This window comes from Cibotium barometz, chromosome 19, assembly GCF_041138505.1.
Source record: "Cibotium barometz isolate CiBa-2024 chromosome 19, ASM4113850v1, whole genome shotgun sequence".
NCBI classification, from domain to species: Eukaryota; Viridiplantae; Streptophyta; class Polypodiopsida; order Cyatheales; family Cibotiaceae; genus Cibotium; species Cibotium barometz.
The window spans coordinates 45,703,017-45,775,105 of NC_141064.1; the positions used below are offsets into that span (position 1 = coordinate 45,703,017).

The 72,089-nt window shown below is 41.5% G+C and overlaps 1 protein-coding gene across 1 annotated transcript; it reads left to right on the forward strand.

The window, feature by feature from the left end:
* Positions 1-22,893: 22,893 nt before the first annotated feature.
* Positions 22,894-45,580, forward strand: LOC147628665 (proteasome subunit alpha type-2-A). Its single transcript, XM_086813878.1, has 10 exons — positions 22,894-23,135; positions 24,027-24,091; positions 24,327-24,373; positions 24,462-24,537; positions 24,647-24,714; positions 25,419-25,488; positions 25,801-25,886; positions 44,443-44,505; positions 45,176-45,241; positions 45,350-45,580. The coding sequence occupies exons 1-10, from the start codon at positions 23,018-23,020 to the stop codon at positions 45,396-45,398; spliced, it is 708 nt and encodes a 235-aa protein (XP_086670004.1). The 5' UTR covers positions 22,894-23,017; the 3' UTR covers positions 45,399-45,580.
* Positions 45,581-72,089: the final 26,509 nt, after the last annotated feature.

Here is a 72,089-nt window from a genome sequence, read left to right on the forward strand (position 1 = left end):
GAAACCAATGGGGTTGGGGCTTGGAGCCAACAATGGTTTTGTAATCTTTAGTGATGTAGAACCTTCACCATCAAATCACCATGTCTCATGTAATAGGGTTTCTTTTTGGGATCCAGACTTGTTTGGGCATTGGTGGTGAAGTTTCTTTTACAATAGCTTTCCCTTTAATGACATTTGAGCTATTGAAGCTTTTTCGTGTGTGGGCAGCATGCATTTGTTGAAGCATGGCTTCAGTTAATGGTTCATTGTATTTCTTGAGATGACTTCCATTAATGAAGTTAGTTCACCTTCTAGTGTCTCTAATCGCACTGCACCACTAGGAGTAAGCTCATTAATCACAAACGGTCCTAGGCCACGTTTCTTGAGCTTTCGCTTATGCTTCTTAAGTGTGTACAAGAGCACAAGGTCCCCTTTTTTTAATCGGCCAGTTGTTACATTTTGATCATACCATTGCTTTTGTCTTCTCGGCATACATCCCCATTACCGCCAATAAGCGAGTCTCATCAAGCTTTTCCAATTCATCAATGCGTTGAGAATGCCCATGACTAGTCCAGTCCAATTGTTTAGCATCTCGTAGAGTAGGTACAAGAAATTCAATGGGAAGAATTGCATCTAGCCCAAAAGCAAGCTCAAATGGGGTTGTGCCCACAGATGTTTTATAGGCTATTGCATATTGTCCTTTGTGATGGGAGGTTTGGCTCTTTGACAATCGTCACAACATTTTACATATTCTTCGGCATCCATTTGTAAGGTTGGCCACCAAAGCCAGACCACCTAATCAACTTAGCTATGGTATTGCCCGAAAAGTGTCCACCCCCAACACCTGCATGTGCATGAGTCAAGATTTTCAAGTAGTCAGCTTCACATACACACATGCGCAAGTTACCATCCTTGCCCCTCTTGTAGAGTTGGACCTCTATCAGCATATAGTTGGCCACTTCAACTTCAATAGCATGCTTTCGATATTTAGGAATTGTTCGATCAGTATGACCATGCTGAAGATAGTCCACATATACTTACTCCAACTTGGTGTAGTTGAAATTTGGAATAATGTGACATTATGAATTGGTTGTTAAATTTGACATGAAGCACAGTTACGAACAAATTTTTCAGCATCCGCATGCATGGTAGGCCACCATTGCCCATCCTGAGTTATACGTCGCACACAAGTAGTAGCTCTGATGCATGGATTCCACCAATACTCTCATGTGCCCATTCCAAGATCTCCTCATATTGGTCAGGGTTAGGTATAAGCCGAACACTCCATCATTACTCTGACGATATAATCTCCCTGAGATTAACTTGAATGGTTACCATAGGTCCACATTAGGACCCGCTAGTTGTATCTGTCCACTTGTCAAAATGTCTAAGATGGGTTCAGACCATTTAGGAGCTGTCTCTACAAGGAAAAGTGTTGAATCTAACATATCATCATCCACACCCACAAGAGCTTCTCCAGAGGTGATTCGAGACAAATGATCTGCCCTAAGATGAGTTGTTCCTTTTCGGACTACCACTTCAAAATCAAACTCAAGAAGGATGACAAACCACCTCACAATCCTTCCAGTTGCACAAGGCTTATTCACCAAATATAGCAGTGCTTGATGGTCCACAAAAAATATAAATTTGTTTGCCAAAAGGTAATGGCGAAACTTTTTCACTGCATATATCATGGACAAACCTTCTCTTTCTGTTGTGGTATAATTCTTCTCAGCATTGTTCAACTGTCGACTAGCATATGAGATTGGGAAATCCTTATTATGTTCTCCCGATTGAGCCAAAATACATCCAATTGCAAAGTTTAAAGCATCAATATGGACATGAAAGATTTGGTTCCAATCTGGTGCCCGTAAGATGGGTGCAAACACTAATGCTTGCTTCAACTTTTCAAAGGATTCCTCACACTCGTTAGTCCAATTAAACTTAACAAGAAGAGCATATAATGGTCTAGCTAGGACAGCGTACTTGTAGATGAATCGACAATAATAGCCACAATGTCCCATGAATATTTGTACCCCTTTAGGGTTGATAGGCCGAGGTAATGAGACAATGACATCAATTTTATCCGTATCCATTGAAATACCATTGCGAGAAACAATATGGCCCAAAATCTTCCCTTGTCTTACAATGAATTTGCACTTGTCAGGATTCAAGCATATACGATAAACTTGACACTTTTGAAACACAAGTCTGAGGTGTTCTATATGATCATCACGCTCTTGTGAGTAAACACATAAATCATCCATGAAGATCTCAAGTAGGCAAAGATTTGTTAGACTAAATGGCATAACACGATAGGCAAAGATGCCATCTTCTTGTGTTGATCCTTCAGATCAATTGACACTTGATTGTAACCGAAGAATCCATCCAAGAAACTATATGCCTTTTTTCCTGCAACACATTCCAAAACATGATCTGTGAGTGATTGGAAGTGGGTAATGATCACGTACAGTAGCTGCATTTACCTTCTTGAGGTTTACACATACTCGAAGTTTTCCATTTTTCTTGGGCACCACTACAATAGGGGAGACCCATTCAGTGTGTTCAATCTCATGGATAAATTTTGCCTCTAAGAGCTTGTCTATTTCTTCTTTTATCTTTCGTTCAAAATTCTCATTGTAAGTATAAGGACGTTGCTTGGTAGGCTTTGCATCCTCTCGCAATGGAATTGTATGCTGACATATGCTTGGATCAACTCCTTTGAGGTCTTTATAACTCCAAGCAAAAACATCGCGATACTCCTTTATTGTTTGAATTAATAACTTCTTCTCATCTAAGGACAAGTCTATGGCAATCCACACATAGCGAGGCTCTTCTCCTGGCTTCGCGATATCAATTTTTTCTGCATCTTCTGGACCATCATATGAAACCCCTGGCATGCTTGGCTTTTGTCGCATGGGCTGTTGAAGAACAATCTTCCGATCTTGAAGAGTGTACTGTGTGAAGTTGGGGGGAACATTGAGATCTTGTTCTTGTCCACTTGAGTCATCACTAATTGAAGACCATGCAGTTTTGAGCTCTCTTTTGCAATCTTGCATCAGAGTTTTTCGTTCAACCTTTATCTTTGCACTTCCAACACTCTCTTTTAAATCTGTTTGAGACTTGAGTTTTTGTTTTGGTCTCTTTGTTTTTTTTGGGATTTTTGCTAATAGTTTTTAGCTTTTCTCGTGGTTGGAATCCATCTGATCGTTTTACTTGGTTTCTCCTCGTTTTCTTTTTGTAGTCTCTCAAGTCGTACCCTCTCATCTTGTTTACGGATTCTCTTATGGCTCTTACAGCATTTACGTTTGGGTCGGCTTCGAGAGATCTCTATTTGAACCTTCCTTCCTCTCAAGAGTAGGCGTGCTTTCCTAACTCTTCCTCGGGGATCATCACATCATCATCAAAATTAGAGTCCCATCCATCTTCGTTATCAGTATCATTAGCAGATTCGAGTGTTAAATCCTCCACTAAGACTTCCTCTACATGCAGTGCTGTGGATGCATCCCCATAGTACAAATCATCTAGAAGGTCACGTGGTTGTACTATTCATATAGGAATAATATCATATCCATCTGAGTCACAAAATTGAATTGGCTTAGGTAAAGCACATGTTGATAATGTCGCAAGGACATGACTCCATTCTAGGGGATCAATTAAGTGCTCAGGGAAGGGTTGTGGAATGTATGCCTCATCTGATACACTTCGATTACCCTTAAGTCTCTCAATGTTGAAATCCTTACATGAGGCTCCACACATCCACAGATCTTCTCGCCCATCTGACAATGTAACTCTTGAGCCCTCAGATGAAGCAGAATCAAACTCATCTATTGGAGACCTTGTTACATCACGATATGAGTGATTCTTTAGGTTGACCCTTGTGATGACAAAATAATGTCGGAGGTACAAATAATTGTATCCCCAATCTTGAATCATTTGAAATTGTCACATGAATGGTCTACCCAATATCACTTTATAGTTTGGATGCTTTCCAAAGTCCACTACTGCAAATGTGTGCTCATATTCAATCCCACATGTGGTGACCAATATGTTCTCTAGCAGCCCAATGGGATGTTCTAAGCTTCCATCTGCCAGCTGCAAGCGCATCCTTGTACTCCTAATAGCTGGTTTGCCCCACTTCTCCCAAATGGACCTTGTCACAATGCCCACTCCTGCACCATTATCAAGTATTGCAGTTGAAGCTACTTTTCGCACTTCTAATGGGAGGGTAGCATTTCCCCGATCGTCCTCACAAAATTTTCCTACTTTGTTGATATAGGAACTGGCATAACATGCTTTGTCTCAGGGTGTATAGTACATTGATGGTGACCCTTTTGTAGCAATACGTGCTCTGACAAACATGTGGCAATATCATTCCACAACTTTGGTCGAAGCTTTATCAAATCAAGCAAAGGTAAGGTACAAGCCACTGGTGCTGACAAAATAGCTTGCACGATACCCATATCCATCTCCTTTGTCCTTCTATGCATGGAGGGTATCCTCAAGGTTTGAGAACAGTTCTCATATTCTCCCAAATAAGATGGTAAGGTTTTCATCGTATGCTTACTTCTAGGAGAAACAATTGTTTGAACTTCCTCCTGGATGCTTGGGCGTCTAAAGTTGTTTTCTGTGCCCCTGGTAAAATCCACTTCAAAGAATGGAGGTGAAATAATAGAGGACATATTCTCATTAACTTTCTCATGAACTGCTGCCCACATCTCATTTGCCATGTCCTCGTTAGCATCAATAACTTTATCATTACATGGGAAGGCAAGAGTAGGTGGTGGCAAAATGCCTTCTTTTAATGGGGTGTCAATTGGTGCGGACTTCTTGCTATATGAGCTTGTGAGATCAGCTCACTTTTCATTTCCCAACTTGATGACACTTTTGGTATGGTTTCTAATGTTGGCTAAAGAGAGGTGGGGCCCCGAGAGATAGGTGGAGGCTGAGCTTCCCTAATGAGTTGCTGATGTACAGCTAGATTGATCTTCTCTTCATCACGAAGATTTGGGTATTCTTGAAGCTTCTTGGGTAGCTCAGATAAAGCTGCAATGCGACTTCTATGAGCATTAATGATGGCATCTAGAGTCTCGTTCACCTTATCAACAAAAATAGAACCCCCTGAACTATCCTCGGTTGTACTAGCCTCATCTTGTTTAGCACTAGGCCCAGGTTGAGGTTGATGCTCCTCATGCACTTCTTGGGATGTAAAAGCTTGATCCTTCATATTTTGTTTAGAGACTTCTTGAGAACTAGTGGATGCACTCTTAGTTTGCTTGTTGCGGTTCTTTTTCCTCCTAGTGGTCCTTTTTCTAGTGGATGCACTCTTAGTTTGCTTGTTGCGGTTCTTTTTCCTCCTAGTGGTCCTTTTTCTATTGGAATGTAGGGTCTTGTCCACTAGATTTGCCTTTGCATCCCTAGTTCGAGGTGTCACAAGAGCAGTCCCAGGAGCAGGAGGTTGAGCTCCAAGTACAGGTCGTGCTTGCTCTTGTGGTATCGGTGGCTTACGTTCAAAATTAGTATATTGTTGATGCATTTGTGGAGCCACTGCACCCCTTTGCTGCTCACGCTCTTGTCTCATTCTTGCAATGCGAGTACATTCCTGTGTGGTGTGGGTAAAATTCCAAGCATAGGCGTGGCACCACTTCTTTGTGGGTTGGTTTGTGACTAGAGGAGAAAAGGTATTACATTCTTCGGTTTTATGGTTACCGCCACATGCTCCACAAAGATGAGGACCTATAGGTAGTACACTCCTCATTCGCTCTGTTGTTGTTGTGGCTGCATGGGTGGGCGATAGGTTTGTCCCAATCTCCTTAGTACTAGGTTAGCTATCTGGTCTGGATTTACTAGTGGGCTAGACCCTGAACTTTGGTCATCACCCCACTGATCTCTAGGTTGCACCTCAGGGCCAGTACCATCTTGGAATTTGAAGTTATCTGTGAAATCCATAGCATCATGGCAACACTCGTTGAAATTTGTATGCTTCTTTGCATAGAGATGTGTGTGCAGTGTTGAATTTTTTAGTCCTTTTAAGAAGAGAGAAATTAATCGACTCTGGGTGGGCTTATCTTCTGGGCAACGATTAATGTACTGCTTCATCCTATTTATACACAGTCTCTAACACTCTCAGTCTCGCCTTGCTTGAAAGAGTAGATGTTTGCTACTGTGTCATGCTGAATCCCCATCAAGGAAAAAGCAGCAATGAATCTCTCTTCCAAAACTCGTAAAGAAGATTTGTCTGAAGCCTCTAATGCCTGAAACCAAGCAAGGGCCTTTCCCTCAAGAGTAAGCCGCCCAAATCCTTCAATTTATGTATGCTTGTCAGTGACTTGCTCAGCTCGAACTGTTTGACTAAATGTTGCTACATGGTCATATGGATCTCCCGACCCTTCGTACTTCTTTACCAGTTTCTGAAGAGTTGATGGCCTTACTCGTCTTGAATACTCATCATCAAGCCTACAGCCTCTCACTCTCAGTGGTTCCTCTCTTTGGTAAGGTGGTCCATATGCACCCCGAATTGGTGTGGGTCCCCTATTACCTGCCTCACCAACCCTCTCCAAAGATCCTGTTACCCGCATTTCAAGAGGTGCATTTATGGGAGGCCGAGTTGGCTCCCCTACCCTCCGATTGTCATAGTGAGAGAAACGTTGTTGTGGTGTGATCTGTGGTCACACTTTTGGTGTAGGATAATATCTTGGTGCTAGAGTTGGGCTACTTGCAGTGGTCCACTTTTATGTTGAGGGTCCCTCTCTAGTGAACTCTCGTAGGGGAGGAGCAACAGTTTCTCCAAGAAAGGCTGTCTCTCCTGGTTTAGTTGTATTAGTTGAGAACACTTCCATGAATAATGGTTGTCCTCTCCACGTGAGCTCACGAATCTCCTTCCAATCTAAGGTTTGGTATTCATTGGCCCATTTATCAATGATTCGGTTCTTGTATCCTGCAAGCTTCTTGACTACCACCACAAGTGCTAGAGGAAGATCTAGCTCTAGCAATCTAGTTGTGGCATAATATCCTTCTAAAGAGTCCTTATAGACCTCTTGAAGTGGGTCATCCTGAAAGACCTTTGTCACTGGAATTTGTCGTACAAACTCCTATTGGCTCTCAGCCCCCTGATCCATTTTGCTCTTGCCTTTCCTGTCCCTTTCCAAATTTAGATCTACAAAAAGTAAATCATCTATGGATGGCTTTGAGGACTGGGCATTGGATGGTCCAGGCATGTCCGGCTCAATGAGCCAATCATCTCTAGACTCCCTTACTCCGGAAGGCTTTGATAAATCTAGGAACTCACTCTTAGAGAGCTCTCCTAATTTGTCTACATTCTCTGGATGATAGGTGACTTCATAGTGAACACCATCTCCACCCATGTACATGTTACCCTGGTCATTGACTAGAGGCGCTCTATCAAGCTCTGAGAAAAAGTCTGCAATCTTAACGAGATACCGTTGTTGTGGATCCCTAAAGATCTCAGCTCCGATGAAGATGAATGGCAGAAAATCGCCAAGAAGGCCAACAAAAAGAGAAAGCATAGAGTGGATGAAGATCTGTTTCCTAACTCGGAAGAGGTAAAGAAACAAAAAATAGAAGAAGAAAGAAAAAGGCAACTGGAGGAGAGATAGAAGCAAGAAGCTGCTCTGCCTGCAGAAGCAGTAAAAGAAGAGGAAGCTGGAAGAGGAGAAAAGGAAAAAAGAGAAAGAAGAAAAGAGAAGGAAGGAGGAGGAAGAGAAAAAGAAGAGAGAAGGAGAACAACAGAAAAAGAGAGAAGAGGAAGCACAAAAGAGCAAGATGTCTGTAGGGGCATAGCTTTTTATACCACCAGAACTTCGGCCTTGGATGGCAACTTTGACATAAAAAATATAGGAGGGATCAAGCCATAGCCCAAAGCTACCTGGAGAACTGGAAGCGCAACTCCCCACTTAGCAGAGCTAAGCATGAACAAAGGGCTGATGACTGTGGGCCAAAACATTTTTTCTCAGGACCTCACTTAAGTGGAGGAATATGAGTCGAAGGCCCAGAGCACCATTCACCAGATGTGCGCCCTGAATCAGCAACAACACGGGCTGCGCATAATGTGGAGATGCAGAACAAGCTTGCCATGGGCAGAAAAGGCCTTGGTCCAACATGAAGAGCTGAGTGAAGGGAAGATCACAACCCTCACCAGAAAAATATGCGCCAAGTTCAGGTGGAAAGACTCATGGCGGAATTAGCAGAAGACTCGTGGCGGAATTAGCAGAAGCTCAAAAAGCCATCGAAGGTCTGGGCCCCGACACTAGCCAAGGGTTGAAAGAAGAAGTGTTGGAGAGCACTACAGTGTTGGCAGTCGCCTTGATGGAGGTCCAAGCCCTAAAGTACCAAGAGGAAGAATTATAAAAACAAAGGCCAGACTCAGTAAGGTATTGGGCCAAGCCTTAGAAGCCTTGATTGAAATATAGGAACAAATGGCTTGTAAAGCTCAAAAGATCATCCACGACCTAGATGAAGATGATGATGCAGACAAGGAGTAGCAGCAACAATAGTAACAACAACAACAACAACAACAGCTTACAAGCCAAGGGTCCCCCAAGCCAAGAACTTCCGAAAAGGAGAAACAAAGAGAAAATGAGGAGCAAAGCCTGGTGCAAGCCCTAAAGGCCACAACTTGGAAATCAATTCACTGGGAGAAGGAGGCGAAGAAGCTACTAGAGAAAAATAAGAAATTACAACAGGAATTGCAGGACGCCACATCCTCCCAGGAATATGTAGAAATTTTGAGAGAAGGCTATGAAGATAGAGACAAGGCCAAGACGTAGGCAGAATAATACAAGGAAAAACTAGAGAAGAGCACAAAATTTCAAATGAACATTATCAGTGAGTTGAATGCCCTTGAATTAGAAATGCAACATTGTATAGAAAACGAAGATCAACTCAAAAGAGAAAGGCTCAGAGACTGGGAAGAATACAAGACAGTCCTCCAGAGGCAGATAGAGGTGGCACGACTAATGGCAAAAAAGGTACAGCAGACCTAAAAAACAATATTGCAGTGGAAACTAGAGCTGTGTGAAGCAAAAGAAGAGGTCGATAGGATACAAGCAAAAATCACCAAGGTGATGTGGAACTAGCCTAAGAAGGCACAAAGATGCTGCTGTCAGTGTGCCAAGGAAAGAGCGTGAAGAGCAGGTCCGAAAGTTGCAGGATGCAAACCAAGCCCTAAACAAAGAAAATGAGCGCCTGAAAGATAGATTAGCCAATAGCTCAGCTCCTCCATGGGCCAGCACTGATAACACATTTTTTGAAGCCTCTCATGTGATGTTCTCATAGCTATTTTAAAGGCTGACAAAGAGCTACCACAATACTTTCAAAATGCAGATAGAATAAGGTCCATACTGACCAGGAAACCCCTCCCTCCGGAACATCCATGCTCTCGATTCTTGTTCTCTCAAACTCCAGAGGGGAGGAAGATGCTCCCACCGAGGATGCAATCACCAAGTGGTGCCAATGTCTGGAAGTGGAGCACCGAAGACCCAGATGTGGAAAAGACACAAAGCCCACTTTCCGAACATCCGACAGAGTACAAAGAAGCCGCACAGGTCGAGTAGAGGCCAATACCAATCGCAGAAAAGAAAATCCTAAGGCAAACCCCACTCCGACCAGTGGGGTAAGAGTGTTTGACTCACAGACTTCACAGACTGACAATAGGGGATTTGGGTGTTTAAAAGAGCAGGCGGCAAAACTAATGAGGATGCAGAAAGTACGCCACGTACTTCGATAATGTGTAGATTCCAGACTACACTCCTCTAAAGATGTTTATGAAGTTTAAAGAAAAAATTGTCAAGGGAACGGGTTCTGGCAAAAGCTCCAGCACCGAGTGTGCCAGGTGTTGCACCTAGCAGCTTAGTGGGTGAGCACTCAGTCTGACCACCTTCCACATTGCGGTACTGCACATGTGAAGATGGCGGGCTGTAACCACCAGATCAAGAAGAATGAGCTTAAAAGGATGTGCAAGGCAAGCAGCAGGGGCACTAGCTGAAGGTTGTAAAAGTTGCATGCTATTGTTAGCTCACAGCTAGTGAATAGCCAGTGATGTGAAACTTACTATAGTCATAGTTCTAAAGAGGTCTTACCCTTGCGTCGAGCAGTTGCTCCGTAGTGAACTTGTATTGATTCTGGAAGTAATACATTAAACAAAGAGCAATGTTATTATTCACTTTATCTCTATGTACTCCCTACAATGTGTTGAATAGGAATGATGTGTCTCTATTTTAAGAAACATGTTGTGTATCCAAGAGAGAGAGAGTGAGAGAGTTACGTAGTGGAGTGAGAGCAGAGTGTGAGTGTGTGAAGTTCTAAAGCTGAGTAGTGTTCTGAGTGTCCCCCCCATGACCACTCTAGATTTGATGTTCGAATCCATAAGCTCTTGTGGGTGGCTACACATCTCCCATAACATTTCCTGACTGGTTCGATATTCCAAACTGTTGTCTTACCATTCTGCTAAGAGGAAAATCAGCGGAGAAACAGTGTTGGCTCTTGATTTTCTTCAGCTGCCTTATCTGCAACTTCCACTTCCCTCTCTTTCTAGGCCAACTCTTTGTTTTTCCTCTGCCTCACGGAATGATTAAGTTTTGGTTCATTTGCAACATCGATTCTGGCTATTAACTCAGTGGAAGGAGATTTCCAATACATGACTTTATGTAATTCCTCTCCCCAGTTGTCGATAAACTTGCAATGTGCATTGAATGCACCAATGTATTACAGCCAATGGGCGGTAGTTGTCATCTCTTACGGCCTTCTATGACGATTGGCTGCATAGTATTTATGTCTCCACCATCTTCAGAGATGCTCCTTGGTGGATTGTTAAGTGAAATTTGTTAATCTCCTTTTGAGGGTCAAGATAAGAGCCAAGTTTTGTCATGTGTGATCTAGTTTTAGGAATAATAGGTTCCTATCGGGTCTCCTTCCCGTGCTCTTGGTTTTGGAGAGTATTTCTCTACCATGTTCAGAATCGGCCTTTGTGTGTCCAAGAAGTCTGAGTCCTCATCTAGGTCCCTAATGAAGACTGGCTCTTGAGGCGTCCCAAGATTTATCTTTTTGGTTTCCTTCATTATCCCATTCTTAACCGACTTTTTCCTTCTATTTTTCTTCTTCTTCTTAGATTATGCTACCGAGGCCACGTATCGTTGCTCGAGAACATGTTGGTTTTGGGCTTGTAGCCAGGTGACAGGATTCAAAGATGTGTGATCTAGATTTTTAGAATTTGCCTTTGAGTTTGATTACTTACCCCGATCATGTTTAGGGGTGTGATGATGGACTTGTCACCATAATCTTGTCAAGGCAGTCCTTAATCCAATGATCTATGCCACAATGGTTACAAGTAGCCAGTGACATGTTTGAGGGTACCACTTGGTTGAGTTGAGGAAACTCTAGAGGGCATTTCCAAACTCGATGGGGACCTTGACAGTGGTAACATTGAAGAGGCATTCTTCAAGCTGTGGCATTAATGTCCAGCCCCTTCCCATCACACAGCAAGTTGGTAAACTGGCTCGACTCCCCCTCTCCCATCCACTACATAATAGTCAGGATGAAGCTCTGTGGGGTCCTCAAAGAGGTGGGGGTGGGTTCAACATCGACCTCATATTATTGGTTAATCAATAGGCTTCTTGAAGCTTACTTCATTAAGAGGTGTCACCCTTGGTGGAGGTGGTTACAGTCCTAAGACTGGTGGAGGTAATGGCACATTGGGTGCATGCCGTTTGATAGGAGTTGTTGCGTGGGATGTTCCACCAGTGCTTGATTTGTTACAGAACTGAGTGTTAGTGTTTGCTACAGTTACCATTGTAACGAGCTTAAAATTGAACATTCGCTAGTGGTATGTCCTTGACAGCAAATGGAACACCAATGTACCTCTCTCCTTGGGTACATGTGCTTATTGTTCGAAGCTTTGGTAGCCTTCATTTCCTCTTGGAGGACTTTTGAGAAGTCAGTCCAAGTTATTTTCGCTAAAGTATCACCTTTAGCTAGGTTTTATAGTGGTGGTGCTACGACCGCTAGAGAGTTGACAAAAGAAACTTAGAATCTAAAGCTCTTACTCCCTGTATCATCAAGTTGGATGGCGTTATACGTCCTCCCAAGTGGCGATACCTCTAATGACCATTATGGATATGTTCATGTTTAAGCCCATGGAGAAATCGATGAATCAGTTGATTGTTGGAAAAGCGCTCATGCAGAGCACAACGAGAGTTCACTTAAGACGACTAATAAAAAATCTCTCACTAACGAGTCACTAACTCATCTTCTTCTCTCTCAGCTTTGTGCAACTGTGAAGCCAAACTCCATAAAGCTCCCTTATGCAACACAAGCTGTTTAGGAATAGCCTTCGAAGCCCCATAGAGTTTAGACGTTCTATAATTCTTAGAGTCTAATGCCAATCACCAGCCTTGTCATCTAGTGTAAGGCTAAATGTGTTGGTCTTTGCAAGCTTATTCCTCTCACCTAAGGCCTTGCAAAATTGATTGAAGACCTCGAGGTATCTTCTAGGATCTCTCTCTCTATTAAACTTGTGCGTAAGCTTCGCGATTTGTGCAGCCTTTCCACAGTTACCCCGTCTGTTATCTCTCATGATGACTGGTCCTATACTTTCAGCCCATAGCTCTCCCCAATGCTTGTGCAAAGGCTACTAGATCAATCAGAAGGGTTGATGCTGGAGGTATTGGTACAAAAGAGACAAAATGTGGTATAAAGGTTGCTTCCTGTGGCGCAATGGCATGAATCCTAGAGGAGTAACATGAGTCTGATAGATGGGGGGTTGTACAAGAATTCCCATAGGTACCGATGGCATATGAGCCAAGGGCACCACTGGTTTAGTCATTTGTGAGGATGTCCCTCTTGCTCTAGGATGCATTGGCAAAGTCGAGGAAGATGTAAGGAATCGAGTTTTGGGTGAAGGTTCTTTCTTCTACGGCCCAAGCCAATGAGGTGGATGTGTTAACTCGGCTTGAAGCCATTGTTATAGGGATTGTTACAACCGTGGTTGCCAAAGTTGTGACCGAGGGTATGAAACTAATGGGAAATCTTGCATGGTTCGTCATAAGCGGTGCCATTATAAGTTGTGTAGAACCTATCACCATAGAATTTGGAATTCGCTCACAACATCTTGGGTTGGTTCCTCTCTACTACAGTCTCAGAATGTGAAGTATGTGCTTGTAGATTCTTGGAGTCTCGTGTAACCTAGAGGAACAATAGCAGTTGTCGGGGCTTGGTCCATTATGTAGCAAGGTGATACTACAAAAGTAGGATCCACTCAGCTCATAGGAGGTGTTACCATTTCACTCATCGTGGGCATTCTTACTTTGGATGTCCCGACTTGCACTATAGGTCTTTGGATGCTTTCATGTTCAATGATCATATATATGCAATCGTAGATACCCTACAATCGTTCCTTCTTTGTTGTGGCCCTAGATATTGATTTGACAATCCCTTCCCAACTAACATTATAAGCTTGGCTTGTGGCCAAATCCTAAGAGTCTCTATTGATGCATCATACTCCCAATCATTTGTGAGAAGACGTTGATCGAAGATTTGCAAGCCTAGCTTTTTTCGAGAGACATAATGTTATTATCTAGATTGAGACTGTCGAGGGTGGGCACTACTTGTATAGTTATGGGACACATTTTGGGCATACTGGGCTGTTTGGGCTGCTAATCTTTGTTGTGCCAATTGCAAAGTCTCTTCCTCCTTTGCTCTCGCAGCCTAGATTAGTGCCTCTACTACTTGATCTTCCTCTAATGTCCTACCATTAGGCTTAAGCACTTATGCAAGGGGGTGGTTCGATGGTCATTGGTTGCAGCATGTACGATAGGAGCTATATGGACAAGGATATCAACGTGAACGCTCCCTGCTTGTAACGATGAGAATATAGCAAGTGTCTCTTTGGAGTTTACCTCAACTCCTTCATCATGTGATCTATATGTAGCAGAGGTAGCGATTGAGCCCGAACCTCCGAGGTAGCTAGCTACGCGGTCAAAAAGACTAGTAGCTGGCTTGACAGGTGAGGCCTGGTTACTTCTTAGGACTGGGGATTCTTCCATTGACTCGAAATCTGACAATGTATCACCGGCCGCTAGTGTAGGTCCTTGTACAATGCTAATTGGGTTCCGACCAAAGATCCTAACCTAGTGTAGGAGGGTGGTACGCACCTAACTTGATAGATGAACTATCGTCTATATCAGCTCCTAATACATGCCCAAATCATAGGTGCATGTGAATATGGGGTGTGGGAAGGTCCTACAGATGCCCTGGACAAGTTTGAGAATTTTTAATATTTTTTACTTTTTTAAAATTAAATTTTACTTTTTGGACTACCCATAGTTTTTCCGAAACACATTTCTAGTGTTTCTTAGCCCATGTGGCACAAAAAATAGTGCACTTTTTTTGAGTCAATCAAGTGTTATAGGCACGGGCTCCCATAGTTAAGGAAGCTCCTTAACGATGTGAAAATGCAAAATTTTGGGGTGTCACACAAGTTGCGTCAACACGATCGCCAACAGCCTAAAACATATATTAAGCAAGTTTGTACATGTACTTTTTGAAAAAATTATATACTCCCTAGACCTTTTACCTTTTCTCAATTCTTTTTTACTTTTTTATTTTTTTTCATTTTACATTTTACTTTTTACGTTTTCAGTTTTGCCGAAAAGGGGTTTTCCTATAATCTTTGACCTAGGGCCTACACGCATTAAATGCGTCCAGCCACTCAAAACTTACCTGAAAATGGGTATTGACAAGCTTTTTGCCTTTTTGAGCTAGTGGCCCAAAAGCTTGCACGCATTAAAATGCGGATAGTTAGTCAAGATGCCTTAAATTAGAGAGAGGATTAAGCCTAATTAACTCGTATTAATTACACTAATCCAAAAATACAAAATGTGCAAAAAAAACATGTGTATTGCAAATCCTCCCCTAATTTCTGTTTTTATGGTCTATTTTATCCAATTCTTTCAATTTCATGTTCAATTGACTGATTTTTTCTACTCAAAATTGAAAAATGCCAAAAAAAAAACTAAAAATGCAAAAAACCACAAATTGACCTCGTAAATGATAAGTGGGAGAATAGTTAACCTAAATGTACAAATTGAAGAACTCACAGAAATTACAACAATTACAAAAATTAAAAAACATTACAAAAATTGAAGACCATGCAAAAATTGTAAAACATGTAGAAATTACAGAAATTGAACATATTTTTCTTAAGGTTTAAAAAACAATGCAACAAAATGGACAGATTTTTAGAAATTCATTTCTACCATTCTTTAAAAAAACCCAAAAAACATAAGTTAATCATATGCACACACACATTCAAAATGCATTGTGGCTATGCGGCCGGGTTATTCCCCGGCAAACAACGCCACTTATGGGAAGCCCTTGCACCATAGAAAGATAAACCAATGTTGTGGGGCTTTGCCCAACCGCACTCGAGAGCATAAAACAGCTCAACCAAGAAGCCAATATGCTATGACCTAGCTCATAATTGTAAAGATTCTAGAAATGGGATTGATCATGGTGAAGGACATAGATTAAGCATAAGAATTAAGGTGGACCACACTAAGAACTCCTTAACTAGAGAGAGAGGGAGATTGCACACTCAACACTATTCCCTTGTATTGCATATCACAATGAACCATACAATGATATAGGCTTTCTAGCCTTATCCCACTTTACACATGTGGCAACTCCTTTTCCACTCTTTTGGTCAACACTCACACACCATTCAATATTACATGTGGCATTCCTATCTCACCACAATATCTTGCACCTCTAGGGTGCTTTCCCACATACACACATACACACAATATCTTGCACCTCTAGGGTGCTTTCCCTCATACACACAACACCACGATTATATCTCTCAACACCCCCTCTTAATCGAGGTGTTCCACAACTCACCCATCATCCATCATCCATACAATGTAGCATTGCACAAACGCAATTGCTATCTCTCAACACTCCCCCTCAATGATACATTGGAGTGTCCATCATCCAAACATGTGTGCCCGTGTCTACCATCTTAGACACCTAGTCCATTTTGAGCCGACTCATCGCTCACAGCGGAACCACTGAGTCCGATTTGAACATGGAAGTTCGGGTGGGATCCAACCCATGCGCATGCACCTCACACGTGCATCGCTTTTGCACACATCACAACAACTACCGTTTCGAGCTTCTAGGTGAGCTCGGGCAGGGCGACCCTCATACCATGGATGATTACAAAATTTTTTCCATTTTGAGTACGCATGCTCGTGGACGATTTGTCCATCATCATTTTTGGGTGAAAAATACAAAATTACAAAGCCTTTGTGGCCAAAGCCGGGCAGCGGACCCTTATGCGGATGAGTGATCTCCAATTAAGGTGTGTGTGAATAAAAAGTTATGGGTTTATGAACCTTAGAAAAAAAAACACTCCAGCATTGAAGGAAGTAGGGAATATACCCTTATTCCAATAAGGGTTACATTATTATATATATATATATATATATATATATATATATATATATATATTTTCAAATCCTGAACGCGCCTACTCTGAACGCACCTGCTCTGAATGCTGACGAGCCGAATGCTGCACATGTCAGATTCATTATTATTTTTTTCAGCTCCATTCTCGGATTCCCTGACATCACTGGTCGTCTTCCTCCTCACGACTGCTTCTGCACAGCGCTTACCTCTGCAGTTGGTAATAGACGGCGACCTTCATGGCTTTATAGTGGCTAGCCAAACTCCCGTGTGTGCTGCTACAGTGCTGTCCACCTTCACCCATTTGCGAGAGCACTGTTTGTGCGTCTCCTCCTCTCAGGGCGGCTTGATCTTGTCTTCCTCTTGGTGTTACTCTTTCTTGTAGCTTATTTGACTACAATCCTTCCCTTCTGTGCTGTTGTTGACATCTGCTGGGAGTGCCAACCTCCTTGATGGGCTCTGCCTTCCTTCAGCGAGACGTCACAAATCTCCCAGCCTCCTTGACGGGCTGTGCCTTCAAGCGAGGCATCACAAATCTTCTTGGCTCTCCTGAATGTTCGCTGCTTGCCTGTTGTTCGCTCTACAGTGGAGGTTCGCTATTACTGCTTCATGCTTGCTGTCACGAGCTCTTCTCTCGTCTGTGCGCTTCTCTGAAGGTAGGCGCTGGCACTGCTCCAACACTTTCATAGCCATTGGCCAATACTGTGAGCTCTCCACTGCTCTTCGAATGCAGTTATCCACTGCTGCAAATTATTGCCTCCAAAAAACTTGTAAATTTTGAGTTAATGCAAGCTTTAATATGAGCTGAAATCCTGTACATGCTTCTCCTTTGCATTTAATCCAAGGGTGCTGTTATAAAAGAAAGTCGATAACCACATCATGCCCATCATTATGAGCATGTCCATGAGTGCATCTGCTTCTTGATGCACAAATCTTTGCCTCTTCTAAACCTCTCTCATTGAGGTTTCTCCCATAGCCATCAACATGACCTTGCAAGTTCCCAAATGAACTTGCACTCTCTATGCTTTTTCTTGCATACAAACTTCAAGGGTGCTTCTTCACATGGTCTCTCAAACGAAACCATAGGTGCAAACCAATGTGAAAACTCCAAAAGCTTCCACCAAACATTGCCCATCTTCTATGAGCAAAACCATGAGCATCACTCTTTCCAATGTGCTCAACCATGGACTTCTTCCAAGCCCATAACCGCTTGTCCCTTCTTAGACAAGCATTGCACCTCTTACACTCTTTGCCCAAATGCAAAGAACCATGGGATTTTCTCATCCCACAAATCAACAACCCTTCTTCCATGCTCAATAACAAAAACTTGAGGCAAAATCACACTTTTACCTTCACAAAACTTTGTTGGCAGCTTCTCCTTGATGATGATGAAGACTCCATAGCCTTCATAATGCTGAAATCTCCATTTTTAGCTTCCTTGATGATGAGCAGGCTTTCCTTGTTGCAAAACTCCATTTGCAACTCTCTTGGGCAGCTTCTATGCAACCTCCTTGTTGCAAATCTCCTCTCAAATCCTCACATATGCAAATCCAAATGATAATATGAGTGTGCATAATTTTTTTCATAATAAGCTGAAAATAATGCTTAATCAAACAAACACACAAACAAGCTAATATACATAATAATCACCCATGACCAAGAGCCCATTTGGCTTTGATACCATGTAAAGATTCTAGAAATGGGATTGATCATGGTGAAGGACATAGATTAAGCATAAGAATTAAGGTGGATTAAACCACACTAAGAACTCCATAACTAGAGAGAGGGAGATTGCACACTCAACACTATTCCCTTGTATTGCATATCACAATGAACCATACAATGATATAGGCTTTCTAGCCTTATCCCACTTTACACATCATCATCCATGTGGCAACTCCTTTTCCACTCTTTTGGTCAACACTCACACACCATTCAATATTACATGTGGCATTCCTATCTCACCACAATATCTTGCACCTCTAGGGTGCTTTCCCACATACACACATACACACAATATCTTGCACCTCTAGGGTGCTTTCCCTCATACACACAACACCACGATTATATCTCTCAACAATAATTGCATAGGTAAGGTGTGTCACGCACCTTGTGAATGCTTGTGCTCAGATTCTCATAGATGATGATGTTGTGTAGCCACACTCCAAAGCTCCACTTCACCATTGCCGTCGCACTCCAAAGGAAGCTCGACCCTTCTTTCACTCAATTTCTCTCTCTCTCACATACGCTCACACATACATAATGAGCATATAACAGCTCTAAACATACAAAGAGAGCAAGAGAGTAGAGAAGAATTAGTTGCATAAGAGAATGAGTCATGAGAGTTACATTTTAGGTTTTGTAGGTGACCTCTAGGGTTCACACTCTTAGGCGGCCAAAGTTAAAAGTCTGGTCCATAGGTTCATTTGGCCACTCTATAGCTAGTGTAAACACCTATTCTAAAGCTAGCACTCTCATCCTAGGATCCCATGATGCGCCTTTAATAGACAAGTGAATAGACAAGTGATGGGCACATACGTAAAATGTACAATACATGGTTTTCCTATGAATTCCAGCCATTTCTACGCTTGTGGCCCAAAAAAAGTGAAAATAATACATGGCCAATGTCGACGACATAGAGGTCCCAGCAAGGGTTAACAACAACATAGTTTTGTCATGGAGTAAGAGTGGTGGTCAAGTGTGGCTTGGTGCTTCTTCTCCTTGTTATTTTGATAATTATAGGATTCTTCTCCTTTACAACATAGTGCAGTAGAAGTGGTGGTGAGGTGGTTTGATGCTTTTTTTCTTTTTACAAAAAGCCAAGTATTCATTAGACAAGCATTCTTCTACTTGTTTTAATTATAATTATTTAAGCTTTTTTTCTATCTAAATTTCAACCATTTCTATTCCTTCCTTTGGCTTTTCATAAAATATACCCAAATCTTGCTACTATAACCATCAACTAAGATAGAAAACTGGGAAGAATCACAAAAATTAGCATGCACAAGTTGACGAGGAGCCTTGGCCCTAGAACAAGGCTCCTCTTGAGTTGGAGTGGTGGTGAGGTGTGGTTTGTTGCTTTTCTTTTTAGAAAAAGCCAAGTATTTATTACACATGTATTCATGTCCTTGTTTTGATTTTTTTTCTATTTGAATTTCAACCATTTCTATTCCTTCCTTAGGCTTTTCATAAAAAAAAACCCAAATCTTGCCACTATAACCATCAACTAAAAGAGAAAAAACTAGTTAGAATCAAAAGTTTGGCATGCACAAGTTGAAGAGGAGCCTTGGCCCTAAAACAAGCCTCTTGTGAGTGAAAAGAGTTTCTAGTGTTAGTCGCAAATAGTGGTGGTAGATTTTGAGCAAGTTCACCTCTCTACAATTTTGTAAAAGTTTAAATTGTAGATGCCCATATCCCTTGTTCCATAATTTAACTCTCCAAATTATTTTGAGATACAAATGCCCAAGAACTCACACAAGCTATCATGCTAAATGCCTCTAGAAATGAGCTTGTTGTCTAAAGTGCAGCATCATTCCCATTCAAATAAGTTTGCAAGTCATGATTAGTGATGGTGTTAACCGCTTTCAATAACATGGTTAGCGAAAGCTTATCTTTTGTAAGACGTCATTGGAATACATGAAGCACCTTACCCTATGCTTAACACCAAATGGGAAAGTCATAGACTTTGTATGTATACTTGCTTAAGGCTAGACATAGTGGCTATGGACTATTTTTAAGTTATTGGCTGGCTAAGTGTGAACACTAAATGGTTAGTGTGAACACTAACCATTTGTATACTTGCTCAAGGCTAAATGTAGTGGCTATGAAGTATTTTTAAGTTATTGGCCGGCTAAGTGTGAACACTAGCCATTTGTATATAAGGCATTTTGACACATTAAGCAATGCACAATCATTCCCCTTATAATAAAATTCTTGTGAGTTCTCTTCCTTCTTCTATGTACTGTCTTTCATGAATTCTCTTGGAGCTTTGTATTGCTTGATGGATGCATGCTTAGGTAGGATTGATTATAAGCTCTCCCTTGCATCGCATAACACCTCTTGTGAATGGAAACGACTGTGAAGGAAGCCCTCTTCTTGCCTCCATCAAGGCGGTTGAAGCTCTTCCTCCACATCCATGGTTGTGGAGCTCTCTAGTGTGACAATGCAGTGAAGACGTGAACCATGCGCTAGCACACATGCAACTGAGAAATTTTATTTTGCGGCTCTAAGGCAAAGCTCTCATTTTTTGACAAGGCTAGGTAAGCTTTTAATTTGAACATATTTGGCACCATTGCCACTAAGGGCTTAGCTTTGATTCCATTCCATTCTAAGCTATCAGGATCACCCAATATTTCATATGGTCTTGAAGCCTCTAAGGGCTTAGCTTTGATTCCATTCCATTCTAAGCTATCAGGATCACCCAATATTTCATATGGTCTTGAAGCCTCAAATGTGTTTATTTTGAAGTTTCAATCTTGTTTGCATTAGGTTTAGGCTATTTGTTGATTTGCTAGTTTTGGAAGGAGAAAACCCTAATTTTTATTGACTATTTGAATGTTGCATTTGAGCCAAGGGATTGCTTAGCCTTGGTGATAAGGGGTGACATTCACTCTGAAAATATTGACTCTAGAAGCTCCAATCTTGTGGATTAGAGTGTGGAAGTTGTTTTTCTTTCTTGTTCATGCATTGTTTTTCATTCTTTGTTCATGTATTGTTTGCAAAAAAAGAGAGCACAAAAAATTAGTAAAAAGAACATTTATTAAGCATTCCATTACTTGCATGAACCCCTTAATTAGGAATAGGAATAGGAATATTAAACACCTCAAAACAAGTCCAATAGACCAAGAAAAACACCACGAAGCATTCCATTACTTGCATGAACCCTTAATTAGGAATATTAGGAATAGGAATATTAAACACCTCAAAACAAGTCCAATAGACCAAGAAAAACACCACGAAGCATTCCATTACTTGCATGAACCCCCTTAATTAGGACTAGGAATATTAAACACCTTGAAACAAGTCCAATAAACCAAGAAAAACCATAAAATCCAGGCTTAAAACTACTCAACCAGCTCGTTGTCGGCCGCGTAAGCCCAAAGTCGTGCAAAAACCAAATGTGACGTGAGCCTGCAAGGATATCATTGAGTGTGCAAAAGGATGTGACGTGAGCATACTATGATGCGATGTGAGCGTGGTCTGGGACTGGCCTAATATTATATTGAGTTGTTTACATTGCCTTGAAAACTTGTAAGACTCACCTATGGCCCAAAAAGTTTTTCGTTACAAAATTTGTACCAACTTCAAATTCCAAGGAAAACAACTTCTATGGTTTCTAGTCTTGCCCACCACCTATCCTTGCTGCCTTTTACATGAGAGAGCACATATCCATAGAAACACAAGTTATACAAGAGAAGCATGGAAGCACACAGACAAATTGTGATCTCGCACATAGATTGTCAGCCTACAGAAACAAATGATATTCGTCAACTCCAAAATGGACTACAATATGAGATCATATACACCATCGGATTGTGCATATTTACAACGATGGTAAGGTTTGTTGTACCCAAGTTTTTCTGTAGAGAGAGAGAGAGAGAGAGAGAGAGAGAGAGAGAGAGAGAGAGAGAGAGAGAGAGAGAGAGAGAGAGAGAGAGAGAGAGAGAGAGAGAGAGAGAGAGAGAGAGAGAGAGAGAGAGAGAGAGAGAGAGAGCTTGCTTTGTGCGTGCCTTTTTCAAACGTACCCTATGCTCTCCTCATTTGCGTGTGGCGCTAGAGGCAAAGTGGCCATTGGGGTTGACTTCTTCATTTGCCTAACCATCACTCGCTTGTGGGGATGGTGGTTGTAGAGATCCAAGTCATGTCCAAAGAGACTGCAAAGAGAAGGAGACAAGCATATATGTGCCACGTGTCTCAACTAGAAGACATGCATGGAGGTTCGAGATGTGAGAACTGCTCAAATGTACTTTTTCAAGGATATATATAAGATTCTATTGAAGAACCTTGGATACAGACCTTCAAGAGCATGTTAAATAAATTGTGGAAAAAAACGTTAGCAAACTTGAGAATGTTCTCTTAATTAAGAGGGTATTTGAAGAAAACGTTTCGGTGCCTTATTTGCGGTTGTGGTAAAAGAGCAAAAAAAAGGCCAACTAGAGAGAGAGAGAGAGAGAGAGAGAGAGAGAGGTATTAACATCGGTAGAATGCAACACGAGGGCATATACGACCAATGGTGGGACTTGAACTCGGGTGGATCATGGCCTTTAAGTGAGAGAGAAAGCGTTCATGGGTGGCATGATGTGTAAGCAGCTTAAGCGTGTAAAGACTCCATGATCTTGACCGCCAATGGACTACTCCGGCCGCCCGGGTCTCATTGAAGTGTGAAAAGAACGAAAAGCAACTATATACTGAGGGCCATGATGTGTAAAGGCTCTACCGAAGCATTGTTTGTCTTGCAAGTTTTCTCTGCACGGTTGTTTAGGGTTTGACATCAGAAACAGAGAGAGAGAGAAAGAGAGAGAGAGAGAGGGGGAGAGAGAGAGAGGGGGAGAGAGAGAGAGAGATGGGGGACAGCCAGTATTCTTTCTCCTTGACCACGTTCAGCCCTTCCGGGAAGCTCGTCCAGATCGAGCATGCCCTCATGGCAGTGGGAGCTGGACAGACCTCCCTCGGAATCAAAGGTAAGTACTACAACTCTTCATCAAAGCTCCAGTACATAAAAAAATCCAGGCCTTAAAGAATGTGATTATACGAAAGAAAACAAAAAAACATATAATTAAACCGTAGGACTGGTTGGGTGGAGAACATAACCACAAAACCCTTAGTAACTCTTCACAGTAGCATGTCGTGAACATGGCTATGAAAATTTATTGGGCTCAAGAGGGATAAATATTGAGATCCCCCTTTGTATGATTTTATTATACTTAATAGAAGTCTTTTTTTTGAAAAAAAAGGTGGGATAAATTTCCATGATGACTCTAGTGCTTCTGATGAAGGTGAGCCACGGGCTCTTGAACTTGATGTAGGTTATTAAATTGTAGTAGCCTCATGAATGAAGTGTATTTCAAGATGATGTTATGAATTCACGTCCCTGGTTCAGAATGTAGGTTTTTCATTTGAAATAGGTTCCTAGAGCGAGCGTGCCAGAATTTACTTTTACTGTTACATGGATGACCTTGCCATTGTGGGGTGCAGACAGAGAAAATTTGATTTTATGTGACCTTGTCATGGAATAGCTTCTAAGATGTCCAATTTTATGCCTCTGCAATTTTTTTCTAGCATTGATGTCTGGATTTTAAAATAATGTGTTCTAAAACTTAGGAGTCTTATAGTATGTGTTGCATGCATGACTACCATCTTCTATAGATGCATGCAGACATACTGCGGTTAATAAATAGGGGTGAAGGCCATAGTGTGAGCCTGTAAGGATAGATGGCCAAGCATAGTTGCATTATGCTTTTGTACCTAACCTTGCAATCAGTATGGTGGATATTCTGCTTTGCAAATGCAAACCTGCCTTGTGCAAAATCTGGCACATTTTTTCTAATCTACTTGTGGACTTGTGATAACAGCTTCAAATGGGGTGGTGGTAGCTACGGAGAAGAAACTGCCTTCAATTCTTGTCGATGAAAGCTCGGTATAGTCTCTCAGCTTCAAGCAGCAGTATTTATTCTTAGCCGTAGGGTCTTTACAGACACAACCCCCGCGTGTGAAAAAGGGAGATCTCACCTATCGGTCGCTCATGGGCAGGAAATCTCCCCTAAACAACCCCCATCAGTCCATTGGTGGGTGAAGAATCAATCTATATGTAAAGACCCTTAGTACCAACTCTCAATGCAGCCATTCTTAAAGTTCGTCTATGGGTTTTGCAGGTTAAAAAAATACAGTTGCTGACACCAAACATTGGTGTTGCTTACAGGTTTGCATTGCAGTGATGCACAGGTGATCTATATGTTACCAAATTTATTAAAAACAGTTAAAAATGCTTTTGTATTTGCTGAATACAGTGGTATGGGCCCTGATTCTCGAGTGTTGGTGCGAAAAAGCAGAAAGCAAGCCCAGCAATATTTTAGAGTTTACAAGGTGCAAGTTCTTTGTTTATGTATGAGAGAAATATGAGTATTAAGTTGTTTCTGTACTCTGAAGGGTGGTTAGCCTTCATGTTTCCTGATTGTTATACCTCATGCTGTAGGAGAATATTCCTGTCCTGCAGTTGGTTAGGGAGACAGCGGCAGTGATGCAAGAATTTACACAATCAGGGTGAGTTCCGAAATACAAGCTGCTCAGACCTTATGTATACTCATTGATTAATTTTCAAATGACGCCTTTGCTTTTCTGTTAAGCATTGTTTCTTGTGTGGTCAAGACACTGTAAAAAAGGGGGTGGGGGGAACATATCTCTGTTGTGTCCTGTGTTCTCTCCTCTTGGGACTCTTGATTGCATAACATGCCACAGAATCTCATGGTCTCTTCGCTCTACGACAATACATGCTTTGCCATATTTTGTTATGTTTTTCTTTCAGTTATTACTTGTTCTTACCCAATAGGTTCTATCATCCAAAATTATCCAAAGCCTAACCAGTTACCCTGTGTGCGCATGGTTGCTCTTTAGTGCTAGCCTTCATCATGGCTTAGTCTAGTAATAGAAACTCCATATCGTGGTTTATCCATGAAGATTTTTCCATCAATTTGGACGTTATCTTTATGCACAAACCTGCACCTACCCTTCAGTGCTGATGACATGAGTGGGGATGCCCTAGCAGGTAGTCTAAGCTACGCATGATGGAGTTGATGATTTGAAGCTTTGTGAGTAGACTATCATGGAGTCAAGATTGCACTATATTTTGTTGTTCAGAAATAACTTGAACTTTCCTTTGGTTTATATGTCTTGACTCATAAAATATTCATTGATTGTGGAAAGGAATGCAGGTTAAACTGATCCTTATTCAATCCTTTAATGTGCAGAGGAGTGAGGCCCTTTGGAGTTTCTTTGCTTGTTGCTGGCTATGATGATAATGGACCACAATTGTATCAGGTGATGTTAGAGCTCTCCTTTTTTGAGGTCAAAATTTCAGAGGTTTAGTTTGATTGTATCTGTTAAACCATGACTATGCAAGGACAAACCTACTTCTGACAAAGTGCCATGCATGTGAGCTTTGTAATTGATTTAGAGGAATGCTAGAAATTGAGGTCCCACATCTCTGATTATCGGTGTATGTTTATAACGAGACTATTTTGTGGATTTATTTTTATAAATTTTATAATACGATACGTGACTTTGCATTTTTAACACTTCATTGGAACTCTTTGGGGTAGTTATTGACATGTTTGCAGCTCTGTGAATCAGGTGGATCCCTCAGGCTCATATTTTTCATGGAAGGCATCAGCCATTGGGAAGAATGTATCTAATGCGAAGACTTTCTTAGAGAAAAGGTGAGTTGTGATTTAATCATGATAGACGAGACCTGAGACCTTATTTGGTTTTTTGCTTGACAGTGCCCTTATTTCTTGTACCTTGCCAGCGATTCTAATTAATATCTACTTGTTTACGCATGCGTGGATGTTACCGCCTTATCTTTCTACACATGCATAGGAAGTGGTTCAGTGTTGCAAAAGTGGTGTTCATCGTATTACTTTCTTCCTAGTTGTATATATATAGATCTCAAGATTACTCCTTTTAAAGAGATTTCAAAGAAGTCTTAAGTTAAGAAAGTATCGCTTGATAACATTTGAGATTTTGTGAATGTATGTCATTTGATGCATTCAGCTTTAGTTGTTGCCAGGGTCTACATGGTAGACGAACCAAAGAAAAAGACAAGTATTGGAGATCAAAAGTCTCCAGTACTTGAGAATCGCAAGAACTCCAAGAATAGGTTTCAACCTATGAAGTTGATGGGTATTCCAAACTCCTACAAAGGAAAGCACAACTTGACCAATGAGCAAATAGAGGTCCATTGCAAGGAAGGGAAATGCTTCAGATATAGCAAAGAGGGACACATGTCGGCCCAATGTGTGGATCATTCTAAGGGTCCTAGAGAGCAAGTAAAGTCAAGGAAAAATCTAAGCCAGTGTATTGGAAAACACTTCAAAATCCGAGGCTAGAGAGTTATGTCTCTCTTGGGACAAATTGTGAGACAAGAATGCTCTAGTGTTGTTGGACGTGGCCCGTGGGAGCTGTAAGCCCAGCGGGGCATGCAGTGACAGACTCAACCACGTGTCCAGGAGATAAAAATATAAAGAGAGAGAGGGGAGAGAGAAAAGAGAATGGAGATCTTCCAGAGTACACTGCATTGAGCGGGGAATAGGTCCCGCTCCCTTTCAGGAATTTATTCAGGAACAATCCATGGGCACGTTGGCCAGGATCAATACAATCAATGAATACAAAACAAACAAATATGCCGATGTAGGATATCCAAGTCGATGTTGATGTCGACGCACAAGATCTCTGATGTCGAGCACACCACGGGGATGACCCACAAGTATCTCTCACCGGGCTAGTACCAGATCCAATATCCAATATTCAATGGATCCCAAGTCCAATGAATCCAAATCCAAGTCCAAATCCCAGTCCAAAATCCAAGCTCCATGTGTAAGCTCTGTGTTCCATGTTCATGTCCAAGCTTCATGCCCAAGCTCTATGTCCAAGTTCTTCATGTCTATGCTCAAGTTCAAGCTTCCATGTCCAAGCTTCATGTTCCATGTCCAAGCTCTATGCCTGAGTTCCATGTCCAAGCTCTAAATCCACTTGCTCATCCCATGAATAATCTCCACAATTCCTATAGCCTTGTCGATAATAAAAATCCTAGAGAAGCTCTTTCTGGCAATAAAACTGATATAAAATCTGTTTTAATGGTTTTTGGGCGATAAAAACCTCCAAAAAGTAGTTTTTAGGGTTTTTGAACAATTTTAGGGTTTTTAAAATTTTTAGGATTTTTGAAATTTTTAGTTTGTACGGATTTGTACAGTCGTACGGAAAGATGGTGACGTGGCATTGCAGTTGTTGGAGGCGCTCTGAAACCAGCGGGGCTAGCGATGAAAAACTCCATGATTTGGTTCATAGATGAACGAAGATGGCAATGCGATGAAGAGGTTCTTCTTTAACTTGATGGTCAAGAGAGGCTCATGCTTCTTTTATACTTGGGGAAGCCTTGCTTTTTGCCAAAAAGTAATGCTTTTGCTTTGCTTTTGTTTTTTTATTAAATATTATTAATAATAGTCAAAGTTCTTGATTTGTGCTTTTACAACTTCAGGGCCTTGCTTTTTGGCCCTAGAGTTGCTTTTTGAGAAAGTGGCTTTTAGCTTTTTGGTCCGGCTTAGTCTTCTCTTACCAATGGTGCCCTTGGCTCGACCCTGTTTGACTTTTTGCTTTTTCTTGCTTTTTGACCAAGAATGATACTTTTTCTCAATCAATTCTTATGGACCCTGTCTCCATGTCTTCTTCCACCTGTTTGTTGTCCGGACATGGATTTCATTATGTGAAATAGAGCTAGGAGGGCCAAATAGTTACAGGAGCCACATATAATTTCATTTCCATACAGCTTGTGGAATAATTAGGTGCGATCGGCCTTGCATGCGGAATAAGTGTTTCATGGTGACGTGGTGGTAGTAACGCCTATCTTGGTAAGTTGACGATTGTGTGGATTATGAGGATTTCTATATTTCACCTTTGAAGCACTTGGATGTCATCTTGGGGATGCCTTAGTTTCATAGGAAGAGTACTATTATCCAGATTCTCGAGTGGACCATTTCTTTTAAGCATAAGAATAAGGATATCACTATTGTAGTAAAGAAGAAGGGAGATACCATCTCTATTGTATCCCATGTATCGATTTCCAAAGCAATAAAGTCTTCTATCTTCATGTATATGATCTTTGTAAAGAATAAGAGTGAAGAGTCATCGAAAGTTTTGAACTCTCTTGAGAGATACATGATTGCATCACGGATGTTATTCTAGGAGAGTTGTCTCTTGTGTGACTAGAGGATTATGTGATAGAGTTGATTCCAAGGAGTTCACCCTTGATTCGACCTCCTTATCGTGAGTGCAGTACAACAAGAAGAGATTATGACACAAGTACAGGACTTGCTATCAAAGGGGTTGATACGGCCTAGTTCTTCACCCTTTTGTTCTCCATTGCAGAAGAAGAATGGCTCATTTCGCACAAAGTCTTGAATAAGATTACAATCAAGAATCGGTTTCCTACATTGAGGGTTGATGATATATTGGATTGGCTAGAAGGCGCGGCATTCTTTAGTTTGATTGACTTGAAGAGTGGCTATCATCAGATTCAGATCCAGCCACAGGATATTCACAAGATTGCCTTTTGTACTACTTTTGGATTGAATAAGTTTTTGGTGATGTCTTTTGGACTCACAAATACTCCGGCTATCTTTAACCGCATGATGGATTGGATCATTAGTCCACATTAGAAGTATGCAAGCTCTTTCTTTGATGACATCATTGTGTTTTCCAAGATCGAGAGGAACACAGAAAGCATTTAGGTAAGGTATTTCAGGAGTTACAGGATCACAAGTTGTTCATCAATGGAAAGAAGAGTGAGCTTTTCTTAGAAGAAATACATTACCTTGGATGTATAGTGTTTAAGAAAGGAGTGTAGATGGATCCAACAAAGCTTGAGGCCATCAAGAATTGGCGAGAATTGAAATCCGCACATAAGATGCATAATTTCTTGGGGTAATGCTCCTATTATAGGAGGTTCATTAGAAATTTTGCCACCATTGCCGCTCCATTGCATGGTCCAACCGAGAAGAAAGCAGTGTAGTGTTTAGATGGGGTGACTGTCAGAGACATGCCTTTAACCTATTGAAGGAGAAGATTACTACTAGACCGATATTGGTCATTCCAAATGTAGTGAAATCTTTTGTGGTGGAATGTGATGCAAGTGGGAATTGTATAGGGGCAGTTTTGCAACAAAAAGGGCATGTGGTTGCCTTTGAGGTTGCCTTTGAGAGCTGAAGGTTGCAACATGCCAAGAAACACTTGCAGATTTATAAGAAAGAGCTTCTAGCCGTGATTCATGCTCTTACTTCATGAAAGCATTATTTGCTTGGGGCTGATTTCATGGTGAAGATAGATCAGCAAAGTTTGAGATATTTTTTGACCCAAACTAAGCTTTTCGAGAAGCATATGAGGTGGGCAAACTTTTTATCCATGTTTCATTTCCACATTATCCATACACCTGGAAAGAAGAATGTGGTTGGAGATGCTCTTTCTAGGAGATCACAGGTACATTAAGTGGCCATTGCCTATCATAGAGTTCGATTCTATCACCATTTGGTCCCTTAACTAGTCTTGATCTGTGTTTTGGGGCAAGTCTACACAGAATAGAACCAAGGTGAGAACGGGGATTTTCCATAGAAGAAACTTGAAGCATTCACTGGGAAGGATTGGCATGAAAGATGGCTACATAGCATGAGCATCATAAATATACACCCGACCTATCCACTTATGGGAGCAGTCATGCACCAAGACATGTGCGAAAGACAATTTGATTTATGGATTTTGAGAATTCATTTTGGGATCATTTGACTTGGCTTTATTGCCTATATTCTCTTCTATATGGAATTGGCCATTTATGGCTGATTTATGGATCTTATTATCAAGCTCGAAGGCAATCGATATGGGGAAATGTCTTTTGGGTGGCATGGTGGGTTCATAACCCTCATGTCACAGGATCGAATCAAGAAAATAAAAGCTAAGTATATTTTGAGTTTATAAAGTTGGTGCTTTTGCTACTTATTATGAAGTGCTTTTGATGTTCATTAACCTTGTATGCCTGTACAAGGAGAATAGTGTGTTGTTGTTTGCCTTGAGATGGTTTCAGGGAAACATTGTTTATGACTCCCTTAAAAAATTTCAGCTTTATCTAATAGTCTAGAAAGTAGCTTAAATCTCGGTTGCCAATGGAGTCCATGATGGAGGTCTCTACAAGATCACTAGCTTTACTTCTCAGCTACTTTGCATTGACTCCCTTATTCATCAGCTTTTCTCTCCCTTGATGGCTTTGGTTTATGAGGCGAATACTTCTCTGTGGCATTCTCGCTTCGGTCATGTATCCATGGCTGCCTTACAGAAGTTCCATTCTTAGCAGGTTGTCAGCGGACTATCTCAGCTTAGGTCTCTTTCACACATTTGCTCATCTTGCATGATGGGCAAGTATCATTGAGATGCATTTCCAGAGGAGGCCACTCATCGAGCAACTCGAAGACGAGAGCTTATACGTGTTGATCTTGCTGGACCCATGGAGGTTGAATCTCTTGGAGGGGCTCGATATTTTCTTCTTCTTGTGGATGATTTCACTCGCAAAGTTTGGGTAGGTTGCAAGTCAGCAGTTTTAGGACTTGGATTGCGATGGTGGAAAATCAATCTAGGGATACAATTTCATTTCTCTGGATTGGTAATGGTGGCGAGTTTGTACCGTTTGATGACTTCCTTGCTTCGAAGGACATTCACTGACAGACTACAATTCCTTACACTCCTCAGCAGAATGGAGTTGTGAAACAAAAGAACTGAATCGTAAAAGAGATGGCTCGTGCTTCGTTTCATCATGTAGGTCTTCCTCCTGCTTTTTGGGATAAGCTGTGGCTACCACAGTTTATCTCATTAACTACTCTCACAAAAGCGGTTGAGGGGATGACTCTGGAGGAGGCTTCTACAAGAAACAAGCCTTTTGTTTCTCATCTACGTGTTTTTGGTTGTGTTGCTTATGTACATGTTCCAAATCAGAACGGGGTGAGTTTTAAAGTGCTTTTGGGCAAGAACTATAGCTATTGTCTCATTGTTGTGAGATGTAAAAAGACGAGCGCTCTCAAGCTCTAAGAAGACTTCTCCAAGGGGTTTTATCTAATATAACGTGGAGGGGGGGAGTCAGCCCAAGGCTATTCTGACCCCTAGGGTGGAGTCTTCTCTCTCTACTCTCTCTTTTTTGTTTATTTTCAGATTTTATGCGTGAATTTGTTATTTTCTTGAAGATAAGCTAGGTACTTGTGCCATAGCCCTGCTTGTTTGGCATCGACTCCTCTCCACCTGATGCATCTACAGATTTTTTGGATGGTCCATTCCAGGTAGATGTTAGTGATCTTATATGTCCAGCTTCTTCTCCTTCTCCTCTTACTAGAACTCCGGTGCCAGTTGCTACTTTACAGCCACCAGTTCCTGTTGTAACAGCTTCTGTTGCTCCCAGTCTCTCTACGAGTCTTGCTTTGATTTCGAGATTACCCTCACCAGTGCTTACTTCATCACCTCTCCCAGCAGCATCAAATGAGTCCTCTACTGCAGCTGGATCTTCTTCTTCATGCCCTGGCATCCTGCGAGAGTGAATGTCAGCTGACTCTTGCCCTGTCGCGATGTATGAAAGACCATAACCTTGGTTTTTCCAAGGTTCACAGTAAGACCCCTCTGTGTGCAGAAATCATTGAGTGCATGTAGATGCTGCTGTAGACCACCTGGAGACTCAGACACTAATACAATATCATCAGCATAGAGCATAATATGTACTGAGGTACCTGCTAAATCAACTCCATCTCCGCCTCCCCGTGTAATGAAGTCAGCCACCTCATCAATGTATACCCAAATAGCGTGGGGGAAAGTGTGCATCCTTGCTTCACACCAATGGTGCTAGCAATAGTCTCGGACATACCTCTTGGACATCTGACTTGCCCAAAAACCTGCTCATATAATGCATAGATGTCCCATGTCATATCTGCTGGTATGCCAAGAGACTGCAGGCGCTGAAAGAGCCTCTCTCGTGGTACTGTGTCAAATACCTTGCGGAAATCCACAAAGCAGCAATAGAGCTTTCTCTTCCTCACTCTGGCCTGATCAATCATACATCTCAAAGTGAATACATGGTCAGTGGTAGAGAAAGCTCTCCTGAAGCTTGCCTGCCCTGATGAGCGTAAACCTGCTCGCTTAGCATATAAGCTAAGCTCTTGCTCCAGCACTGCACCATAGAGTTTGGCCAGCACGTGGCCAACCATAACCGTCCTGTAGTTGCTCGGATCGAGCATATCCCCTGTTTTGTGAATCGGCACAATGTGTGCATCGTCCACTCCGCACTGCTAGTGCCCTGTTAAACAGGTGTGCAAGAAAAGGAGCTAAAGAATCTACTGCATATATGAGATGCTCACCCTGCAGGCCCATATGGTCGGCGGCCCGTCCATGCTGTAGGCGGCGGATAGCTTCCTGTACCATCGAGTGGGTAAAGAAGCTAGCTGTGGTAGGTCAAGGCTCTTGTGGCTGAGGTATAGGTGGCTGCTGTGGGGCATGGTATAGGCCCTCTGCATATGTGTGCCATGTAGGTGTCGGGGTCCGGGGCTCTTTGAAGTGCCGCCATGAGACAGGGCTATCTCTACTCATGAAGAAATGAAAGATCTCTAGCTCCTCTATCTCTGTGAAGGCCCGCCTTTTGCGGCGAGTAAGTCTCCTCATCTCTCTCCTCGACTCCTGCTCTGTGATGGCTCCCAAGGCTCTCTGTATGCGGAGCCGTGAGTATAGGGCTCTGCACTCGTCATCATACCATCTGTTCTGGGGCATAGTCCCAGGTCTCAAAGGCTCTCCTGAGTGTACACGATGTGGGAAGCTTTGTAATGCAGCCGTGTGTAGGAGTGATGCCAGCTGGGCTGTAATGGTATCCATAGGAGGATCCATGAGTAGGAGCCCATCCTCTACTCTGCCAGTGTATATGTCTGCCATGTCATGTGTGAAGTAGATGGTAGTGTGTGGCGTAGGTATGTGGGGGGCTGGTGATACTGGTGATCCGGCTAGTGAAAATGCCAAGTATGTATGATCTGCCCCAATAGGACGAGGTGGAATGGGGAATGAGGTGACAAGCTGTGATGCCTCCAAAGACCCCATAATGTAGTCTACCACCGTGCCTCCGGTCCGTGTATGACCCCCATGTGGGAAGCATGTCAGCCCTCCTGATCCCGGCCACTGTAGCATCCCGTTATAAATAACGAGACGATGCCTGGCTCCCAACTCTAGTAAGTGGTCCCCATAATGTCCTCTGTTTGGTCCAGTGTCCTCTGATGCCCGACTAGCCCCTATCTCCTCTGGATCCCCGCACGCACGCACGCACGCACGCACGCACGGAGGGAGGGAGGGAGGGAGGGAGGGCCCAAGCGGGCTGCTGGGTTACAGCAAGGAATAGAGAATGGTGGGCTGAAGGGTTGGGGGAGGGAGGGCCCAAGCGGGCTGTTGGGTTAGAGCAAGGAATAGAGAATGGTGGGCCGAAGGGTTGGGGGAGGGAGGGAGGGAGGGGGGGGAGGGGGGAGGGCCCAAGCGGGCTGCTGGGTTAGAGCAAGGAATAGAGAATGGTGGGCTGAAGGGTTGGGCGCAGGCGGGCAGAGAGGGGGAGAGAGTTGTTTGAAGTCATCTCCTGTCCACTTTTATACACCAGGGCCTTTGTTGTGGGTGTGCCCGCCCTTATGAGCTGTTTTATCATTTTTTTCCACTCTCCGTATTTTTTTCCTATTTTTCCTATCTTTTCTGTGGCTTGGGAGGCAGCCCATTTGCTGTCCGATTGCTAAACTGGTCCACGACTCCATGTCTGAGGTGGCCGACTACTGATGATCTGGCCGACTGGATGGTGTGCTGGTCGTGGAGTTTTCAGGGCCAGTCGGCTGCCCTACAGCAGGCCGACTACTGATGTGGGGGCATATAAATAGGCCCCTAGCCCCCTTGCCACTTGTGTATCATACCCGGGATCTTCTTGTCTCCCCACGTTCCCGGTGGACCGTCAGTTGGACGGGAGCAACTACGGCATATGGAAGGTTATGATGGAATCTGTTCTGGAGTCTTACGACCTCGTTGATTTCGTCGTTGTTGGGGTTCCACGGCCGGAAGTAGAGGAAGGGGAGCTACCGTCGATCCGAAAGGACCGGGAGGCTCAGACACAGATGTGGGATCGTGTCAACGCCAGGGTTCGTTCGTTTATCTTTCTCAACTGCACACCACTGGTAATCAATCATGTAAAGCACATGACGCTGGCCAGAGGTATATGGCAGCATTTGGCTTCTCTTTACAACAGGGTATCACCCATGAAGAGGATTTCCTTGGAAGTACAGATGCGGGTTATGAACCCTGCAAAGTCGTCGACGATGCGGGAGCATATTAACAAGCTGCAGGCTCTTCAGCAGGAAGTTCTTCAGGCTGGGAAGGAGATATCGTCAGAGGACATGGCCATAACGTTGCTGTCACATTTGCCCTCTTCGTACTCAGCATTTTACTCGTCTTTGGATTACCAGTGGGGCAGGCTTAGTGCCATCATGTGGGAGAAGCTTGTGTCCATGGTCCTGGACCAGGAGGAACAATTCACGAACCCTCCTCAGGGTGGAGGTTCGGAGGCCTTAACTGGCCAACGATCGAAAGGCTGTAACTCGGGCAAAGGGAAGGCTTCATCGGAGAAGTCTTCTGAGAAGAAGTCCGACGTTGACCGCGAGAAACTGAAGGCGGAGAGGACTTGTAATGATTGTGGCAAGAAAGGCCGCTATTGGAGACAGTGTCCCAAGCGGAAGACCGCGAAGGGTGAAGATTCCTCAGCAGCAATCATGAAGACTCCGGCTTTTGTGCACCTGGAGGTGGTGGACACCGATGTTTGATTTTCTTCAGGCAGGGAGGAGATTGGAGGACTCTCCGCAACGGATACTCGGGAGTGGATTCTCGATAGTGGTGCTTCCACGCACATGACTCCTTCCTCCGGTTTACAGGATCTCTGTAGGCTTTCTGGTCATATTCTTACTGGGGATACGTCCACTATCCCAGTTCACAGTGAGGGCAGGATGGAGATAGTTCCCAATGGCAGAGGGGGGAAGCATTCCTCATAGGTGTTGTATGTTCCGTCACTTGGTTTTCATCTGTTGTCAGTGCATCAAGTTTGTAAGACTGGCGTACGGGTGGAGTTTGATGAGCATTTTGTTGCTCTCTGGGACAAAGCAACAAGCCAAGTGGTTTGAGAAGGCAGAGTGGAGAATGGACTTTACAAGCTTTCAGCACTCTCTCTCTCTCTCTCGTCCTTAGGTTTGTGATGAGTGGCAGTCTGGTAATGGCCATTTAAGTGTGGATACGTTGCAGGTGCAGGCTTTCCGGGACCAGATGGTGGATAGCTTGCCAGTAGATGGCAGCAGTTGGCAGGAACTCTCTAGTACTGATGTTGGTAGTTCTTGTGTTCGTCAGTCAGAGGAAACTGAACAGGTAACTTATGCTCTGATGTCTCGTAGTATTCGGGACAAAGAACCTCCAGTAGATGAGGATGTTCTTTCCACGGGGACCTTTCGGAAAGCCAGGCAGGTGGCAGCTGATTACTTGCAGAAGGAGGTGGTTTCTCCAGGCTTTGTGGTTCCGGATTCAGAGGGGGTGGCTGACAGGTTTCAGAAGGCCTTGCGTGGGCGTGGTCTTCAGGAGGGTTCCAGGACTTGTTTGTGCACCGTAACAGGTGTTGATCCTTGTGGGCTGTGTGATGCCTCTTTGACTCAGAAGCAGAATGGTTCATTGATCTGGTTGATGGACACCAGATTGGACGGAAGCTTCCTGATGAGGCAGTTGAGCTCATGGTTGTGGATGACTCTTTGGGAGGCAGGATTGCGTTTCCTGTGGTTTCTGTGGCATGCGAAGGATCATGGACTCTTGTACACAGGAGGGGAATTGTTGGATGGAGTCCGACTCCACGGTTGGAGTGACTCGGTTTGGGGAGGAGATCCGGACACGAGGAGATCTACTTCAGGCCCAGGAGCAGTTTTTCGGAACAGTAAGAGGCAGTCATCTTTTGCCTTGTCGCGGACAGAGGCAGAGTACCGGGCTGCTTGTGATGCTGCTTGTGAGGTGGTGAGGATGCAGAGGTTGCATTGCAGGTTTTGGAGGAACCCATGGTCATCCAGGGGCACTTTGTTCGTGAACAGATCGTTGCTGATGACATCTTGCTAGAGTTCTGTTCGACGGAGGACAGTACGGTGGTCCTCTTCACGAAGTCGCTCTCTCAGGATTTGCTCAGGCGACACCCCAGCTCCCAGTGGTTGGTTTCACAGCCAGGAGCTGAGAGGGGGTGTTAGAAGTCATCTCCTGTCCAGTTTTATACACCAGGGCCTTTGTTGTGGGTGTGCCCGTCCTTATGTTTTATCATTTTTCTCCACTCTCCGCATTTTTTCCCTATTTTTTCTATTTTTTCTATGGCTTGGGAGTGTTGGGGTAAAGGCATTATGCCAACCCTTGTAGTGTGTACAAGCCCATAAGTTATAGTACATAGTACACTTAATACTTTTAATGTACTAAGTGTACTATGTGTACTAGTGCAAAATATACATGTGTGATAGGGGAGTCACACACTCACATTTGATTGAGTTGACTTATCCCCACATATATGTCTCTCTCTCTCTCTCTCTCTCTCTCTCTCTCTCTCTCTCTCCCCCTTCTTCTTCTTTGTGTATGTCTCCCACACTAAACCCTAACTCTACATTTGAGCTCTTCAGAGCTCCTTCAACTGGAATCAGAGCTTGAGGTGGCGAAAGAGAGTGCGAAGGCTAAGCTTTGAAGCACAGTCTTTGCGTCGTCACAGTCATCTACGGGCTGTAACCAGGTGCACGTGGGTGAGCAATCAATCCGTTGGATAGTCGGCTGCTGTTGCAGAAGGAGACGGAGATTGGCTTTAAGCAGGTAGGCGAAGGCTTGCTACCCTCATGGCAGAGTAGCAGCATCTGCAATCGATTCGTTGGAGACAGTGCGCAAGGAAGCGTAGCAGCACGTCATTATCGCCACGAACGAGTTGCAGCAAGGCGTTGGGCGTTAGACGCTGGCCACAAGGCGTAAAATCACTGGTGGGGCGGCGCTCAGCTCATCGCGTGTAGCGCTGGCCAAGGTGTAACAAAGGGCACGCTTACGTGTCCCCGTGAAGGCCCAGTCGCGTGCAGCGCTGGGCCACTAGGCGGAGGCGGCGTCAACAAACAGCGTTGGCTTCGCGTTGGCGATGATACGTTATCGTTCTGAGCTTGTGCCATCACAAAGCAAACTTGCGTGTCGCAAAAGCGATTGCGCCCCAGCAGCAGCACCGGCTCAAACGCCTTGTAACGTGTGCAGAACTGATGCACCTCGTCTGTAGCAGCTAGGAGAAGCCTTAACCTGCAACCTCGATGAATGTGGGAAACATGGGCGCACTTAATTGTTGTGAAGAGATGCCACTCCTGGACGTCCTTGTCCTACCCAGAACAGCAGCAGCATCATCAGTACACGAAGCAGCAAATTCGACACCCCCTTTCTGCAACATAAATCAAAAATTGCTTGAGGTATTTGCTTCAATTTTGGAATTTGCATGTCCAATCATCAATTGAGCAAGTACAATCATCAATTGAACAGGTACAGGTCCAAATTGCTCAGATTTTGAGCAAAATTGGCAACAATTAGGTGACATTGGTCACATTCCGCGTCAATTTGCAGGAAATTGGATGTCAAAATTTGGGGCTTTTGATGTAATTGTGCCATTGGGCATTCATACATGCTGTATGATGTGAGCAATCTCACATTTGGGGGAAAAATTACAGGAAATTGGAGTGCAAATCAAAGGGCTTTTGTGCCGATTGGGTTGATTTGCATGCAGGCACTGGCATTTGATGCTTTGGGCGATGTGTTGATGCATGTCAAGCACTCAATGTGCTTGTAAATCAAGGGGCTTTTATGTATTGGATGTATATGTGGCCAGGGGGAAGCATTTTGAAGACTCTGGATGCCTTCATGTGTGTTAATGTACCATGTATGATCAGAAATTGGTCTTGAATCAAGGGGCTTTTCAAGATTTTATGCTTGTTGAGCTTGGCAAAGCAGCAAGCAAGACTTTTATGCCTTGAATCCTCAGAAATCCACTTGCAGTCAAGGGGCTTTTGCCCAATTTCTGTTCGGGACTGTTGTGTGCAGTGGTGGGGACTGTAAAAGTCTGATTTTCACTCATTTGGACAGCCAGGAGAGCATTTATTGTTGTTGTACTTGTTGGTACAGATTTGGTACAACTTTGTACAAGTTTTGGCATGGCTGTACATTGATTTGAGTGAGGAAAAGGCTCATTTTCAGCTGCTGTACTTGCCGGTACAGGTTTGGTACATCATTGGTGAGCACTTAGTACTGCTGTACAGTACTTTGGAAGGGGAACAGAGCACATCTAAGGTGCTGTCCTAAATCTGTAGCAACCAGATTTTGGTGATTTTATCACATACAGTGGGAGTAGAGTTACATTCGTGCTTCCGCCGTGGGAGATAAACTTTGGGAGAACAACTGTGAGCACTTTGTGTGCTTTGGTGCGGTGTTTGCACATCTTGCAGGGAGTCAGGCCTTGACTGTGTCAAAGGTTGCATATTGTTATGGCAACCAGAGGTGAGAGCTCTTCATTGCTTCACATCAAGAAGCTTGAAGGCTCACATAATTATGACATTTGGCAAACCCAGTGCTATAATGTGTTGCTCCAGAAGAAGCAGCACAAGCCCATCAAAGAAAGGGGTGTAATGCCCGCTTCTCTTACTGCTGAAGAGTGGGAAGATATGGATGAGCTGGCAAGATCTACTATCATGTTGTCTGTGTCAGACTCTTTACTTTTCAGCATTCGTGAAGAGAAGACAGCTTGGGAATGTGGCAAAGATTGCAGGACTTGTATGCCCAACAAAGTGCCTCAAGCAAAGTGTATTGGTTGAAGAAACTCATAGGTCTTCAAATGAAGGAAGAGGCGTCTATGACAGCCCATCTAAATGAGTTTAATGGAGTTGTCAGCCAGGTCATCAATCAAAGGTTGGCAATGGACGATGAGTTCAAAGCCACCTTTCTCTTATGCACTTTGCCAGAGAGTTGGGACACATTCAGGACAGCCACTAGCAATTCAAATGCTATGCTGTCATATGCAGATGTGGAGGGTGCTCTCCTTCAAGAGGAGATGAACAGGAAGAACAACTCTGTTGGAAAGTCCAATGCAATGAATGCACGTGGGAGATCCCAGCAAAGGGGTAAAAGCCAAGAACGGGGAAGGAGCAAGTTCCGCTCCAAAAAGGACTTGGAATACCATTATTGTGGCAAGAAGGGACATATCAAAAAGCAATGCTACAAATGGAAGAACGATCAAAAGGAAAAGGGCAAAGGAAAAGACAAAGACAAAGATGAAGCCAAAGATGCAAAGCCAAAGGGCAAAAGTGGAGTCAAGATTGAAGAAGTCAATGTGTCACATGCAGGTGATAGTGAGGATGAAGTTCTATTCACGTCTTCACTTGATGCCCATTCACTTCTTGCAGGAGATGGTCATGGTATGCACTCGTGGATCATTGATTCAGGTGCCTCCTTTCATGTCACAGGTTGCAGAGACTTGTTTGTCAGGTATACTGCTGGCAATGAAGGAGTAGTTTATTTGGGTGATAACCATGCATGCCAGATTCTTGGCAGAGGTGATGTGAGGCTTGTGTTTTTAGATGGCTCACAGCTTATGCTCCATGATGTTAGGCATGTGCCTGAGATCAAGAAGAACCTGCTTTCTACTGGACAGCTTGATGATGCTGATTATGTTACCACATTTGGTCGTGGAAAGTGGAAGATTAGTAAGGGCTCACTGGTTGTTGCCAGAGGCTCTAAGGTGGACACTCTTTACTTCATGCATGCTGGTGTTTGTCACCATGTTAATGTAAATGCAACCGAGCTGCCGGAAATCTCTATGTGGCATAGCCGGTTGGGACACATGAGTGTCAAAGGAATGGAGCAATTGTCTCGTTTTGGTTACTTGCCTTCTCTAAAGTTTTCAAGTTTTCAGTTTGGTGAGCATTGTATATATGGCAGGCAACTCCAGTGCCCCCACAAGAAAGCTCTTGGACAGAAAGATGCTCAGTTAGAGCTTGTGCATACAGATGTATGTGAGATGCCTCAGCTTTCTTTGGGAGGGGCAAAATATTTTGTGTCTTTTATTGATGATGCCACACGCAAGGTGTGGGTTTATCCTCTTCGTTTGAAGAGTGATACATTCTCAGTGTTTGAGAAGTTTGTTGCTCATGTTGAGAATCAAACAGGCAAAACACTGAAGGCTTTGCGTTCCGACAATGGTGGAGAGTATATGTCCAAACAGTTTCAGGACTTTTGTGATGCCAAAGGCATCAAGAGGGAGCTCTCTACTCCTTATGATCCTCCACAAAACGGAACAACAGAGAGGATGAACAGGACCATTCAGGAGAAGGTCCGTTCTATGTTGTCACATGCTGCGTTACCTCATGGTTTTTGGGCTGAAGCTGTTATGACAGCCGTTCATCTTATAAACAGGTCACCTAACACGAGGCTTGGTGGAAAAGTGCCAGAGGAAGTATGGACAGGGAAGTCTCCGTCATACAAGCACTTGAGAGTGTTTGGTTGCATTGCGTACGTGCACATACGCAAGGAAATACGCACCAAACTTGATCCTAAGTCTCACAAATGCATATTCCTAGGATATGGTGACAGAGGTGAAATGGGGTATAGACTTTGGGATCCAGTGAATAGAAAGATTATACGCAGCAATGATGTCATTTTTGATGAAACATGCATGTATAAGGAGCCTCCAAGGCAACAGGAGCCTGGCAGAGTCATCTTTGATGATGATGGACATCATGGACAACAACCAAGGGTTGTAAATCAGCCATTACAGCAACAAAACCAGCCCTTAAATGGTACTGAAAATGGTCCAAATGGACAGCCAGAGATGGCAGAAGATATCCCTATGGATATCCCACAGTTAGAGGAGATACAGGGCATGATCTTTCAACCTTATGGCATGGAATAGGAGCCACCAATAGGTGATATGCAGGCTGGACAGCAACCTGCAAATGATGGTCGTTGGGTACGGAGGTCCACAAGACCCTCCAGAGCCCCTGACAGGTTTGTTCCAGGGGTTGACTACTTGATGCTCACTGACTGTGGGGAGCCCTCTTGTTATAAGGAGGCTTTACAGAGGGCAGACAAGGCTCTTTGGGAGCGTGCTATGAAGTCAGAGATGGATTCTCTGCACAAAAATGGAACATGGAAGTTGGTGCATTTGCCTACAAGCAAGAAGGTTTTGTCATGCTAGTGGGTTTACAGGCTCAAAGTTGCACCTGATGCAAAGCCAAGATATAAAGCCAGGTTAGTGGCTACGGGCTTTAAGCAGGAATATGGTGTGGACTTTGATGAGATCTTCTCTCCAGTGGTCAAAATGACCACACTTAGAGCTGTATTAGCTTTGGTTGCTCATGATGATCTGGATTTGATTCAGATGGATATGAAGACTGCTTTTCTTCACGGTGATCTCCATGAGGAGATATATACATATATATGCAACAACCAGAGGGTTATGCAGTGAATGGAAAGGAGAAGCTTGTATGCAAGCTGAAAAAGAGTCTTTATGGGCTCAAACAGGCACCAAGGGAATGGTATCATAAATTTGATACATTCATGAAATCCCAGGATTTCAGGAGAAGTGACATAGATCACTGCTTATACACCAAGAAAGCTTTGGATGGCAGTCTATTGATCCTCATCTTGTATGTTGATGATATGTTGATTGCCGGGAAATCTCGTAAAGAGATGGATGCCTTGAAGAAGAGGCTGCATCAGACCTTTGATATGAAGGATTTGGGTGATGCAAATCACATTTTGGGTATGCGGATGCTTCGGGACAGAAATCAGCATGTGTTGTATTTGTCTCAGAAGGAATACATTGGCAAAGTTTTGCAGAGGTTCAATATGGACGGGGGGAAGAAGACTAGTACTCCTTTGCCTCCATATGTGAAACTCAGTGCTATGGACAGCCCACAGTCAGATAGTGGCAGGGTTGATATGGCCAAGATTCCGTATGCTTCAGCTTGTGGCAGTCTCATGTATGCCATGGTTGCTACTAGGCCGGACATTGCATTTGCAATGGGAGTTGTTAGTAGATACATGGCCAACCCTGTCAAGAAGCATTGGGAAGCAGTGAAAGGTGTCATGAGATACCTGAAGGGCACACAGGATATGTGCATATGCTTTGGCAAACAGGATGCATTAGTGCATGGTTACACGGATTCGGATTATGCTGGTCATCCAGATAACCGGAAGTCTACTACCGGTTATGTGTTTACATTCACAGGAGGTGCTGTGTCATGGATATCCAGGATGCATAAGTGCACTGCCTTATCTACTACAGAGCCCGAGTATATTGCAGCCACAGAGGCTTGCAAGGAGGCATTATGGCTATCTCGGTTAGTGGTTGATTTGGGTTATACAAGGGATATTCCATTGTTGCATTGTGACAGTCAGAGTGCCATCCAGTTGGCAAAGAACCTTGTTTTTCATGCAAAGACGAAGCATGTGGATGTGAAGTATCACTTCATCAGAGAGGTGATAGAGAACAAGCAAATTCAGCTTGTTAAGATTCATACGGATGACAACTCGGCTGATCTGTTGACAAAGAGTTTGCCTCCAGAGCGGTTTGCTCTTTGCAGACACTTGATGGGCATTGGATGAGGCCAGTTTCAGCCTTGATATGGCCTTGTATATTATCATGTACATGCTGGTTTTTCTTTTCCTTCTTTTAAGGGCACTCACATTTGATTGAGTTGACTTATCCCCACATATATGTCTCTCTCTCTCTCTCTCTCTCCCTTCTTCTTCTCTGTGTATGTCTCCCACACGAAACCCTAACTCTACAGCTGAGCTCTTCAGAGCTCCTTCAGGGAGGCAGCCCATTTGCTGGCCGACTGCTGAACTGGTCCACGACCCCATGTCTGAGGTGGCCGACTGTTGATGATCTGGCCGACTGGATGGTGTGCTGGTCGTGGAGTTTTCAGGGCCAGTCGGCTGCCCTACAGCAGGCCGACTGCTGATGTGGGGGCATATAAATAGGCCCCCAGCCCCCTTGCCACTTGTGTGGGGGCATTCTCTCTCTCTCTCTTGTGCTGTATTTTTTTGCATGCGTTTTTGCTCGTGTTCCCAGATCTGGTCATCATCTCCGCTGCGTATTCTGACAAGAGCTTGAGAGAGACTAGAGAGGGGAGGAGGGAAGGAGAGAGAGGGTTGAGATTCGAGAGCTTGAGAGAGGGCGGAAGATATGAGAGAGCTTGAGAGAGAAAGCTTGAGCGTTGAGAGAGAGAGAGAGAGAGAGAGAGAGAGAGAGAGAGAGAGAGAGATTATGTAGCCAAGCCTCAAGGGCCAAGGCCAAGGCCCAAATGGCAAAGCAAACAGCCATAAACGGCTACAAACAAGAGCAGCAAAAAACGGGCGAGAAAAACGGTCGGAAAAAATGGGGAGAAAAAACGGCAAAAGGTCTGGCAAAAGTCCTTTTTGATCGTACCGTATGGCTAGGTATGAAACGAAATGATCCGGTATGAAATGGATCGCACGGCAGTGATGAAACTCTCTTGCGAGAAAAATCCTCCCGCATCTCGTACTGGACACCTGTCCCATTTTGTGTCAGTTTTTGCATACTTGTGGTGCGGTATGCGTCCCGCAGACAACTATGTCTGTGAAGATAACTTTTGTGTAAGTCTTTACTACAGAGGGGCCTTTGATGTGTAGAATTGATGGTTGAGGGATCAAGTACAAAGGTACAGGCAAGGTCTTGTTTGTTTCATTTGGTATCAAAATGTTTGCATGTACTAAGTTACAGGCAACTACACGGGAATGGTATGCATGTTAATTTGCGAACATAGTATTGTGGTCGCACACAGCGGACAGTGCTTCTGTTTGCTGAGCATGTCTTTCTGAAGGATTGCATGATCTCTTTCATGTGTGCTTCAAGGCACTTACGTGCTTTCAGCTTGTTTACGCTGAGCTTGCGCTCTTGGCATTCAAATACTTTGAGGATTGCCATTGATCAGATCAAAGTTCACCCGCATCATTTGAGATAGGGTTAATATAGGGAACCGTAGCCTGGGAGTGCTTGCACCATTTGGTTTTTGGCTTTGATGCCACTGTGCATGATGATATTACCTCATGATTTATTATTTTGGCCTTATAAGAATTACGGGTGTAATTTTCCAGGTACACAGATGACATGGAGCTGGAAGATGCCATTCACACGGCAATTTTGACCTTGAAGGAGGGGTATGCTCTTTTGTGTTTTCCCCATTTGTTAACTTGTGAAATGCGCTGAGTCCTTGACATCCTTTTGAGTTTTTGTGGTGTAATGCCTTCATCCGCGTCACTAGTGTGCGCATATTGTTTTGGTGTGCCAGAATTAAAATTCTTTTTGGCTCAAGTAAACTACATTTTACTTATGCCAAAATGCTTGGTAAGTTTTGTAGATGTTCAGTGGGTTTTAATAGCAAAAAAACGATGGAGTAATAATAGGGCCCCATATTCATGGAATATAAAAAATTCCAATAATTAGTTTAAGGTAGAGGAGAGTAAGTATATAGATTAGTGTTAACCTTGGAGGACGAAGGAAAAGGAGGGCTTGGGGGGTTGTGTTTAATTTGCTTTCTCAAAAACATAATTTCCCCTTGGTGTATCATGAAAGGGACATGGTTGGTGTTTAATTTGCTTTATCAAAAATATAATTTCCCCTTGTTGTATCATGAAAGGGACATGGGTGTCTTCTAGTTACAAGCATATAGGTCTAGGGGTCTAGTAGAGAGCTTAGACCTTCATCCTGAAGTGTTGACCTTAGATTAACTGAAGCAGGCCTTGCCAAGATTGATTAATCAATGGGCAGAATTAGATTAAGGAAGGTACTATAAAGAACATTCTCAAGGAAGTGTGTTTTATATGGCAGTTTTGAGGGTCAAATATCTGGCAAAAATATTGAGATTGGAATCATTGGATCAGATAGAATTTTCAGGTAATTCATTTCTGATGACTTATTTGGATTTGGGTATGAATTTTAATGACTTGTTGCCCAACATGCATTTGTTATGCTGAAATTTTCGGTGTTTCTCGGGGAGTGCAGAGTGTTGACTCCAGCTGAGATAGATGACTATTTAGCTGAGGTGGAGTAAGGTATGCTGTTTGTATCCGGGCAGCCAGGGAAAAAAGACATCTCTTGATCATGACATCATAAATGGCAGCATACTTGAGGGTCCTGAATACGAAGGGTGATTTATTTGAGAGATCTATCAAAAGAATTTAAGGTGATTATTAAAGCTGCAAATGTTAAAGAATTTTTTCGGATGTTCATTTGGTTCAGAGAGTTGTAGCGGTTTGTTTTGCTTTCAAGTTAGATTTCTTTGTTTTTCCCTCGATGTTTTGTTGATGGACTACCTCGTAAAGCAAGGGTTCATCTTTTTCCCTAAGCAGTCTGAATATCCAAAAACAGTGACATTGCATGCAAGTTGAATGAGATTGTTTACAAGTAAGTTGATTCCTAGGACGTTCAGGTTTTTGATGGGCAAGATTACCTGTCTAAGTAAAATGCTTGCATGGCTTGGATCTCTCCTTTTGAATGGGCACCCGCAAAAAAAAGCACTTGAAACTTTATATCTAAATGAACATGTCATAATGCAAGTGATAACCATGGCTCTTCAAACTGTTTTATGAGATATTTAGTGCCTAGAAACTATGCTGCCTTAGTTTCTAGGCACTAAATATCTCATAAAACAGTTTGAAGAGCCATGATTATCACTTGCATTATGACATGTTCATTTAGATATAAAGTTTCAAGTGCTTTTTTGTGTGTGTAGCATTAGGAGGATGTTCTCTGTGCATGTTTTGTTCTTTAACGAATGGATTCCTTTTTTTTTGTGGAGGTAAAAGGGTAGAACCTTTCTTTTGTTGAGAGTATAATAAATTTAGTAATAGGGTGCCCACAGCTATAGATTGGGGAGGGATCATGGTCATAGACTAGGGAGGGTTTGAACTTGGGTCCTTGCATTGGAAACCCTCAGCCCTCAGCAGCACAAGGCAAGGCATCCATAGATAAACTTTGACTTTCTGAGAAGACTGTTTTTTTTGTCTCAATTCTAACTTACCTAAGAAATACGTTGTCAATCTTTTAACAAACGTCTACATGAAAATATATATACACATTTACATTGGTTGGTATTTTGTTGTATTTACTTTCATTATTATTCATATGCCTAAGCATGGGTAGCATAAGAACGATGTCTTTTTATTGTGATTGTTTCTCAATCTGATGGAGGGCCCATATGGAAGGCTATCTCTATACAATGTCCGTCCTAATGCTGCACAACTAACCGCATGACCCTCCTGTGGTGGCTTGTGTTACAAACCAATGTGGGATCAATGAAGCCTACATTTGTTGAGATGTTCTCAAAGTACAAAACTTTGATCTCCCTACTCCTACAATGATGGTTACATTCGAACCCATCTCTTGAAGTACCTCATCATGTAGTTTCTAAGTTGCTTCTCATTGCCTATGCATTGCCTATGGTGGAGCTAGACGATGGGGGCTAAGCACCCACTGCGGGGTATAAGCAGGTATGTGGTTAGGGATCATCTCAATGGTTGGCTTTTCCGTGTGCCTCTTGATGGGCAAAGGGATCTTCTCAATGGTTAGCTTCTCATTGCATTTTTATGCCTGAAAAGACTGTCAACGTAGTCTGTCTTACCTTGCATTCAAGCAAGGTAAGACAAGGTTGGCAGCTAAAGGAGTCCGTGTGTATGCTTAGAAATGGTGGGTGTATGTGGTAGCAAAAGGAAGGTGGGCTTGTTTGCTTTCAAAAGTGGAGGCGTGCGAGTAAAGGCATGTTTGCTTTAGAAGTACATGTGATTAGTGATCTCTGTGACCAAGATCTAGTGAACCTTGGAAGAGACTTGTGCATTGAATGACTTTTTGCTTGTGAGATTTGCTCTTGAAGATATCACGTCTTACATGTGCTTTTTCATGCGTTTTTTGGAGCATCAAACTTTGGGATCATGACTCTTCCTAGAGTGGAGAAAGTGGAAACGTGCGTAAAGGCATGTTTGCTTTAGAAGTACACGTGACTAGTGATCTTCCTAGTGAACCTTGGACGAGACTTGTTGTCTAGGGTTGTGCACTAGTAGCAGCCGGAAATCCCATGCTTCTACACGGGCGAGAGCCCTTGTGCTTTGCATTGAACGACTTTTTGCTTGTGATTTGCTCTTGAAGATATCACATTTTACATGTAGTTTTTCATTCATTTTTGGGAGCATCAAACTTTGGAACCATAACTCTTCTTAGGGCTTATATTCAAGACCAATAGAAGTTATAGTTAAAGTATCTTCGTCTTCTCAAGTTTGCTTGCAATAGTACCTTGCACCATTTTACAAGAAAGCCTCCTTGTTGATGTAGTTTATGTTTATTCTTTATAAAACTTTAATTATGTATACTCATGACTTAATTGTGTATACTCATGACAAGGTGTTTGGGTCTAATGTGCTAAGAGCCATTCATCAATATGTTGTTCATGCCAACCTACCAAGGATAAAATGATGAACCGCGAGAATGAAGATCAAAAGGCTACAAGTGGAAGGAAGAAAACAAGACGAGAAGAAAATAATGAATGACCAATTCTAAAGCTCGAGTCTACAAAGATCTATTTAAGAGGATATAACATGCACGATATGCGAGAGTCTATGCAAGCAAACACTCACAAGAAGTAGGATCTTACACAATTAAAGAACTTGAACTCAACCAATATAGATTGAGAATACTGTTGTGAGTGATGTGATACAGTAAATGGCTAAGCTTTATGTCCATGTGTTCCTATGGAGATAGCTTTGATTGTCAATTTGGAACCACTAAGATGTGATGATGTAATTGGTGAGATGATGGGTTAAGAGTGTGAACATGTAAATGGAATCCTTGAACCATATTCAATTCAAGCCAATCTAATTGGAGTGTGAACATGTAAATGGAACACATGAACCGTATTCAAAACAAGCGATCTAGTGGATCACCAAGCTCATCCAAAACCTTTTGGGAGTCCATTCAATCCTACAACCTCTAAACACGATGCCTAAAAGTAAATTCTTTGTGTGGATAATTACAAAGATAACTACCCACTCTAATATTGAGCTTATTTGGTAGTATGTCAAAGCTATCCAAGTCATCTCCACACCATTTTTGCCTCCTACACCAGCATCGCACGTGGATACAGAGAGACCATGCACTTGAGCTTTTCAGCCATTGCCACTCCTCATAATATTATAAGGGTTGTACATCCATGAGCTACCTGGTGCATGCACATTACAATATGGTTTGCGGATCATTGAAATCTAGCAACTTGAGTGTTATTATACTATGTAGAGTCAAGTTTTGAAGCTCCTTGGGTCTACATTTATTGTGTTCACATTTAACACAAACCAAAGTTCTTGTAGCTCCTCCATTTTAGTGGTACCAAGTACATATTTACTTGGCAAAGGTTAAATAACAATCAATAGTGAATCTTGCAACTATCTAGGGTGTAATTATGGGGCCTACTGGCTCATTAAAATTAGGAATTATCTAGGAACCTACCCTCTATGTTGGTACAGTCCTCTAGAATGAAGCCTCTACTTGAAGGACTCCTCTTCGACCAACCTCACCAAAGGAAAAAAGAATCTCTATCACCAAAACTTTGTCATCAATAGCCTCTCATCTTTGATGTGTCCATGACACCACCAAAGGTCATCATTATTGCAGCTGACAAAGTAATGCATTGATGTAACCTCAATATTGGTAGTCCATACATATATTGTTGATCCACACCTAATTCATCAATGCTACCTGAATTGACACAAACACTAGTGCTTGTGTGCAAGCTCATTTCAAGAAGGGTGCCAAAACCTTTAGGTCCACCAAAGAAGACAACTCTACCACACAAATCATTGTCCTGATATCTATGAAGTATCAAATGATGGGTGGAAAAAAAGTTACTTATAGCTAAAGGCTACTATGAGGGTAGAAATCCAATTTGGAAACCTTGCAAACCTAGGCCGTGCACAACATAAATCTCAAAGGTCTAGAAAGAAGGGTACCCAGCTCTATTGCTTCCATAACAACCCTTGACACCAATCTCTATCAACTCAAATGTTGTTGGTTTCAAGCTATTATGAAGGTAATGTTGAAGTGTGAATATCCATAAGGCCCCTTAAGATTTTTTAAAGGAAGAAACCTTAACAGCAGAACCAATTCCTAATTCAAGTGATTTAGAAAAGATGGGTTCCACGTGTCTACTCCATGCTCAAGGGTACCATGAAGGTAATTCCTTCATATGGGTGCCTAAAGAAATCAACAAAAAGAAGGGTATCTGATTGCTTCATATGGGTGCATAAGGGGTATCATGAAGGAAATGTCTTCATATGGGTACCTAAAGAAATCAAGGGTATTATGAAGGAAATTTCTTCTATGGGTACCTAAAGAAATCAACCAAGTTAGTAACAAGTGCACAAAAGTCTCACTTGGTGTGCCAAAGCAACAAGCAGTTCACACGAACTCTCTACCCAAAATGGAGGAGCCACAATAACCTCCTTGCACTGCACTCAACAAGGACAACCATCAAGTAACTCAAAGCTTTAACATCCTTGCCTACTATTACATCCATAATGGACTTGACAAGTGTATAATATATTTTAATCTACTTTTATAGCTACCATCATATGTTCGAGAAGCTTAGGAATAGAAACAAGAACCCAATCTCAAAAAAAGGAGAAGCTTAGGAACATAAGTAAGAACCCATAATATATGTCAATCGACTTTTTGAGGTAGCATCATATGTTGGAGAAGCTTAGGACAGAAACAAGACCCTAGCCTCTCAAAAAGGAGGGTCGCCCCACAAGATAGCCACCAGAACACAACTCAAGTGTGCACTTAAGGACCGATGAAATTATTTATAAATTGGATGGAAAAGAACTTGAAATGTACAAATATTTGTAAATTGGATGGAAAAGAACTTGAAAGAGGAGTCCTTCGAGTAGAGGCTTCATTCTAGAGGACTGTACTAAAAATTCTTAATTTTAATGAGCCACTGGGCCCCATAATTACACCCTAGATAGTTACAAGATTAGGAGTTGTCTGAGCTACCCAAGGTGTTAAATGTTCCACTAGGCCCCACAGTTGCACCCTAGTCCAAGAGGGATCCCCATGACACCCTCATGTACCTCACCATAACATCAGCTCACCATAGTTAGAAGGCCAAAGTTATGACAAGCGCACCAACAAAGCAAACTATGGTGGTTCCAAGGATTTGTCATGTGGATGGGGAAGTGTTTCTCTGCCTTGCCTTGCTAAAATGTGTGCATGGTAAGCTTTGGACCCTAAGCCCATGTGCACTTATGTAATATAACCCCCTGCTCAAGCTACATTCACAACCTTCACTAGGAACCCAAAAACATAATAAGAAACATCAAAACCAACTAAAAACATCAACATTTACACCACATGCATGCAAAATTGCATGTGCATGCACCCATCCACACATCTATATGAATTTTCACATGCGTAGGTGTGTGCGTGCACCTTTGCATCTCTCATGTATACACCACTCATGCATACACATGCCTGCACACCCACACACTTGTGCACATGTGTGCACACACATTCACACCTTTGTACACTACTCGTGCATGCACACACCCACACTTGTGCATGCACCCCCCACGTTTCCATTTGCACATTGTGCACACACACACACACACACACACACACACACACACACACACACACAGAGAGAGAAATATTTACACATTTACACACCGCACATGCCCACACACTTACGATCTTCATGTACAAGCACCATTCACACATGCACATTTATGGACACGTACACACACCATCCACATCCCTCACATGCACACACATTTACATCCATGCATGTAGTTTGCGTCCAGACACATACCCATAGCCACCATGGCTTGGGGACACAAATGGCATTTACATGCACGTGCATGCACCTTTGCACATCTTGCATGTGCACATGCCCTTGCACCTCACACACGCTTGCATCCATGCATGCACCCCATGCGCTCCCATTCTCGCACATACACCTGCTGGATGTCTACACACATTCACAAACACTTAGTCTTGCATACACAGGTTTGCGCACCTACATCCTTGGACATGCACATTCATGCATTTTCATGCATGCCCTATTATGCATGTGCACACACAACCTGTGCACCCACCCACCTACTTGCTTGCACATATATAATAGATGAAATGTTCTCCTGTGAAGGGAGCTTCAATGGCTAATCTAGAACTACTTGTATGCTAATAGAAGCTAATAGAAGCTACAAGTAAACACACATTGATAACTGATAAACTGTGTGGAGAAGGGGTTGGATATCTATCTATATAGGCTTGCATATACGCAGGGTAGCCATGCCATGATTCTATGGGTCTACCGTCATAGTCCTCAGTGTCATTGTCTTTGGTGTAGACTCAGCCCATAAAGTTGTGCATGGAACTACGTAGATTGCGTATATGTCCTCTACCTCCCATGGATATCTATCAAGATAGGCCCAGAGTAGCCATGCCATGATTCTATGGGTCTACCGTCATAGTCCTCAGTGTCATTGTCTTTGGTGTAGACTCAGCCCATAAAGTTGTGCATGGAACTATGTAGATTGCGTATATGTCCTCTACCTCCTCCCATGGCAATTCGACCTCATCTTAGGACTTGTTCAAGCCTTGCAATGTCAGAACAAGGTGTCTAAGAGTAAATTCTATCTACTCCATGTGTGGACCATTATAAGACAATGGTCCAATATATGTAGCAATTTTGTAGTGTACGAAATCTAATCCAAGCCATCTCTAAACCATCTAGCCTCCTAGGCCACCTTCCCTTGTCTGAATACAGGGACACCACAAGAACCCAAACCGCTCATGGCTACTCCTCTTAGTGGGGCCCATATAAACATGAGCTAGCCACTACCTGGACAATGCAATATGAGGATGGAGCATTGATATTCAATACCCCCCCTCAATGTGCACCTGAGGGTGAACGAGTCGATGAAGATCCCTGCATCAAATCCTTGCTGATGAGAGCCTTTATGAAGATGTCTGCATAACTCTCTAACGTTGGTGGGTAGTATACCATCTTGATCTCCCTACACATGATGAACCTGTGCACAATGTGAAAATGAATCTCAATGTGTTTCATGTAATCATGAAACATAGGATTCCAAGTAATGGCCATGCACCTATGGTTGTCACATTGTAGCATTGTAGACTACTTCTACACCACTCCCATATTGTATAAAATTCACCTCATGCACCCACAATGCCTCACATGATGCAAAGCATACAACTTTATACTCAACTTCTATTGATGAGAGTGCAAAAATGGTGGGTTGTTTCTTACTGATCCAAGAAATGCATCTCGAACGAAGTGAAAAATAATACCTTGTTACCAAGTAACTGGTGTCCAAATCAACCACCCACTCTGTATTATAGGTGATTCCATACTGTTGAGTACCTTGGATGTATGCAACAATCGCATACCTATCTTCTAATGATTCTCTTCTTGTGGCTTGTTAAAGAACCTACTCCAAACACCAACAGCAAAATCAATGTTTGATCTAGTATTACACAAGAAGATAGACTACCAATTCTTGTATAAGGTCCCATCCACAAGGTTTGAGGTATCTTTGATTTATATAGCAACCTCCATTGGGGTAACTACCTTGCATTTAGTCATGCCAAATGCCTTAAGTATCTCTCCTGCATATTTCTACTTAGAGATGAAAATGTTTAGATTCTACACCAAACCTCAATCTCCAAATAGTAATGCATGAGCCCTAGATCTATCGTCTCAAACTCTACACTAAGCAACTGTTTTGTTTGTGAGATCTTTTTCTGGTAATCCCCTAGCAAGATAAGGTCATCTACATAGATATACTTCCCTTGCTCCACAAAAGAAATATGAATTTACATTTGAAGAGTTGTGTAAGAGACCAACAGTCACAAAGTAAGCATCAATTCTTTGGTACCATGCTTATGGGACTGTTTCAGCCCATAGACTACCTTCCATCACCTGCAAAGTCTACTTTTGAAATCGGGAACCACAAACCCAAGTCATTCTTCCATATATACCTCCTCCTCAAGGTTCCCATTGAGGAAATTAAATTTTACATCTATTTGGAGAACAAAGCCATCCCCCTTAGCACTACCTCAAGGTTCTCATTAAGGAGGAAAAGAGATTTTACATCTATTTAGAGAACATGTCATCGCCCTTGTGTTGCCAATACAAAAATGGTGCGGATTGTGGTTAACCTAGTTGTAGAAGTAAACGTGTCTTGAAAGTAAAAACCTTTAACTTGTGTAAAACCTTTGGTGACTAGCCATGCCTTGTACTTTTCCAAAGTATCATCAGATCTATATTTTGCTTTGTAAACCCACTTAGTGCCAACAATTACCTTATGCCTTGGAGGACAATCTACAAGGTTCCAAGTGTGGTTTTTTAGTATGGAGTCATATTCTGTTTGCATGGCTACTACCCACTTTGGATCAAAGGTGGTAGGCTATTGATCTTGAGTACCTCTATCATGAGAGAAAAACTCACAAGATTCTCTTGAGCCCTATTTTGCTCCTTTAACCTTCTGGATCTACAAACATCTTGAGATGCATCCTCTATGGCCAAAGCTTCTGCTGCATCTAAAAGTTGCACATGTACCACCTTAGGGAATGGCTTACCTTTTTGTGGCATTTCATGCTCTTGTTCTCTATCTTCAAAATCCATGTCCATAGGAAATAAGGCGGGCTTCTCTCCATCAGAATATGAGGAAGCCCATGCTGCATGCTCAGGTTATGTTCCTTTAGTGATTTCCTTATTGTATGGTGGAGAAGGAATCTCCTCCTCCATCTGACATGGTTGTTCCTTAAATCCCATATCACGACTTGCTATGATCTTGTTTGCCTTGGAGTCATGGAACCGACTCCATGATGTAACCCAAGAAGATTTTTGGCTCTTAGCATCCAATTTGGTCCTTTGAACATCTAGAACATGTACATAACATGCACACCCAAAAAATTTCAAGTGTGTAACTAAAGGTTTCTTTCTCGAGTAGGCCTCTAATGGATAGAGTCATCCCTTTGAGAGACTTTGTTGTACTCATGTTAGGAATGTACACACGATTTAGGTAGATTCCTTCCATTAAGCATACTCCTTGCCATCTCAATAATAGCATGATTATTACGCTCTACAACACCATTTTGCTATGGAGTGTGAGTGGTAGTGAGCTACCACTTTATGCCTCTTTCTTTGTACAAACCCAATAATTTATCAAACATGAATTCTTCTCCTTGGTCTCTTCTAAACTACTACAATTTTGGTTATGTCTTAGTTTCAACCAACGCAAGCCATTCCCTAAACTTTTCAAAAGCGTGAGGCTTTTCCTTAGGAAAATACAGTCAAATCTTCCTACTATGATCATCTATCAATGTGAAAAAATAGGAAGAACCTCCAAAACATAGTTGGGTAGCTTGTAAGGTTACCCAAATAAAGATTCTCTACATGACTTTATTTTGAAAAACATACATGTTAGTGCGATAAATCAGCATGTCTAGTATTTTGATAGTGATGCTAGCAAGAACATTGCTTCTCATTGTCATCATTAGTTTTCCTCCCTTAAGTCTACTCCTTAAGGAGGCACAATCACATGTTAAACAACTCCTCATATCCAGGAAAAGGAGTTGGCACAATCACATGTTAAACAACGCCTCATATCCAAGAAAAGGAGTTGGTAAGGTTTTTCTCATTGCTACAAATGGTGGGACAATCACTCTCTCAAAATTCTTGTTTGTGCTAGCTTGCATTAAAAACAACTTACCATCTCAGTTTTTGACATTGTTAGGGCAGGGCCTAGTGGTTAAATTTATTGAGGCCAGATATACACTGCATGATCAGAGTGATATAGGCATCACTGTGGTATCCAAAACTCTAATACATGGGCTTAAAAGGTTGGAGAGGTATGAGAGATTAGCACATAATGCATATTCATAATGCATGTTGAGTTTCTTCCAACATGCTATGAGTGGCATGGAGCTATTGTTAAGAATCCTGGATATATAGAGCATGCAATAGATGTATAGAAAGCAACTCCACAGTTGGCTTACCCTTCTCCTATATTGTTGTTTTTTAAAAATTAAGGTCTCCTTACCTTTATATTCCACCAATGGCTAGGGTTTAGACTAACCCTAGATCCCTTTTCTACCCACATGCTCACTTTATTTGGGTGTGTTCACACCTCTTCCCCTCATCCTTAACCTTATACATCATACAAGTTCAAAAATGACCCCCTCTCAACACCATAAGATAGAAGACAAGGTAGGTAGCCTTTATATGATAGGATTTTACAAAAGGGATGAGTTATAGAGTTATGTGCCTCACTCCCAATTATAGCAAACATGTTTCACTCCTCTTGACTAGAAGAGTTTCTCCTCATTTAAGGAACTTAAATGATTCCTCTCAACCTTAGTGACATCTTTGGTATAATCTCTTCCAAAATGGCCTATTTCACTACGTTTTCTCTTTGATGAATATTTCTTAAAGCATTGGGCTTCAGCAGCATGCCCCTTCTTCTTGCAAAAAGTACATTTCAAGTGGGAATTGGATGTACCATGTTTCATCACAAAGACTTGATTCTTTGACGTAGATGTCAATCCACCCTTTGCTTTGACCCTTAAATCTTCTTCAATAAGTGCTGCAACAATACCTTTAAATGTTGGATTAGGGGGGTGCTTTAATGTGGTCACACAAAGCTGTTGAACTCTATTGAACGACGTGGGCATGCTCTTCAAGAGCATAGCAATAGCATCATCTTCTTCAACTATGGCATCAATGTTTGTGTTGAGATATCAAGCTCAACTAGTGCTACAACGGACATTGATGACCCACCTGGGTGATAGCTTTGGCATCTACACCACAGGCATGGTTGGTGAGATTATGGGTGAGATGCAGCTAGTGGGATGAAAGCCTGTGTGACAGCCATTTTGGATTACTAGAGATTGGCATAGTTATAGCACCAGCTCATTTAGTCGGGTTCACATTATGGACCGACCCTTGTATGTTGTAGTAGTTGAGTACTAACCCATATAGTGTGTACTCTTATCTTTATGTTATGTTGGTTGAGTAGAGAAGAAGAAGATAGAAGAAAATTCAGCTATCCATCTCTCTCTTGTGTCTTTCTCTCTCTTGTGTCTTTCTCTCTCTTGTGTGTGTGTGTTTGCTTGCTAGGGTTTGAAGATCTCCCTCTCCCCCACATCCTCTTTATGGTATCAGAGCCTAGTTTGTGTGAGAGCTAATGAGGAAAGCAAGATGCAAGAACAAGCAAGAAAGGAAGCAGTACTACATGGGTAAGAGCACCATGATCTCTTTCCCCTTCTTGATTTAGGCACAACATCCCCTCAGTAGCTCTCGGAGCTACACATCTCTCATTGAGGAGCTACAGGGTAGGTATACTATCCTATTAGACTAGGTTTATTCAGCCAGATTCGCATTTCGGGCACATTACAGGCCCCGTTTTGTCTGCGGGGGGTATTTTTGGCAGTTTTCTGGAAGTTCTAGTAGAGAACTATTTCTGCTCGAAATCTGGTTATTACAGTGCAGCACTGCATTTTGGAAGTGCATATAGGGTTTGCACATGTATTATTGATACTAGGTGTATGTACATGTACTCTGGTCACATTTGGTGACACACAGGCTATGCTGAAGTACCATTGCTACAGCAGTTTTACAAGAAATATTACAGGTTGCGTACAGAAGTTGTCTGTTTGTAGGTTATTTGATTGCTACAGGAAAACATGTCTGATGGAATTAATTAGATTTTTAGTAAGAAGCTAAATAAGAATAACTTCCATGCCTCGAAGTTCAGAATGACCAATTTCCTAATGGGTAAAGGATTTTGGGATTATGTAGAAGGAGACAATGAGGAGCCTCCAGAGTTATCTGAGGAGAATGCCACTCCTACAGATATAAAGGCATTCAAGGATTGGAATCAGGGTGCAAGAAAAGTCATGTACTGGTTTTCAGTTAGTGTCACAGACACAATGATAGGACACATACAGGATGATGCAAACACTCCAGTAGTTGCATGGCAGAATTTGGTTCAAACACTCCAGCACTTGCATGTGGCAGAATCTGGTTCAAATGTTCCAGAGACTAACACAAAGGCAAGGAAGTTGCATGGCAGAATCTGGTTCAGATGTTCCAGACTAACACAAAGGCAAGGAAGTTGCAATAATTAAAGCAAGAGTTGCATACTATTGGAAAAGAAAAGCATGTCCATCAATGAACATGCCTTAAAGATCAAGGGCATTGTTGAATCCCTTGGGTCTATCAATGTATCAATGGAGGATGATGATTTGGTGAGTGTCTATCGTCTGAATGGGCTTAGCAAAGAGTATAAGCCATTCAAGACCTCCATTGTAGCTAGGGAGAATATTCCCAAATTTTGGGACTTGATATATATGCTGATCATAGAAGAAAAGGCTTTAGGTGAGGATTCTTCTTCACAAAGCAAGAACACATAGGAACACGCCTTCTACTCTAATTTAGGTAGAGGCCATGTTGAGGCCAAGGTGGTGGCTGACAAGGAGATTAGAATTCTAGACAACAACAGAGTCCAATGATTCATAGCAGCAATCATACACAGGTGTGGAAGAGGCCAGTCTAGAGGCAAGGGCAGCTAAAGAGGCCGAGGTGGTTGGCAAAGAAATCAAAATGCAAATAGTGTAGAGTGCTATTATTGTGGGGTAGACCAAGATACATGGCAAAGGACTGCTACAAAAAGCAGAATGACATTAAAAGTGGGAAGTTGCAACAAGGCAACTATGCATCATCTAGCAAACATGGAGGTGATAACAGAAGTGAGCAGCTATTTGTGATGCAGCATATGCTTAGTTCCATAACAGAGGATGTGTCAGGATCTCAAGATATATGGTATGTGGATTCTGGCACCTCTAACCACATGACCAGTCATGCTGAGTGGTTTAGAGATATGCAAAAAATGAAAAAACCAGGTTATGTAAAAACAGGTGATGATACTATGCATGCCAATGTGCATGTTGGTAAAGTGTCATTGTTTATGTAGGATGGCAAAATGAAGTACTTGGCTGAAGTACTTCATGTTCTGAATATTACAAAGAACCTAGTTTATGTTGGACAGATGGTTGAGAAGGGTCTGCAAGTGAGGTTTAATCCTTAAGGATGTTTTGTGGAAGACCAAAAATAAGTGTCGCTTGGTTGCAAAGGGTAACAGAAATGGCAGGATGTTTACTTTGGATGTGAACATGCCTGAGATAAAGGCAGTCATGTTTACGCATGGAACAGGTGTCATTGCAGATATTGACATATGACACAAGCGCATTGGTCATGTGAATGTACAGTGAGACTAAAGTCTATGTAGGCCCAAAATATTGCTGCACGTTTGCCAAAGTTTAAGGTTGATGGTATGCATAAGGTACATGAAGCATGCCAACTTGGTAAGTAGGCCAAACATGCTTTTCCACACATGAAAAGCATTTCAGTGCAAGGCCATTGGATGTCATACATTCAGATGTATAGGGACCAACCAAGACTACCAACAATTACAGGTTGCAAGTACTATGTTACATTCATTGATGACCACACTAGGAAAGTATGGGTTTATTTCATGAAGGAGAAAAGTGAGGTGTTTACTCACTTTTAGAGATTTAAAGCCTTGGTCGAGAAGGAAAAAGGCATGCAAATAAAATGCCTAAGATCATATGGTGGGGGATAATATTTCTCCAATGAGTTCAGAAATTTCCTGAGAAAGCAGGGAATCAAGAGGCAGTTTACATGCAGGTACACTCCGCAACAACAGAATGGTGTTGCAAAAAGGAAAAACAGGCACATTGCAGAAGTGGCATGTGCCTTGATGGTTAAAAAGAATATGCCACATTACTTTTGGGCAGAAGCAGTAGCAACTACTATGTACATTATGAACAGGACACTCACTGCAACTGTTCATGGTATGACTCATGAGAACAGAAGTTTACAGGCATAAGACCGGATGTGTCTCACTTGAAAGTGTTTGGGTGTATTGCATATGTACATGTTCTTGATGAAGTGAGAACAAAGTTGAATCCAAAGGCAGAGAAATGCATCTTCATTGGTTATGCTATGGAGCAAAAAAGGTTATAGATTTTATAACACTACCACTCATGAGATGCGAGTAAGCAGAGATGTCTTCGATGAGATGTTTGGCATTCCGTCTATGGTTACTCCTGGTGTGTAAGGAGAACCAAGGCTGTTTTGAGGACACCTGGTAGTGATCCAGGTGTACGCAGGTCTACGAGGGCTAGATACCCTGTTGTTGACAGGTTGAGATATGATGGATATATAGCCCATCATTATGCTTACATGGTAAAAGCAATACAAGAGGTTTGGAAATAAGAAATGGGAAGATGCCATGGATGAGGAGATGGCAGCATGGGATGCAAATGCAACATGGGAGTTAGTGCCTTTGCCTAAGGAAAAGAAGGCAATTAGATGTAAGTGGGTGTATAAAGTCAACCACAATGCTGATGGTTCAGTGGAGCAGGTACAAGGAAAGATTGGTTGTTGCGTGCCAAGGGCTATGCGTAGACTTATGGCATAGAATATAGGGAGACATTCAACCCGGTTGTAAAGAATGCTTTCTTTCATGGTTATTTGTAAGAAGAAGTGTACATAATGCAACCACCAGGTTATGAGAGTGATGCACATCTAGATTTTGTGTGTACGTTACACAAAACCTTGTATGGCTCAAAGCAGGCACCCAGAGCAAGGTTAAACAAGATCGGGGAGTATCTTTTTACCATTGGATTTCAGATATCCAATATAGTTTTTTCACTATGTGTGAAAAAGACAAATAGAGGGATCATGCTATTAGTAATCTATGTGGATGACTTGATTATCACTAGTGATTAGTGATGCAGACACACATGATGTCAGGATGCTTTTGAAGCAAAAGTTTGAGATGAAGGATTTGGGTGAGCTGCTATGGTATTTCTTGGGCGTGGAGGTGGTGAGATCACCTCATGGAATTTTTCTATTGCAAAGGCAGTATGGCTTGGACATGTTGTCCAAGTATGGTATGACAAGCTGTAAGCCTATTTCAGTGCCATTGGAGTAGAACACAAAGTTTTCCATAGATACAGGTGAGATTTTGGAGGACCCCACTACATACAGGCGCATAGTGGGTAGTTTGATCTACATGACCATTACAAGGCCAGACTTAAGCTGTGTTGTTGGACTTGTGAGTCAGTTTATGCAGGCCCCTTCTGGGAAGCCACACTTGGATGTGGCTAGACGGATCCTTAGATACATAAAGTCCACAGTTGATTATATACTTTTCTATGAGATTGGTACAGAGATACAGTTGCATGGGTACACAGATCCTGATTGGGCTAGTAGTATTGTAGACATGAGATCTACCAGTGGTTTTATGTTCTCATTTGGGAGTGTTGCTATGAGTTGGAGTACGAAGAAGCAGCCAACAGTTTCCTTGTCGAGTATAGAGGCAGAGAACATGGGTGATGCTATGGTAGCTTGTGAGGTAGCTTGGTTTTAGAAGCTACTTGGTGACATGGGAGAGCCCGAGGATAGGGCAGTTGTCATATATTGTAACAACATGAGTAGCATATAGTTGGCCAGTAACCCAGTATATCATGCTAGAACGAAGCACATTAAGGTGTATTATCACTTTGTGAGGGAGAAGGTTCTAGCAAGAGATGTAGATCTAGTATATGTCAGCACAGAGGATCAGGTGGCTAATATCTTCCCATGAAGGCATTGGGCAGAGAGAAGCTCCAGAGGTTTAGGAGCTTACTTGGAGTGCAGTGTCTAGAGTTGATGAGCTCAAGGGGGAGTGTTGAGATATCGAGCTCAACTAGTGCTATGATAGACATTGATGACCCGCCTGGGTGATAGCTTCGACATCTACACCACTAGCATGGTTGGTGAGATTATGGGTGATATGCGGCCAGTGTCTGGAGTTGAGCTCAAGGGGGAGTGTTGAGATATCGAGCTTAACTAGTGCTATGATAGACATTGATGACCCGCCTGGGTGATAGCTTCGGCATCTACACCACTAGCATGGTTGGTGAGATTATGGGTGATATGCGGCCAGTGGGATGACAGGCTGTGATATAGCCATTTTGGATCACTAGAGACTAGCATAGTTATAGCACCAACTCATTTAGTCGGGTTCACATTATGGATCGACCCTTGTATGTTGTAGTAGTTGAGTACTAACCCATATAGTGTGTACTCTTATCTTTATGTTATGTTGGTTGAAGAAGAAGGTAGAAGAAAATTCAGCTATCCATCTCTCTCTTGTGTCTTGCTCTCTCTTGTGTTTGTGTGTGTGTTTGCTTGCTAGGGTTTGGAGCTCTCCCTCTCCCCCACATTCTCTTTAGTTTGCAAGTTGTCCCATGATTCTCCTAAGGAGGGAAAAAATGCCTCGGCCCATTATTATCCTGCCTCCACACATCACTACTATATAAATGATTGTAATCTCAACATATTATCAATAAGGTAAATAAAGATAACAATGCACTATGCAAGTGCTATAAGAGGAAACAATGTCTAAACTACTTGAAAACTAGAAGTAAATTCACCAATAGAAGATAACAATGCACTATACAAGTGCTATTATAAGAGGAAGTGCTGTCCAAAATTGCTTAAACCAGGAGTAAATTCACTAATAGAATGAGCTCCAAAAAACATGTCCTCTTAATGAGAATTAAGTGAATGTCTAGAATTGGAATCCCTTCACAAGAAAGAGTTGCCAAAAAAGCACAATGGATGCATTTTATCCAATGATTGATATAATATTATAAATATTATGTATATGAAGAAGATGATGATTTTAGATCCAAGAGTATGCCAACCCTTTAACTTCTTCCAAGTAATGAATAGATATCAAGTCCTCCAAGTCCAATACTCAAGTCACCACCCAAGATCTAACACATAGATTTTGCTCTAATATCGTTAGACACGTGCAAAAGTGGATATTTAAGTGAAAAGAGTTTATACATAAAAATAACAAATGAAAGATGAGGATAATAGAACTTTAGAAATCAACTAAAAAATATATGGTATGTGAAAAATGTACACTAATGAAGTAATGATATAATACAATGAAAAAATGAATTACAACGGAGACAAATAGATTAATCTAAGCTTAGTCACTAATCCATGATAGAAGACATTTGTTAGGACACACTATGATGGATAATAATGAAAATACACTCTATAAATCACTAAAACGCATATACTAAAGTAATGGAGCTCAAGCTCTTATGTAGAACCTAGACTACCTAACTAGCCATAGTTATTGTACAATATTATTGCATTAACTAGTACTACATATACAAGTTGGTTGATCAAGTTTCTATACCCACATGAAATACAATTTGGTTAATCCCAATGGTCATATTGTAGTTATTCAATTTTACAAAAACTTTGTATAAGACATTATCTTTATCTAATAGTTTGATTTGGTTGTAAAAGCTTGGTAAAAAAGGTAGGTACAAACTATCTTTGTGGGATCCCACTGCCCCCTCTGTACACCGGATTCCCAGATGGTAGCAGCGGAAGTAGCTTCCTCATGCGCGGGGCAGGGTTTCCCACTCGGGGCCTCACCCTCAAATGTCCGGGCAAGCATGAGACTAAGCTGGTGGTCATTCCGAAAACCGAAACCGGGAGAATTTCCTATGCCCGAAAAATGGGTACAATTCTACCATTTTGAATTTCTTAACGAATTTTTCTAACGAAGTCAAGAGTGATCTAACCTTCATCTGAATAAACCAGATAGAAGGGAAACTATAACAGACTTAACTTGAAGGAATCAACGCTTTTTTCCTAATTGAATTAGGCACAGCCGTTGATCTATTCATTTGAGAAGTCTTCAGGTTATTATTTAACTATTCGAATTCTAAGCGTATTTCTATTGATCAATTTTATTATTAAAACTCTACTGATTCCAGCCATCCGACCCATGGGCCCATGGGTTAGCCACTGCCCAACCACTGGAATTGGTAGAACCACACAAGTACTCTCACCCACCCATAATTGAATGCCTTTCTTAACTTTTGCTTTAGAATACAGATACGCACACACTCCTCTTTAAACTTTAACTTTTAAAACAATCCATTGAAAAAATAATTATTGGTTATTACAGATATAACTCAAAATTTCCATTCAATTCTTGTTTCTCACAAAACAGTATCACTCTGGACTCTCCGTTGAGACTAGCAGGTCAGCAAAACGAGATCCAGTAAACAGATGACAATAACTTTCTCGCCCCATCAAACATATATATATCTTCCACGACATACGTATGGGTGTCCTAAGCATTATGAGCCTGTGCATCACTTGGTCAGAACCCTCCAGGATCCTCCTTAGGTGTCCTGGCACTTCACTCGTGGACCGCTTCATCGGCCCTTGCCCATCGTACCGGAAGCACACCATTTTACACCATACCCAGGCTGGTGGGGGCAGGTTTTTTGCCGCGTGAGCCGTCCTGGCATTTTGTACGTGCACAGGGCTATTGGCTGAGCTTCGGGGGTCAATTCTATCACATGATCTACTTCCCGAATTGGAGGCATCTCTGTTAATTCTGTTGGGAATAAATCATCATAATCACTTAACCATTCAGGTTCTTTAGCTTTTAACTTTGAGTCTACTAGATTCATTTTGACAACATAAATGAGCTGCTTCTTTCTAAGTCCTTTCAGTAACTTAGAAGCCTTTACTAACTGCAGACTTGGGAATCCTGAAATTCTGGTTCCTTGAACTTTATTTCCGTGAAGGTCACAGAAGGAAATGGTTCCATTATGACAGTGAATGAGCCAATCCATTCCAAGGATCCCGTCGTCGAAAACTCCCAAAGGTATAACTCTGAACTGATAGTCAGTTAAATTCCCATCTAGATTGAACTGAATACGATTTGTCAGTGAAAAGAATCTTCCCACCACTTGCCAATACAACTTGCATAGGTTTCCTTGATTTCTGATCTAAGACTAGCTTACGCAAGCATCTAGGGAAAATGAAAGAATGAGTACTGCCTGAATCAATCAAAAGCTTAAAAGGCTTACCCTGATACTTAGCTGGAGTATGAATGACGGAGAATTGACGGTTTGGCCCTTGGTTTTCAATTGCTACATAAATATGTCCTCTTTCTTCTTCCACTACTTCTGCTATTGTGACTGCTTTGGTTGCTGTAGTCTGAGATGGAACTCTTTCTCTTTGGTTGCCCCAACTCTGGGAAGGAGTTCTGAGGCTACTCTGGACAGAGGTAGACGGCTGTGAGCTGGAGTTCTCCTGGGATTTCCTTGATTTGGGCGAGATGGACCATGATTTGACTGATAGGAAGGGGCTGGTCTCTGCACTCTCAGTCCTTGACTTCCCTGTCCCCTTGACATGGAAGGAGTCGGGCAGTCTTTCAGCTGGTGACCAAAACCCTAGCATCCAAAACACCAGTTCTCACTTCTGAGCTCATCCCTCTGAATCCTTGAAATAGGTGGGGCTCCTGAGAAAGTGTTCTGGGGAGAAGGGTCTTCCTTCACCTATGAATCTTCCCGCATCCTGATTCTGAATTGGGCCTTGCTACCTCTTTGGGGGAGGAAAGTTTGAAGTACTTCCTAGGGTTTGGAGTCTTTTAAAGTTAGAGGGTGCAGGCTTTGGCGGGACCTTAACAACAAAGGCTTTGGCAAAGTCTTTTGCCATTCTTACTGCTTTGGCTATTGAGACAGGTTTGGCATTCTTTACTAAGGTGTCCAATGGCTCGTTCATTCCTCGAATAAACCTGGCCATCAGGCAGCTGCTCTTCATCCAATTGCAGGGAATATTTGAGGAGAAGGGCAAAATCTTGATGGTACTCTTCAATTATCCGGCTATCCTGCTTTAGTTCCAAGAACTCATTCATTTTAGTTTCAAGGAAGCCTGGAGGACAAAACCTCTTTCTGAGGTAAGCTTGAAGATCGGTCGAGATGGTTAGTCTCGCACTGATTCCTCTAAGCGACCCTGGCCATTTCCATAATCTTTAACCTGGTGAGAGCCATCTTGCTTCTCTCATTGTAGCCAGTTACATCAAAGTATTCCTCGATTGCCTCAATCCACTTTTCCACTACTTCACCTAACTACTCCCCTTCACCCTTGAAGGGACCAGGTTGGGATCTGTGTAGGGCTTTTCGAACATCCGGATCTAACTCTTTATCATTGGTTAGAGGATCTGGTTGCCTGGCACGTGCCGAGCGCCTCATGACTCTGACAAAATGAGATTTTTGTCAACTTAACTTCGACAACAGATTTATGATTATTTAATTTTTACGATTTATTCTTTAAACAGATAATTATTTCATCATACAGCATGAAACAAGATTTACTTTGATAATTTTATTAGTCATATTCACAATCATGAAAACAATTCAGAATTTTTTTTTTTGCAAAACATCGTTTATTATCAAAAGTTTTCGATATATACATAGAGCATCACGGCTCCCAAAATCACTGCCTCAATCGTATTCGCATAAAGAAGCGAAACTACGAAGGAGACATACCATGGTACACACGATTCATTTGCAGAAAGAGGTGCTGTACTTCTACTTCTAGGGATAAAGCGGCTAAGAGGCCTGAAAATTCGGCATGAAATTCTGAAGTTCGTGGGTGAATGATCAAAGAGTTGTACATGCTGAACAAGCCCTAGCCTTATCAGAATCATGGCTAAGGAAATATTTTACCTGAGCCTCTGACGCTGATTGGTACTAACATTAATACATCGTCCTCCATAGAACCACATATATCGACGTCACTCAAGAGGATCAGGAAAGTAAAGACTCTCAAAATGACGTGCGAGTCTCACTCTGCTTACTTAGGTCGTAGCAGAGTCGATGAGGTGCTCGAATGCAAAGGCTATCATATCCTGACTCTAGGAGAGTTCAGGAATGCCAGATAGATTCGGGGTATCCATCTATAAATTTCCAATTCAATTTATGAGTTTCAATTTTTGAAGTTCATTCAACATAATATTAACAAGTGAAAACATTATTTCCCAAATTTTCTTTAAAATTTTAAGCAATTTCTGTTGTTGTTACGTAAATTTACAATAGCGCTCTGATACCAACTGTGGGATCCCACTACACCCTCTGCACACCGGATTCCCGGATGGTAGCAGCGGAAGCAGCTTCCTCATGCGCGGGGCAGGGTTTCCCACTCGGGGCGTCGCCCTCAAATGTCCGGGCCGCACGAGACTAAGCTGGTGGTCATTCCGAAAACCAAAATCGGGAGAATTTTCCATGCCCAAAAAATGGGGACGATTCCACCATTTTGAATTTCTAACGAATTTTTCTAACGACGTCAAGACTGATCTAACCGTCACATCTGAATAAACCAGATAGAAGGGAAACTATAACAGACTTAACTCGAAGGAATCAACGCTTTTTTCCTAATTAAATTAGGCACAGCCATTGATCTATTCATTTGAGAAGTCTTCAGGTTATTATTTAACTATTGGAGTCTTAAGCGTATTCCTATTGATCAATTTTATCATTAAAACTCTACTGATTCCAGCCTATATCCATCCCATGGGTTAGCCACCGCCCAACCATTGGAATTGGTAGAACCAGACAAGTACTCACCCACCCATAATTGAATGCCTTTCTTAACTTTTGCTTCAGAATACAGATACACACACACACTCCTCTTTAAACCTTAACTTTTAAAACAATCCATTGAAAAAATAATTATTGGTTACAGATGTCATAACTCAAAATTTCCATTATATCCTTGTTTCTCACAAAACAGTATCACTCTAGACTCTCCGTTGAGACCAGCAGGTCAGCAACAACGAGATCGAGTAACAGATTACAATAACTTTCTCGCCATCAAACATATATATATCTTCCACGACATACGTATGGGTGTCCTAAGCACCGCGAGCCCATGCATCGCCTGGTCAAAACCCTCCAGGATTCTCCTTAGGTGTCCTGGCACTTCACTCAGGGACCGCTTCGTCGGCCCTCGCCCATTGTATCGGAAGCACACCATTTTATACCATACCCAGGCTGGTCAAGACGACATGGGCAGGTTTTCTGCCACGTGAGCCATCCTTTGAACACTCCCCGCCAGCTGTTGCCACTGAACTTCCCTTAGAAAACACATATACCAAATGCTCCCTCCAGCATTCTGGCGTAAGACATTCCTTTAAGAAAATAGGGTTTCTATGCAAGTTTTCAGTTTTGATTTTCTTTTGAATACAATGAGTATATCTTAATTCCGTATCCCAAGACTTCTAGATCACAGGTCTAGATTCCCAAGCAGAATTTCTCAAATTCTGAATTCTTGATCCTCATATCAAAATCAATGGTCTCAACTTAGTTTCAGATTCGGTGGGTGATTTGAGTGTAAATTACTGAGCTGGTCACATCGTCGTTTCTTGAAACTGACGAAGGAGTTACGTCTTGGTCATAGTCTGATTCAGGGTTTGAGTCTGGAAAGGTTCTCCTTAATATTCCAATTACTACTTTACTGAATTTTATTCATTGAGTATTTTGCTTAACTGAAATCAAAACTAGTCACGAATTCCTATGAGGAATAAATTAATCATTTATCTAAAATTTTGACTTCGATAGTTTTTCTGAATTTTCTCATTACCATCTTGGAGAATATGAAACAATAAAATTTTCCTTCACAAAGTATTTACTTATTCATTTAACAATATTTATGGGAATTAAACATAGGATTAAAGAGAGCTCTTATTTTGATATAAAAATTCTGTATGCATCTATTTATGCATAAAATCCAACTTCTATGAAAATAACACTTTTATACAAAAGAAAAATCCTATTATGCATCTATTTATGCATTAAAAAATCAATTTTGATGAAAGTAACACTTTTATAATAAAAAACGATTCTTTTATGCATCATTTTATGCATAAAAATCAATATTGATGAAAGTAACACTTTTATAATAATAAAAATTCTTTTATGCATAAAAATCAATATTGATGAAAGTAACACTTTTATAATTAAAAAAAAATCTTTTATGCATCTATTTATGCATAAAAATCAATATTGATGAAAGTAACACTTTTATAATAAAAAAATTCTTTTATGCATCATTTTATGCATAAAAATCAATATTGACGAAAGTAACACTTTTATAATAAAAAAAATTCTTTTATGCATAAAAATCAATATTGATGAAAGTAACACTTTTATAATAATAAAAAATCTTTTATGCATCATTTTATGCATAAAAATCAATACTGATGAAAGTAACACTTTTATAATTAAAAAATTCTTTCATGCATCTATTTATGCATAAAAATCAATATTGATGAAAGTAACACTTTTATAATTAAAAAAAATCTTTTATGCATCTATTTATGCATAAAAATCAATATTGATGAAAGTAACACTTTTATAATAAAAAAAATTCTTTTATGCATAAAAATCAATATTGATGAAAGTAACACTTTTATAATAAAAAATTTCTTTTATGCATAAAAATCAATATTGATGAAAGTAACATTTTTATAATTAAAAATTTTCTTTTATGCATCTATTTATGCATAAAAATCAATATGCATCTTTCTATGCATAGAATTTAAATCTAATGAAAATCACTCTTTTATAATTAAAAAAATAATCAATATGCATCTTTCTATGCATAAAATTTAAATCTAATAGAAATAACACTTTTGTAATAAAAATATTTCTACTTTGCATTTTTCTAAGCATAGAATGAAAATAACACTTTTAGAATACACAAACGATGGGGATTACTCTTTTTGAATAATAAAAGGTAATACTTATTTTCACAAAATTTAAGAAAATTTTACCATAACCTCCTTTGTATGGCTGACCATTTTTAAAATTTTTCTATTCTTAATTTACTTTAAAATTATCCCCAATTGGTTTAAAGCATCCTAAGCTAATCAAATTCCACTTTTAAAAGAGAAACAATATGAAAAGTTTAATTCGAACAGTTTGATTACTTAACTAGGATAAAGAAGGGCTTAATTTAAGAATAAGAGAGGGGGAAAGCCTTTCCAGCAAGGCATAGCATTAGATTATCATTTTAAAGATAACAAAATTTAAAAAACCATTAAAAGAATAAGAAAAAGTAGGATTTCTAACTTACATGAAATTCTGGGAGCTTTCCTTTGGCTTGATGGTTTGAGGGATCTACTCTTGTTTGCAACAAGAGTGGCCACCAATTCTTTAGAAGAGGGAATGGTCAAAAACTAATGAATTATTAATAAATTCACAGTTTTTGGCTCTCGGGAGGAGTAGAGTTACAGTGTATAAAACACTTTTAAGCTTCAACAAAGGGGGAGGCTTCTATTTATACGAAAAAGTGAGCTTCTAACCAAGCAAACTGATTCTAGAATTTTCTAGATCAGTTTGGTCAATTTTTGACCATTTTTGGGTCAGTTTAGCTTACTTTTTGGAACTAGACTTGAATTAGGAGAGAGGAGAGATGAAATATCTCAATTTTTGGGAATTTAAAACTCCACCACACATGTGAAATAGGCACCTCCTTCATGAGGGGGAATCCCCACATCTGAGGTATCAAAAATTCATTTTTTTAGTATTTCCTTTGGTCCTTAGTCTAGTCTTCATCTTATGTGAGTATTTACTCATTTTTCGAGGGATTTTCTTTATTTCTTCTATTTATCTCCTCCACACATTTGGATGAATCTGATTGGCCCCTCAAAACCTTAATTTAAAATTTTTCAGAAAATCTAGACCCCTAGGATAAGGCATTTTGAACAGATTATAATTGATTTCTAATGCACCTTCTGAAAATCTTTTTGAACTTCTGTTTTGGGGGAATTTATTTTAATAAGAAGAGATATTTTTACATCTAAAAATATCTAAAATTTGGATAACCTCTCTCTAGAATATTTTCTCTCTCTAAGCCAAAATAGGTAGAAACAAGATCTTTTATATTTCTGAAGAGGGATTTTATTACAGGGGAAGATACTGGACATCTTGAGAGGTTGGGGAGGAATCTTACAATCTTGACTTTATATACTATTCCACCAACTTCATAGGAATCTAAATATTATCATAACTTCAAGATCAGAATGGTGAAGATGTAGAGCATTTCAAGTTATTCATTTACGTTAATCCAATGGTGCGATCTCAAGATATGATCTCTTTGTAAAAGTTGTCCACCATGTCACCATCCAATAATAGCCAAGCAGGCCTTGACTTTATGAGCGATTGTTCAAAGGCATACATCCATGGTAATCTCTATCCAATGAGATGAACATCAAGATAATATAATGTACTTGACATGTATGTGATTACTCCACGAATCACCATGATGATGGATGTTGTATGCATTTACTCCTAAATGCATACTAGAGAATGATGATGAACTTGCTTCTTCAATATAGATTTGAACCCATGCCTTCCACCATCTAGCTCACTAACCTTCCCACTACACTATGAACTATTTGTGATTGTACATGACATATAAATAAAACTATAACCTCACTTTAAATTTACAAAAAATATATTTTAACGATAAAAATATCATGAGTGTATACTGGTATTCAAGTAAAAAAGGGTTTGTTGTGCACCCATGTGATATACTAGATTTTACCTATTGACAACCTTGGGTGGTTTATATACATATACAGAAAATTTTATATTATATTATTTAGCATGCTTATTTTAAAAATAATGTAATTCTAAATAAAAGATCAAAATTCTAATCTTTTTCATATAAAGGTGATGATAAGCGTTAAAAATATATTTTAAAATATTTTTTGAAACTTGATTTTTTTTAACTATTGTCTTGTCACATTGAAAAAAATTCATAGAAGGAAATTCTTTGAAGCCTTATACTCAAAGAGAAAGGAATTTCCCTCAAAAGTCTCCCAAAATCCATAAAACTTGTTTTTAAAATAAGACTAGTTAAATCCTTTCAAATGTGTATTATGTGTGAGAAAAGATAACTTGTTGACATTTTCCAAGAAGGAATTTAGACAACTAATAGCAAGATCAAGGACACTATAAATATGTAAGCACCAATATACTTTAGTCATTTGTTTGGATCATAAAATTCTATAGGATGTTTATTTTTTATTTTATAAGTATTCCTACCTTTATATTAGAGAGGTAGAAAAAGTATTTTGATTGGGGAGAAGTTGAACGTGCTAGTGGTGCATTCTTCATTACGTCACCACTTGGGATGAGATGTGGGGTCCTATAGAATCACTTGGGGTGAGATGTGGAGTCCTCTAGAATCACAATTGATGTTATCCTAACATAGGGAGCCCTAAACTTCTGGATACACTTTATAAGTACAAGGTTTTTCTCACTAGAGAAAGCCTAAATTATTATTGGGCATGATGTTACTATACATATGTTTAAGCTTTGGTAACATCTGGCTAAAAAATTATCACTTTGATGTTGAACATCATTAGGTTCTTTTATTATCTAAAGGACAAGGTGATTATAAAGGAATGTTATGGGTTTATGTAGCTAGTATAAGAAACTACTTTAAAACCATTTATAAGGAAAGAAACATTTTGAAGTAGATTACTTACCATTGTTTAAAGTTGAGGCAAGAACCCCTAGGAAGCTAACTCATGACTATTAGCTAATCATTTTTAACTAAAAATCATCACATATAGTGGAATGGCATTTTTCAATTTCTACTCACTAGAAGATATGCATCCTAAATAAAGAAATAATATTGTGTGTTTAAAGCATGGAACATAATGATACATGGAATTCGGTTGAGTTACCAAATGGCAAGAAT

Excerpts from the sequence above, each read along its gene's own strand:
- LOC147628665 (XM_086813878.1), top strand. The coding sequence starts at position 23,018 with ATGGGGGACAGCCAGTATTCTTTCTCCTTGACCACGTTCAGCCCTTCC. Across the intron at positions 25,887-44,442 it reads AAGACTTTCTTAGAGAAAAG|GTACACAGATGACATGGAGC; the intron begins GTGAGTTGTGAT and ends GTAATTTTCCAG. Across the intron at positions 45,242-45,349 it reads GGATCAGATAGAATTTTCAG|AGTGTTGACTCCAGCTGAGA; the intron begins GTAATTCATTTC and ends CGGGGAGTGCAG.